Raw genomic sequence first — 72,089 nt, 5'->3', positions numbered from 1 at the left:
CTTGAAGAATGCCGTCGGCGAGCAGGAATCCAGCTACGACTGACTCATGACGCACCTGCTGCTTGTTGCACAGCTGTCCCGTGCCCTTTGGGCTGTGGACCTCCGGGTTTGGCATTCCTCTCCACCTCTCCAAGGCTTGAAAAGAATGAGGTTATTTTCATGCTTCTCTCCCTAGACAGGGAGCAGGGCATCACCTACGTATACGTGACAGGCAGTGCCCGGAGGAGACGGCGAACAGTTCTCTAGCCGGTGACCCCCGAAGGGCTCAAGGCAGGCCATGAAGTATAGCGAGAGGATGGTGGCCACCGCGGTGAGGCCGAGCTGAGGACTGCTGGACCCCTGTCGTCCTCCGAGCAATGCTTTCCCTTGGGGCCGCCCAGCGTTCCCAGGTGGGAAGCATGACACTCCGACACATCGGGAAGGTTGCTTCGCGCCACATTTAGGTCCCCGTGCCAAGGCTTATCCTACAGCCACCCGGCCAGACTTTCCAACAGGCAACTTCTGAACACTTACCTGGTTTTTCGATATCTCACCAGCTCCCTTAATCTAGATGGCCTCCTTTCCGTCCTAGAAATTTATGGTGCAGCAACAATCTCTTGTATCGACCAGAATTCATCAAGCACAGTGTTTCAGAACACGGATTGGGCCCCAGGTTTATGCTGAAACCCACAGCATCCATTCATGAGCTGCACGGCTGTGGGCAAAGGGGAAAACACACTTTCCTTATGCGTCAAATGGGAATAACGACGGTGTAACCCCTCAGATTTTGAGGGTGATAAATAAGGGTCACCTATGTGAAACGCTTAGCGCGTGACCTACTACGTAACAGGTATTTGCTAAATGGAGACGTTCACGTTATGAATCCCTTTTCTTTTTCTACGACGGCCGTCAGCGTGCGTAAAATGCTTGCCAATGATTTTACCTCGGTTCTCCTTTACCAGCCTTGGGCTCAGAGGTGTAAGTGTGTCTCCCGTGGAAGCTAGAGCGGTGTTCTGGCAACTGGGGGACACCAGCTACGGAGGGACGGAGCTCTCATCCGTCTCATCTCCCCTGCAGCTCTGATCCTGCCGCGGTGCGTGGCATTGGGCAAACACTCAATAAATACATCTGTCAAAGTCACGAGTAAATGGGCAAATGATTGAGGGTCAAAAAATATGAATGGACCGCCACATCATACATGCAATAATACAAGATCAGGGATGACGGTTTTATTACAGGTGACCAACTCCATTCACCTCTTTTGAGAATTTTATTTTTTTTAAATATTTATTTATTTATTTATGATAGTCACAGAGAGAGAGAGAGAGAGAGGCAGAGACACAGGCAGAGGGAGAAGCAGGCTCCATGCACCGGGAGCCCGACGTGGGATTCGATCCCGGGTCTCCAGGATCGCGCCCCGGGCCAAAGGCAGGCGCCAAACCGCTGCGCCACCCAGGGATCCCCTCTTTTGAGAATTTTATACAACAGAGCGTTCGTGCGGCCTACTGCTTTCTATAATTTAAAGTACTAAATGTACGCAGTGGCTTACATGCTAACAGAGAAAATGTTCTCTGCTGGTCATCAGTGTTCACTCCCTTCTCTTTGGAATGAGTTCTTTCTCGAGACAATTCTACGTGTGTGGTTTTGGTTTTGATCTAGCGGCAAACATCTCCGATACCCTAAAATGGAGACATGGTTGTGAACAGAAGCTTTGTGCTGTTCTGAGACTGTGTGTGGGACGTCAGTTCCAGATTGAGACCCCAACGATACATTCTGCAACTCGATTTCTACGCGTATTTCGGACTTTTGTGTCCCGCCTTGTAGGAGAGCGTTTTCCCAGGACTAAAAGTTATCATTTTCTATTATGAACTAGGTTCATTATCCAAATTAGGAAGATCTGTTAATCACAAAGTCTATCTGACGCTGTTCGGGATTTAAAAACCAGTGGGGAAAAAAATAAAAATCAAAATAATAAAAATAAAAATAAAAATCAAAATAATAAAAATAAAAATAAAAATAAAAATAAAAATAAAAAAATAAAAATAAAAATAAAAATAAATAAAAATAAAAATAAAAACTAGTGGAGGGAGCATCCTGACACGAGTCAGTGGTAGTTAGATAGGCAATTGTTCTATGGTGGACGTGTCGTCTTATAAAAGCAAAAAAATAGTCCTCAAATGATATAATAGGTCATAGATGCATCTCATTTCCTCTCCGTGTGGGGAACCACCAAAGGAAGTCTTTAATACAATGGAAAATAGCATTTTTTCAATGCATGAAAACAGGAGGTAATGGGGCTTGAACATTAGAGCGAATACTGGAAAATCCTAGTTTACCTTTTCTATATTCCAACCACGGAGTGCTGAAGACTTCAGGGTGTGTCTCAGAGAGCTTTTAAATGTCGTGGAGGCAAGACTCGCTGGCACCGTGGACCCCCATACGTCACCTAGCACAGGCGCTCGTGTACTAAGTATTCGTGTATTTCTAGAATCTTAGTTCCACATCGAGACCGCAAAGACGTGGCCACAGATTTCCCTCAAGTTCAAGGAGCAGAGAGAAGGGATAGGACTGGCCCACACGATTCATTCGCCCCTGCTTTGCAGCAGAAATTGTGGTCAAGTGACCCCTTTTACACTTTTAAACCTTTATACCTTGCTTCTCCTTGTGTTTTTTGTGAAACAAGCCCGTGAGGAACACTTGCTGGGGAGCTCTGTGTTTTGATCATCCCCAAGTAACAATAGCCAGCATTCAGTAAGCGCCTACTTATTTAACAAACGTTGCTCTTCGTGCTTGACAAGAATGCACTCCCAGGAAGTCCGGAGAGCTTCATCATCATTAGAAACTGGCCTTGTTTGTCTTGTTGCACAGACCTGGAAGCCACGGCCCCGACAGCCGCCGAGTTAGCCCCCAGCCCCGCAGGAGAGGCTGAGCCCCGAGGGGACCCCTGCGCCCTGGCCCCTCCACGGAGTGTCTCCCACCCCGGCCAGGTTCAGGTGGCCACCCAGGTCGGCCTGGCGGTCATTCACCCCCTGGGCTGACCCTGGCCACCAGGGTCGGCCTGATGGTCATCCTCCCCCTGGGCTGACCCTGGCCACCAAGGTTGGGCTGATGGTCGTGTCCCCCCCTGGGCTGACCCTGGCCACCCAGGTGGCCTGGCAGTGGTGTCCCCCCCCCGCCGACCCTGCTCTCGGGGGGCCTCGGTGGAGCGGGCTGGCGGACGTGCAGATGGCTGGCCAGGGGCTGGTGACTGGCTTGCACTAAATCAACAAAGTCAGCGTCGCCTCTTAACCATATCCTCTAGGTCTTAAAGCGCTTGCCGTGGACATTTCTCTCTGACGATCTGATTTCCCCACAGGTGCGGAAGGCATAGAAGCCGTGGTCCTTAGCCTGTGTGCTAGCGGACCGCTTGGAAATCGTGCAGGACAGCAGGGGTTTTGTGGGTTTGCAGAAGGTTTTGAGCCATCGTCGTCTGGGCCAACCGCGGCTTTTACAGATTGAGCCTCATGTCTATTTTCCTGCTGCCAGAGCTTCCGAGAGGTGACGCGGAGGGCAGGCCCCGGGCTTCTGGTTACCATCAGCCCTTTGGAATTCCAGTCGAAACCGGGAACAGGCTCTGTAAAAGCTTCTTAATGTTTTATGGGCCCGTTCAACTTCCTACAATTTGTTTTTTCAGAAGGTGTGTTTATTATTTTCCATGTGACTTCCCGCAGAACGGCGCGGCAGAGTCCTGGAACTGAGGGGGTCCGTGCCATTCACGCCAGGTCTCCCTCCTGCGCTCCGGATGCACAGACACAGCTGCCCGCGTGACGTGTCCCCTCGGGTCACCGGGGCGTCGCCGCGCTCCCAGGCCCGGAGGCCCCGATTCCCTTCCCAGGCCCCAGGGCAGCGTCTCCTCTCCGGCCCGAGCCGCGGCCCAGCCCGACGGCCCACGTGAGCACCTGCACGGCAGGCGGGCCGCGGAGCACAGGGGCAGCGGGCGCCCGCTCGGAAGGTCGTTCCGAGAAATCTCTACCTAGGACGACTCGCGCCATCGTGGTCCAGGCGCCAGAGGGCTCCCAGGTGACCCTCTGGAGTCGCCGATCCCTCCCTTGTCACAGCCAGAACCTTCAGCGAGTCCAGACGATGCCGTCACCGTGGTCGCCGGCCTCCGACAACTTCCAGTCTGGCCGATTCCTTGTCTTTACAGAGTGATCCTCAGCCACCGGGCATCACCCCCTGGGCTGACCCTGCGTGACGGGGCCGTGGCATCGCCCTTCTTGGCCCCGCTCACCCCACACCGAGGATACAACGGAGACCTGCTAGTGAGGCTCGCCGTGAGCACCGGGCCAGACGTGGCCCCTGAGCCCCCTGTCCCCGGCACCCCCTCGCCCTCCTCCCCCCGCACTCCCGGCAGGTGCTGGCGGGCTCTGTGCACCTGAGAACTTGGTGGGAACTTGGCCCGTCTTCCCCGCCGCGCACCCACGGGCTCGCACCCGCACCCGCACCCACTCCTGCCCCTTCTCTTCGCTCGGCCAGCTCCTCGACACGCGCCCGCTCAGATCACGGTGCACCTGCCGCGGGCCCCCACCTGCCCCCACCTGCCCCCACCCGAAGGACGCCCCGTTCACGGCCGGCTGCCCCGCACTGTCCTTCCCAGCAGCTCGCGCCGGTGGTGTTCAGTGTGCGAGTGACCTAACGGCCCCCAGGCTCCATCGGGAGGGACCAAGAGCGGCACCGGCCTCCTCCTCCCAACCGCCAGCACCGCCCCCGGCGCAGGGCAGGACTTGATAGCAGCGGCCGAGTGGGTGAGCGGGTCGGCGGACGGGAACTGGTCTCTGAGGACGAAGCCGAGGGGGAGCTGCGAGGGGGCAGAGCCACGCGTGGCCGGTCCCGCTGAGAAATCCAAGTTAGGAAAGGTCTGTCCTTCCCTCCGTCGAATGAATGTCAGAAACGGTTCCCGGGCGGTTCCTCCTCTCCTGAGTGGAGTATCGCTCTGAGGAACCGATGGCTTCTGACCGCAGCCCTGGGGAAGAGTCCAGCTGGCCAAAGTGTCCTCCCCGATTGACTCCTCTGTCCTCGGGTCACCGTGGCCCGTCGCGTTCCGGTGGGCCTGGCCCCAGCTGGGGGCAGATGTTTGCAGACATCTCATGGTTCGTCCCTGCGACTTCTGTGGACTCGGTACATGGTCTGCGTCCCGGGACACAGTGGCCGGCTGGGGCCGGGGTGCGATGGAGCGGGGGGGGGGTAGAAGACAGACGCGTCCGTAGCAGATCTCTCTGGACAAGGGTCCGAGCTTGGGATCTATGGGTTGTGTTTCTGGTTGTGTTTTCTTCTTTTGCATCACACCACAGCTCAGAAGAATAATCAACCATATTGTGGGCGGAAAGCTTCTTGTTTTTTTTAAAAAAAAAGTAAAAAATATAAAATAAAATCTGGCTGACTCCGCTGGACCATCAGTCAAATACACTTTGGACTGAGTGAACTCTGCTTTCTTTCCCCAAAATGCTTAATGTGATCTGTCAATTTAAGAAATTTAAGAAATGAGGAATTTACTGGACACGCAGAGGGACAGTGCAAGGATTTTGGCCCTGGTCCTCTGCCAGGGTATGTGAGGGTGACAGGGTTGGGGCCTTGAGGAGTCAGAGAGTCACAGAAAGAAAGTGCGGGGTATGAAGTGAAAGCAGATTGAGGACGCGAGCTGCTGACCTTGTGACTGTGCTCCCTACGTCAGTCGTCTCTAAGTGAGTCAGCGAGGCAATGGGGTGCAGTTGTTAAAATAAGCCAAATAAAACCAGCCCCACCACATTTGAATAGTTTGGAAGGTTGGGAGAGAAAGAGAGAAGATAAATAATACGTGGCCTGCGCCCCGGCCCCCTGGTCCAGCCTGCTCCGCAGGTGCGGCTGGAGATCCTCGGGAGCAGGATGGGGTCGTTTTGCTGGCTCTGCTGGAGATAATCGACCCAAGTCGTCTGTTTATTTTGTGGACTATTCTGTCTTGATCGACCAGGAAATCCTTAAGACATCTCTTTCCAATCAGAGACACTCATGTGCTTCGTTCGGGGTTCGAATACAAGCGCAGGGAAAACAGGGCCTCCCTCTGTAGTCGTCGTCTCTAGGACGGCGGCCAGACTTCACCAGGGCTCACGATATGCCAGGCCCTGTGCATATTTCGTGTCATCTTGGCCACAATCCCCTATTCCACAGATGAAGAGATGCTCCGAGAATTTGGAAACCTCCCTAATCTACCCAAGTCCTCATTCCTAGGGAGGGGTTGGGCCAGAAGTTGAGTGAGTCTATCTGAGTCCATAGCCCATGACCCACCCACTAGGCACTATTGCTGCTGCCAATCCGCAGTGCCCATCACTACCACTATTTGCCACGGGTACATGGTAAAATAATGGAGAGAGTAAGAGGGCCTTAGTGGGGGAAATGGTAATCAAGTGGATTGTCGTTCCCTCCCAGTCACACAGTCAATCCCAATTTTTTTTTTAATTTTTAAAAATTTTTTATTTATTTATGATAGTCACACAGAGAGAGAGAGAGAGAGAGGGGCAGAGACACAGGCAGAAGGAGAAGCAGGCTCCATGCACCGGGAGCCCGACGTGGGATTCGATCCCGGGTCTCCAGGATCACGCCCTGGGCCAAAGGCAGGCGCCAAACCGCTGCGCCACCCAGGGATCCCTCAATCCCAATTTTAATACCCGATTGTATCAGGATGTGGGCAGTGACACAAGCCTGGAGTCGGCACCCCCGGTGCTGGCCCTGCCTCCTGCTGGGAGTCCTCAGACAAATTGCTTAGGATCCCGGGACCTATGCCTCCACCTCATCTGTAATACAAGGGAATTCGATGATTTTCATAAATAAGAGAGCTTTCCCAGTCCTAACATTCCAAGAGTCTACACGTCTTAGGAGACCAGGAAGCTCTCCACCCTCTTAGCACATGGAATTAATTTGCAGCATGTAGTGTGGCAGGCTCTGATGTCGTCTCATCCACGATGTCGCCCACGGTTGATGTAGGTCTCATAAATGGACTTGGGCCAAAGAAAAAGACAAAAGTACCAGCTGGCCCCTTGGCAGCAGGAAAGAACTTGCAAAGACGTGGGCAAGAAAACCTTTTGACTACCTTTACTCCGGCGCATTTTCTTCCAAAGTCCTTTCTCTCACAGATTGTCTTGAGGTACAAGCCCCCAGGGTCTCTAGATGGAACCCGCCTCCCGGCTGGACCCAATTCTCCCAGCGACCCCCCAGTCTTCTGTTAGCGATCCCCACGGCCACGCAAGTTTGCCAAGAAGCGTGAGGTGCATTTTGTCTGTGTATGTGTTTATTTTTGAGGAATACCTTTATAAATTCCAAGAGACGAGGCCTGATTCTCTCCTGGCTGGGTTGCCAGACAGTATACAGGATGTCAACTCAAGTTTGAATTTCAGATAAACCAGTCATAATTTGAATGTTCCCCACTTTACATGGAACATGCTTACACTAAGAGATTTTTCTGTTTATCTGAAATTCAAATTTAATTGGTGTCCTCGACTTTTGTTTTCTAAATACGGCAACCACACTCATAGAAGGAAGAATGTTTTATTTAGCTTTTTTGGGGTGGGATTTAGGTCAAAGGTAGTACAAGTTGGAACACCAACTGCTTGGACTTGTATTTATTACTTTACCCGTTTCGGGAACTCTGGTGTGAAACATCTGCCGTGCTAGCAATGTGTTTCCAGTGGGTGGACTTGTGTTTAAATTTCTCAGGTTATAAGTCTCTCCTCTCTAACCCAACACCCCCCACCCCCCCACACACAACATTAAACTCATTCATGAAATCAAAGAGATCCTAACCATCGATAGGAGAACTTCTAAAGGATGTAGCATATTTTGGCCGACATCTGTGACTGTGCTCTTTGAACTAATTGGGAAATGTTGTGTGCTGGCAGGCTTTAATTGAGAAATATGTTTCCCCTTAAGGGTGATTTGTCTAATGGGCTGTAGAAATGCTTTTTCTCTGCTCCAGAAAGCCCTTTCCCATTTGCTAATGGTCCAGCTTCTTCACCTTTTCCCCCACCCCAAAGCTGATGTTATGCCGAGTTCACTGCACCCAGGAATCTCGTGATTAAGCCAGAGAAGGTCTCAGGCCTGACTTCAGCTCGAGCCAGGAATTTCAGCTTTCTGGGCAGCAGTCACCTTCGCTAGAGACGACGTTCGAAGAAATCACCTGTGAAGGGTGCAGAGGCAGCATTTACTGATCCAGAGCAGGGCAGGGTCTGGAGAGGAGGGAGACGGTAAATCAAGAAAGTAAAAAATGGGGTTTTAGTTATGATTTCATCGCAAGGCCCCCTCCGCCCCCGCCCCAAGTCCTCGCGCTCCGGCGGGACTAGGTCGCCCAAACAATTTTTATGTATGTTTCCTCATTCAGAGATAAATATGCTCCAGATTCCAAAGAATTTCACGTTTTGCCATGAAAACATAAAATTTAGCAATGACAGTAGACTCCAAGGAGATAATTCGTCTTTGTGGTCCCAAATATGTAGGGTTTGAATGCATCTTGAGGTTTCAGGAAAGTGTTCAGGCTGACGCTTGGCAAAAGGAAGGTGAAGTCCATGACGTCATGCAAATGAACAGAGAACTGCTGTTCAGGTAACTGCTGTCAAATATGGAGAGCCGGACAATCGGTTCGGTCAGGAAGCCAAGTGAGTCATACTGACTCATATTTTCATGTCATTTCAAAGACAATGAGTATGGAAGGGCTGTGTGGGATCTGTTTTCAGCCTTGGTTCATTTCTAGTCTCATAACCCTCATTACCCTTCACACGGTAGATAAGACAGTGATGTCATAACAGGATGCCGGAGGAAAACAGATGAAAATAAACACCGATGTCCTTCCTCCACAGAATAGTCGAAGCTCAAAGCAGAGAGGTGTGAGCCTCATTACTTCCTTTCAAAGGGTGAAATCAAGGTTGTTTCATTGTATTTTCCGTACGTCTTTGCCGGTGAGAAAAGGGTTTTTGATTCCAAACTCAAAGGCATATGCTTAATGTTATTGCGAAATAGTGAGAAGGCACGTAACGCGTCCTAGAAATAAAGACTAGATTGCTACATCCAGAGCAATGATTTGTAGCTCATTTTCATTTAAAAGCTGAGATTTATGTATTTATTTGTTTAAAAGTGCATCACTAGATATATCACTGTTTTGCGGAAATTCCATGATATTTAAAATGTAAACTGTCAAGCACAATAACAGTTGTTCCATCTGGTGAAGTCTCAAATAGTCCTTTTTATTTTTTTAAAGTGCATGGAATGGATTCGAGTCGACCCTCTGCCGAGGAAGAGGAGAAAGGAAATCCATGGGGAGGGCGCTTCTTGGAGGGGGCTGCGGTCTGGGAGGTGGGGAGCTCTGAGAGGCCCAAGTCATTCCTACCCGGCCCTGCTGGATCTTCGAAGTCCCTTCAATTGAGATTCACCTACCCTTTCACTTCCTCTTTTTTTCCCTTTACTGAAAATAATGGGGCGGGGGGCGGGGGGGGGGGGCAAGTGATTTAAATCAGGGAAGAGCCCTTCTGGACTATACCAGTTATAATTTATCAACAACTAAGTGAGTGGTTTGTCGTTGTAATGGTTTCATTTTTTAGTTATTAGTATCTCTTATTTCAGGAAGACAAGTTTAGTTTTTTTAAAGACTTTATTTTTTTTGAGAGAGAGAAAGAGAGAGGGAAAGACAGCATGAGGGTGGGGTGAAGGGCAGAGGGAGAAGCAGGCTCCCCGCTGATCAGGGACCCGGATGTGGGCTCCATCCTGGGACCCCTGGATCCTGCCCTGAGCTGAAGGCAGCGCTTAACCGACTGAGCCACCCAGGCGGCCCTAGAAAGACGAGTTTAAAAGAGGGTTGGGGGATACATGATTTCCAAAGAAGTGTGTTCCAAAGGGCTTTTCTGTGTCATTAGTGCTCTAAAGGTCTAATGCGGTCTTTAAAATTTCAGCTAAAAAAAAATAACTCTCAAAAAAAAAAAAAGTAACTCTCTGCCATCTGATTTTTGATTTATACTTAATTTTTGTCTTTCTTTTAAAGATGATCCTTCTTCATATCCCCTACATTTAGCTTAATCAACTTAGAGAAAAATAAAAGAAAAACAATAGCATTGCACTTTACATTTTGGATCATTTTTTGAGTTTTGATTGCAAAATTCAGTACTTCATGAAGAAGCAATATGTCTGTACTGTCACCAATTAGTTGTGTTTAACAGAGGAAACTGGAAATACTCAGCATGAACGCAGTTCTTCTAAAGGTGAGATAGTACATAAATTCTTAGAGAAACAATGACCATTTCAAAAAATTTTTATTTGAATATTTATGATTTGGATGAAATTGAACTTTTAAAGTATAGATCTGTATATCCTCTATTGGCTAAGCCAGCCATGAATAAATACTTATAAAACCCCCAAACAGTCAACATGAACCTAATAGAAAAAAAAATTATAGCATTAAACTTTGTCTTTATTTTATCTTTATTGAGTATTACTGAGTAATATTTGGGGATGGAATTTTGAGGTTATACTTAAAGAGAACACTGTAATGTTTGACAAATGAGAGCTATTAAAATAAGTAGAAACTATGTACTTTAAGTAGTAATACTAATATTTCAAAACAAAAAAGATAAACCAACAAGAGATTTATAGGTATAGATTTACTTCTGTCTCACTCACGGCTTTATTCTTCTGATAGGGATAATCACTAGAAAAAGCTAATAAGGAAATAATTATATTTACTCTAGCAGCAAGATGAAATAGAAAACTAAAGTAGTTACCAATTTGAATCAATCCATCCTGTCTTCTACCTCTAAAAATAAAAACAAAGGCAAAAATAAACTTGCAAACATGAAAATTGAGTCCTCAATCATGAGACATTCCAGATGACAGACATTTTAGAGGGCTTAGTTCTTTTTTTTTTTTTTTTTTGCTTTCATAGGAAAATAAATAGCCTTGGAAATAAAAGTAAATGCTTTATTTCTTATAAAAAGAATTCTTGTGAAGACGAGAAAAAAGCTGGTGGCTACAACGCAACCAACATACAAATATTTCATGTCACTTCTAGATCATGTTAATATGTATGTTCATTTGCTTTCCTGCAATAAATTCAGGTGAAAATGTGTGAAGCTGACAGGAAAGGCTGATGAAATACTAGGCTTCCATCTTTAAATTACTTTATATGCTTTTTCTCTTGGTAACTGAAAATTCACTTCTGCAATTTACATCGACAACCTATTGACCGCGTATGGACTGCCATCGGCCTCCTGTATTGCGGCATTTGTTCTTTGCACCTCCAACCCTGGCTTCCCTAACTGTCCCATACTTCTCTAAACAAAAAGACTAAACATGAGGGCATCGTTTTGTCTCTTATAACATTGGCCTAGAATGAATCTTCTGAAAAATAATCAGTGAAACTTCCAATTCCATCCAGGTTGGATGGCCATGATTTCGACCTTACAGACGTCTTCTAAAACACTCACTGCTTGTATTTCATGGCCCAATGTTCTCTGTCCTTCATCCCAATAATCCTAATAACTCACATAATGAAGACACAGGCCCTTCTCTTATCTTGTTGATTTCCAGGCCTTACACGTCAGCTCGGCGGACAGTACTAAGTGCCGGCTTTGAACGTGGTTTGATCTTGCCCTGGCTTCGAGCTGTGAGCAGCACGTTAAACATCTCCAGGATCTCGCCTCTCTGGAAGCCTGGGGTGCAACACGATTCAGGCCTCGAGTCTCTTCTCATGTACCTCGCTTTTTCACTTTTCCCATCCTTCACCAAGAAAATCTGAGAAGTTTGAAACAAGCTATTTCTCCTCTGGAATGAAAATTGGCTTGTTCCTACAAATTCCCCATTTTCGTATCTCCGGACATTAGCATCCTCTGTGTTTATTATGCTCCAGTGCGGTGTCCCTCCCAATTTATTTACAATCCATGAAAAAAAGGCAAACATTTTGAAGGAAATCTAATGTTAAAGTGAAAGAATTATTGGTTCTAACTAAGATATATTGAATTAGTCTTCACAAACTCAAGTCATGCATTTTGGCTTTTTATTTTTCTTTTCCCTGAGGACTCTATCTAAACTGCTCACACTCACTCAATCAAGAAAATGGGGGCAGCCTGGGTGGCTCAGCGGTTTAGCACCACCTTCGGCCCAGGGCTTGATCCTGGAGTCCCGAGATCGAGTCCCGCATTGGGTCCCTGCATGGAGCCTGCTTCTCCCTCTGCCTGTGTCTCTGCCTCTCTCTCTCTCTCTCTCTCTCTCTGTCATGAATAAATGAATAAAAATCTTTAAAAAAGAAAAAAGAAAATGGGTCTCTGTTCAAGCAGTAACGGTCAGAGTAAAAGCAAAATGGGGTCTTGAGGAGAGGCTGTAAGAGCATATTATGCTCTAACTTCACTGATTTTAAAATGGCTTTAAGATTTTAGTACTTAACAAAAATTTCCCTTTTTCAAGTCACAAAGTAATAAATGCTCGTAAAGAGAATTTGGAAAACAGGGGGAAGTCAAGAAAAAAAATTATGTACAATCTCACCATTAGAGACACTCACTGTTGAAATATAGCTGTATTTCCCACAAATAATACAATAACTTAAAAAGTATAATTACTCTAGATATACGATTTTTTTTTAATCATTTGTTTTTTCCTTCTAGTGGTCAATCATGAGCACTAGCATTGCCTACACTGCAAACCCATGGAAGCCATGGCACAGGTATTACTGGCATTCACTGACCTATACTGGGAAATTAGAAATCAAATCTTCTCTCTAGGATAATCATTTCTTACATAAGTGTAGTTCTCTAAAGGCTTTTCAGATGCTTTACCCAATTTAGGCCCTCAACAGAGCAGGGAAAATATTATTATCATTTCCATTGAACAGATGAGGAGCCAAGCCCTGGAAGATACAGATGCCAAACCCAAGACCAGAAACATCTGGACCAGTGCCCATGAGTATCTACTTCTCTGCTGTGCACGGTGATAGTTAGAGGCAATCAAAGAGGAGCAGATGTTAACCAAACCTAAAGGCAAACACTGAAATCCCAACAATCTCAAGTCCGCTGCTTCTATTAATGGTGTCTCCTAGGACCCAGACTTGGGTCATCTTTAAGGCAACCCTCTCCCTTATTCCACTTCAAATATTAACCTGTCAGACCAGTAGCTCTTTAATGACCACAAAATAACTCTAAATTCCGCGGCCTGAATGAAGCCAAGGCCTCCTGTACCCCAGACCCTGCCATCTTTCCTTTATCTGTCCCCTATGCATACAATACAATTTTCTCGAAGTATGGACTGTGGTTCCTCTACAACAGAATCACCTGTAATGATGGTTAAAAGACAGATTTATGGGGCACCTGAGTGGCTCAGTCGGTTAAGCATCCAACTCTTGATCTCAGCTCAAGTCTTGATCTCAGGATTGTGAGTTCGAGCGCCATATTGGGCTCCATACTGGGTGTGGAGCCTACTTAAAAAAAAAAAAAAAAAAACAGGTAGGTTTATGGAGATAGACAAAGAATCTTTAAATAGTTAAGGATTTTTAAATATGAGAATCCTAGTTATACTCCAGGCAAACTGAGCTGTTTTCTTAGTGGATTGCCCACATTTCTTTGCCTCTGTGCTTTTTTTTTTTTTCCAATTGTTATTTTTTTAAGATTTTATTTATTTGAGAGAGAAAAAGGAGAGGGAGGGGCAAAGGAAGAGGGGGATGCTGACTCCCTACTGAGCAAGGAGCCTCCTGTGGTGCTGGATCCCAGGACCCTGAAATCATGACCTGAGCCGAAGGCAATCACCTTCCTAGATTGCTACTTCTATACAGAAGACGCCTCCCTTCACTGTCCACCCGTTCAGATCCCGCTCACCCCTGAAGGCCCGGCCGAAACGGCACCTCTGTGAGGTGTACCTCCCCAGCCGCTCTCCCGTCTCTGGGCTCTCACGCACTCACTGCTTATGAAAGAAGCCAGCCTTGCTCTCCATGTTTTCTCCTCCTCTCTATCTCAGGAACTGCATTTGTCAGGGTCACATATCCTTCACATTAGTTATGAAACTCAGGACATTTTTTATCTCTTATGGAGCTATTATAGAGCCTCTGTTTTTGTGCAAGAGTCTTAGTTTCCATGCAGCTGGTCATGCTCTTTGGGTAAGTAGACATCCATTGGGAGCTGTTGCCAAATCTGCTAGATACGTGGATCGAGATTCTGCATGATGAAGTGAGGGCTTGTATGCCACATCTCAAAAGTTTCTCGGATGCTTTAGAAAGTTGGAGGTACAAGCCTACCAAAGCGATCTCACGATTGTGCCCTTTCTGGCAGGTGGATTAGAAAGTGTTCTATGAAGCAGGTGCACTTTTAGCTGTATTAATTTTTTTAAGATTTTATTTATTTATTCATGTGACAGAGAGAGAGAGAAAATGAGGCAGAGACACAGGCAGAGGGAGAAGCAGGCTCCATGCAGGGAGCCTGACAAGGGACTCGATCCCGGGTCTCCAGGATCACGCCCTGGACTGAAGGTAGCGCTAAACCGCTGAGCCACCCGGGCTGCCCTGTATTAAATTTTTATTTAAAATTTAAAATTTAATTTAAAATTTAAATTAACTTAAATTTTAATTTAGCAGCAATTTTAGCTGTACTAAAATTTTCAGCAGCAGGGGAAGCGGTAAGTGGCGTATAGAAGAGACCATGTGGCTTAGAGTAGGGTCACAAGTTCAAACTGATAGAGGCCAAGCAGATAATGTACATGAAGGAAGGAGGCTTCAGGATAAGATGCTACATAGCTCCGTCACCAAGCATTGCGTCAAACTTTCATTGGGCGACATGGTGACCTGAGAATGCATGTCCTGTAGAAAGCGTCAAAATGATTCTTTTTTTAAAAAGAAGATTTTATTTATTTATCTGAGAGAGCGTGAGAGCACGGGTGGGGAAGGGGACAGAGCAGAAGGAGAAGCAGACTCCCCGCCGAGCAGGGAACCCGACATGGGGCTCAATCCTAGGACCCTGGGATCATGCCCTGAGCCGAAGGCAGACGCTTGACTGCCTGAGCCACCCAGGTGCCCCCACGGTCAAACTGATTCTAGCTGACGGACACCGGAGGCCATACAGGCCCAGTGATGCCAAATACTTAACATTTTCAAGAGAAACCACAAATTGATTTGTATGGGACACCTTCTCTGTCTTTTTTTTTTTTTATTTTTTTTTTTAACTTTGCCACGTAATTAACATTCAAAATGCTGGGGAGTCCGCAGGGGCCAAGCACACGCCCAGGTGATTTGTCCCCCTCGGTAAGCCCAACGCCAGCTGTGACAGAAACCGGCTTCCACGGTTCTCTCCTTCCCTGAATCAAGAATCAATGTTTGGGAATCAGCACCCTCCATCTAGAGGGTCTGAAGGGAAGTAGGAACGATTTCAATAGAGTTTTCATTCCAGCGAGAAGGAAAAAGAAAAAACCTAGAAGGCCCTAGAGTTGGATATTCTGGAAACACTGAATCGAGGTTAGCGGGATCTGAGTCCTCACTCAGCGTCTCTGAGGGGGGAGACGGCTGTGGTGGACGCGGGGGGGTTCGCTCGTGTCCGCAGACCGGGGAGGGTGCGTTGGCTTTGTCGCAGCGCGGCCCTCCACAGGTGGGACTAGTTGAGGGACTGGGTGCTGCTTCCCGCATCTGGAGAGGCGCCAGGCCAGGGGGAGGCGTCTAAGGTGGCCCTGACACCTTCCAGCTTTAAGCTGTGGCCTTAGGATTGTGACTGTATGTTTTGTGGCTTTGATGATGAAAATGCCAGCTAATGACTAGAGCGTTGTTAGTATTTTATTCTAGAATTTGATTGACACATTCATAAACATTATTTGTTAGTCCACGTGACGTGCATGACTGGTGTGTTGGTTACATTTGTGGGAAAAAAATGCATTGTGGGCCTTTTAAGCCCCGGGAATCCCAATAAATGAGAGAGCGGGAATTCGTTTCGGCTTGTTTGATGTCTGTAATTAGAGGTCGTTATAGGAGTCCCTGTTCTCCTAAGGGTTGTCACCGCCGTGGTTCTGTGGCCCCATATGGAGGCGGCTGTGATCTGCGCAAGGCCAGTCACATCGGTGCCTACGCGACAGCGGCACCGGGGGTCTGTATGCTGAGGTGGTGGCATCTGCGTGTGGTGTTCGTTCCTAAGCGGGTCCCTCCACGACTTCTGGCCCGCGCAGGCACCACTCACCGAAGTTCAGAGGGTCCCTCTGAAGGCAATTTTTCTGAGGGTTCATGAGCATTTTACACTCCGTGTTGTTTCGACGCACACCGAGTTTTTGAACACCTTATTTATTTATGACCAACATGAATTCAAAGCAAGTAGGCGGTTTCTCTTATACGAGAGCAAAGCAGAAAATCAAGACCGCGCCGCCGTCATCGAATCTTAACCTCCATCAGCGTGGCCACGAGGTTGGCCTGAAAGACACTCCGCTTTCTGCCGGTTTTTACAATAGTCCGTGTTTAAGTAGCGTAGGCACGGTGATTGCTTTCAAGTTCCTTCTGAAGTCATTATTTGGATTTTTTTTTTTAAATAAGGGTTTTCTCCTGCTTGCCAGAAGGCGAGCACACATCCTCCGCTGACGTGCTTAAGCCTCTGTGCAGGCCTGGTTCTCCGGGTGCACGTAGTCAAGGCACCAGCTTTTCCCTCTGGCATCCCTAGAGCCAACCCAGAGGCCGGGTGACCATGATCCTGCCATTGTGCTGCTCCACAGCCTGGTTCAACTCCTGCAAGCCAGACCTGCACCCTTCCTTATTTTTCGGGTCCAGAGTGTAGGGCAGCGCTCTCTTGGCAGGTTGGAGGGCATGTCGGGAGGCAGCACAAGGCTTTGGTGCAGAGCTAAGCAAGCCTTGGCTCCCTTATTCTGGTTTTAAACCGTGTGTGCCCTCCACAGCGCCCCGGGGACACAGACCCTTAGCGAAGTGAAGCTGAGTAGCTACCAAATCCCATAGGGAGGAGGGAGGCCCTTTCTTGGGGTACCTCATAAACCAGGGAGTAGTTGCATGAACCAAGAAGCAGGTAAAAAGGGGACACTTGACGAGGCCTGGTAGTTACCACGACCTGGCTTGCAAGCGGAGAACTCGAAGCATCCCGGTGTTAGCAGAACAAGTGCTAAGCACCTCTTTTCCTTGCTATTGCCTAGATGATTAACGGAAGATATTATTTTTTTTGAAGATATTATTTTTGAGAAAATAAGCTCAAAACTTTCTTTAATGAATACCGTTCACAAAGATTTAGGATTGTAATAAAATAATAAAACAATAAGATAAAATATTTTCAATAAACTAAAAAAATTTTTTTTTGAGATTTCATTTTTAACCCAATCGGAAAATTTTCAGAAAAAAAAAAATGGCATTTCTCAATTGTGGTCTCTGCAGAACGTCCAGTTAAGTGACAACAGGGACTAGTTTATTAGGAAAGGAGTGAGGAAGTCCAGTCCAGCTGAAATAATCTCAGTCTGCTCCTCTCACCTTTGGGAAGAGAGCCAAGCTCTTTGCTTCGTAGCGTCGAAGTCTCTGGCAGCAAATTGGCCAATTTGGTTTGTTTCCTTTGTCTCGTCTCTGGACCCTCCACGTTTTTCACACGGGCAGGGAAAGAGGAAGCTCAGTTCCTCTGGACACCGGGGGCACCAGGGCTCAGCCCCCCGCCCCCCGCCCCGAGCAGGGAGGCCCAGCTCAAAGCCTCTACCTTTGCAGGTGATAATAAATGTCTGGGTCCCAGGAGGGGGACTGCACTTCGAGCGAGGAGTGTGGGGAGTCGCTGTGGGCAGGCCGGGGACCTCAGGCCCGGGCACGTCAGAATCATGGCCGTAGAAGTTTCGATGCCAGGCTGCTCTTCCAAGACATTGTCCGAACGCCTGGCTGCTGAAGTGAATGGTGGCCCAGAAGATTCCAGAAAGCTCACGGGAACGGCATCTGGGCCGCGGCTGCTGCTTCTGTTTCCTCTTTCAAAGCCCTGATAAGGGAGAGGAGGCGAGCAGATGACCTTTGACCCCCAGACAGGTGTCAGTCTTGGGCCCCACACGGTTTTGTTCTGGTTTTCCGCCCGCCGTCTCGGGCCTTCCCCAGCATTCTCTCATATTCTTGCAGCAAATATTTTCAAGCATCTGACATCCCGGGGCTGCGGGCCTGAGGCCGAGTGAGGCTGACGCTAGCGTGGCTCCCGCACCGGAGCGACTGGGGGGCCCGGGCCCCAGACTGCGGGGCTCCCGAGTTCCCACTGCTCAGAGCAGCAAGGGCAACACCGCAGCCCGGTGTCCAGCGGGGCCTAGTCGTCCACGAAACCAGAGGAGTGACGGGAACCTCCGTGGGGGGCTGGGGAGGGCGACCATCCCGGAATCCCCAGGATAGTCATTACTTCCTCTCCTCCTCCCCCTCGCGTTCTGTGGGGCGCTCGTCTCCCGTGGACTCTGAGCCCCGGCCCCCCAGGCGGTGCTTTGACACCTTGGACCCACCTGCATTACGATACTTCTCTCCAGAACAGTCCTCAGCACGGGGAGACGTGCGGAGGCCAGGATGGCATTCAACCCCCTGCAAGAGTGACAGCCACCAACCTTAGGGGCCCCGAAAGAGAGGGCAGGTGGGTCAGGGCCCTGCTGGGGCTTGTGAGGCCGGGAGGCCCCACCTCCCCCCTGTTCCTCAGTGATAACCCTCCAACGACCAAGGGGGAGTTTGATGGGAAATCGGTGTGTCAGGGTGTCCCCCGCAGGACAGGCGCCAGACAGCTGGCTGTTCGGGCACCGGGCCTCTGCTTGTCCACTGTAACCCTCTGGCGCCATCCTCCACTGCGCCATCCTTGGGACTGCGCTCGGGCCACATTTCCTCAGTGAAAACATCCCCTCTAAGGCTGCCACGCTCTGACCTTTCCCACCCCGCAGCTGCCTCGCCAAAGAGGCTCCCTGTTCACCCCGCATCCACCTCTCCTACGTTCAGTATTTAACCCCCAGGGCTCAGTGCAGACATTGTAGGAACGGCCTTACAGGCTCTCAAGATATGAGGTCAGCCAACAGGGCTTGTCCCTCGTCCTTTCTTTTTTTCTGCTGTGGTAGATACACGGTAGACGGCCAAGACACGGGCTGAGTCTCATTTGCACCCTCCTCATTAATTTAGGAGGAAAGAGGAGGGAATCTGGTCCCTGCCAGTTTTAACTAAACTCCCGCGTCCATTCAACAATACCGGCAAGCTCTTCTGCAAGCGAGGAACTAGTCATCAGAGAGCATCTACTTAAAGACTCCGTGTGATCATGCGTGGTTGATTATAGTTGGCTTAGAAATATCCACTAGTCTTCAGGGGTGTGTGTGTGTGTGTGTGTCTGTGTACGTGTGTGTCTCTTATCATTACTGCTGTCAAAGAATTTATCGGGGCAAAGTATTACAATTCTTATTTTCCTTTGAAGGGTAGATCAATACATCCATCCTTTTCCTTTCATTCATATTTCAATCTTGTTTGTAGCATTTGAATATGAAAATCCTGTCACCCTTGAACTAATAGAAAGAGCTTTCCGCAGCTTTGACTTCCTCCCACGGATGGCTAGGACATCACAACACAGGAACCCTGTCGTGACCTTTAATGTTTCTCTTTAATAAGGTGGGAGGAATTTCAGAGAATAGATATACCAAATAACTCCCACCGAGAACTCTGAACTCATGAGTTTCACAGTCTTTCAAGTTAGGAGACTCTATTTTGTTGAATACAAAATAATCTTATATTTATTTGTTACGAGAAAAAAAAAAAAAAAAAAAAAGGAAGAGGGCCCGGGTAAGAAATGTGACTGGGGGATTTAATCTGCAGTTTACAGCTGAGAGAAGCAAACTTTAATGGGGGTTTCGTGTTCCAATTGTCTCCCCCACTACTTCAAAATGTTTGCAGTCACACAGGGTTAAGATAATGGCCATCAGGCCATTCCATTCTTCACAACTCTGGTCACAGATAAATGAGAATACGCTTCCCTGCTGTGCAAACATCCTTTTTATTAATACTGGGTGAACAAGAATGTAAGCACACTTGGCTGCAGAGAAAACGAACAGAATTGGAAATGCAGACTATTAAAGCTCAGAGTCGAAGATCAGGCTTTCAAAGTACAAGTGAGTAAAAAGAAAAAAAAATATTACAGAACAAACAGCAGAGCTGCAATGAACAAGTATGGCCTGAAGTGCGACACCAGTGTGTCCCCCTGGCGTGCCCAAGGGGCCAGGGCGCGTTTTGTCATGTGGGCAAGAGTTAGGTGGCTTCAACAGCGAGACCCGCTCTCGCTCTCACCGTCTCCAAGTCTTGAATTTGAGCTCACGCTGTTCACCTGAACTCAGAGCCCTCGCTGCTTATGCACACTTGGGAATGATCCTCCCCCCAGTGTCTCGTGACGCATATTACACTTTCATTTATTGTCCCTTAGCTCTTAAATTATTGTTTTACCTCATGTGTACATACGGCGCGTCTTCTCATTTAGAGTCTAAATGATTTGAGGCCAAGGACCGTGCCGCGCTCATGTCGCACCTGCTATCCCGACGCACCGCCTGCAGCAGGCCGCAGCACCGCCCCACGCGAGCCCCCAGGGCACCCTCCACTCATGCTGGTGGCCCGGCCTGGAGCTGCGCGGGCGGCCGTGGGTGGGCGCACAGGGAGCCCCTGGCGATTTGATGCAATCCAGGGAAGCCCTGGTGCACTGCAACCATTCTTGCCTTTGCTTCAGTGGCCTGAGGAAGGAAAAATCCCTCAACCTTAGTTAGACGCAGTGCAATTGCTTTGAACAAATGCTCTTTGGATTTGATCTGATTTGATTAAAGGATTTTATTTATTCATGAGAGATACAGAGACAAGGGCAAAGGGAGAAGCAGGGTCCATGCAGGACTCGATCCTAGGACCCCGGGGTCATGACCCCGGTGACGCTCAACCGCTGAGCCATCCCGGTGCCCCTGCTCTTTGGATTTTCAACTATGAAGAAGAGTCATGCATGTTTCCACATCTGGGGGTGAAATGCATGCATTCTTGAACCTACTAAAGACATGAATGTGCAGTGGCCAACCGGTCAAAGACATAGAAGTCTAAGAGGATGGCTCGAATTTAGAAAAGTCTTTTTTCCACGAAGGGAGGTGTAGGTGACTAGCTTCCACGTCACCGGGCCGGCCTCCCCGACCTCAAGATCGGCCTGGAGAAATTAGATTTAATAGAGACTCCGTGGACTAAGTATGGTCTCTGGGCGGAGAGGGGAACACAGAGGTTTCCAAGTAGGAGGGTTCTGTCCATTTTTCATCCATACCAGACGTTCTTTGGGGCTTCAGGAGTTTCAATTCATGAGCAGGAAATGAGATGCATCCTTTTATGGATCCATCACAATGTACAGCTTCTATTAAATACTATTAAGCACGTTCCCTTTGAACAGACCGCTGGTGTTCACGCTGGAAATACCCACCTGTAGCCACGGAGTCCAGCGATACCATCAACGGCCGTTGGTGTTCTAGGAATAAAGCCGTGTGTTCAAAGGAGGCCTTATGATTAGGAGAGTGTGCTAATCAAGGCTGCACATCCAGGAAGCTGAGAGAGGCGGGGCCCATCCGGGGAGACGGGTCTTGACTCCTTTGATTTTTGAAAGCTAATAACGTTGGCTCGGTTTGACGTCCCAGGGCTGGAAAGAGACTGGCCCATTAGCGATGCTGATTGGCTCTGGAAGAGGTTTCTGAAAAGAAAGAACTATGTAAAAATAAATCGAATCCTTCAACAAAACCTGATTCTCATAGGTCAGCTCTGGGGCTTGGAACACGGAACCCACCCGGTCGTTCTCCAGGCCCGTTGATTCTGGTTTTCTTTGTCCCTTTCCCACTTTCTCTCTCATCTTTTTTTTTTTTTTTAATTTTTTTCCTTTTGTAATACGCTTCTGTTAGAATAAGATTTTCATCTTCAAATGCTGCATTTGCAAGAAAACGTGGAATTTTCACCACACAAGGAGCTGATTTGCAGCCTGTGAACACACCCCAATGCAGGACACGCGGTGAGCTGTGCTCACATTCCACTCACAGGAATGGAGACTTGCCCGAGCCCAGGTCTTTGCAGACCTTCGGGCGGTACAGGGCCAGGTGACAGCAGAGAACGTGTCTCCAGGAGCCCTGGGATCTGCGAGGAGGGGACGGAGATGCTGGGACCTGAGCGACTCTGAAACATCCCTAATGAACCTTCTCGCTCTGCTGGCTCTGAGCCCCCTCCCGGGGCACCAGCACCGCGACTACAAAGCCATCGCGCTTGAAAGTGCGGCCACTCAGAGGAAGAAAGACAAAAGTCTGAGGCTGAAGGGAGATTCTGAATTAGTGATAAGCTGCTGCACGCCACATGCAGAGGCTTCTTTCAATTCTGGTGGAAAGTGTTTTATTAAACACACCATGCTCCTTTGCAGTGTCCTTCATTAATTTTGGGTGTTTTTTTTGTTGTTGTTGGTTTTTTTGGTTTTGTTTTTTTTTGTTGTTGTTGTTTTGTTTTTTTGTTTTTTTTGCTAATAGGGTTCCTGGAAATAGGCAGATGAGTTTTCTATTTACCCATCTGTTACGTAAACAGCTACTACAGCCTGGGAGGCAAACAGCAGGGTCATATTTGAAGAATCTTGTGATTTTTATATTGAATCCAGCAAACACTCATTGGGCCCATGCAGAGGCTGCAGAAGCTGCTTACAAAGGGCGTGAGCTGGAGGTAAGCTGGGGCCCGAGCCTATTAGGCCTGAGTGCAGTTGTATCTATTTTATCCTCGTTCTCTCTCTCTGTCTCTCTCTCTTTCTCACGCTTCCAATTTTATTTTGTTTCCTCTCTAGAGGTTCTTAGACAAAGAGAACATAATTAATTAATTGGATCAGTTCAGGATGAGAATGCATAAATTGACAATTTAGATTCATGTAACAAACCACCACCACCACCACCACCACCACCACCACCACCATCACGACCACCACCCCCCTCGACTCAATCACCATCACAACAATCTGACATTTCACTGGTTTTCCCTCTTTTGATAGTTGTGTCCAGGGTACTTGGGAACAGCCTTTTTCAAATGTAAATTTTCAACATGAGGAATGATTGATTTGGACCAACCTTGGTGGGGCGACCCATTCATGTAGTCGGGCGGGCGCTAGCACACAATGAGCCCCTCTGTGCAGGGGACAGCCCTAGAACTGGGGGCCGGGGGAGAGTTACCCACTGGAGATAATACACAGTAGCCAGTGTTCCTGCCCTTAGAGTTCAAGTGCCTGATGGTGGAGAATCACAGGCACGATACTTTATTATTCTTACAGCAAGTACACACATGTGTACACACACACACACACATACACACAGTTTCTATCTAGAAAAATAGATTGTTCTTGACAATTGAGTACCCTGTCTAATAAAAGTTGGCCAATTCTAAGTGAATTAAATATTCTGGAGCTTCAGTATCTAATATTACAGTATTAATAGACCATTTCATATCTCTCTCTCTCTCTCTCTCTCTCTCTCTCTCTGGTGATTCTGAGGTCTCTGGAAAACTTTGTGGCATTTATTGGCTGTGGGACCTGGGGTATGGTCTCATCCATAAAATAGGGATAATCATAGTATCTGCTTCATATGTATATTGTAGGCATTAAGCAGGATCATATAAAGACCGAGCGCGGTATTTGGTGCCATGTACGCAGTCAAGACATGTTGATGAATATAATCTTGTAAAATCGGTCATTAATAAAGAATTGGATTGTCAGAAGTAAAATGACATTAGCTTTTTGTTTGCTTTTAAAGACCTTTTGGCTTTGGAATCATTCGATACTTACCAAAACGTTGCAAGGTGTTTACGGTGCTTCCGTACATCCTCTCCCCAGGCTCCCGTACGGTTGGCCTCTGGCATCACTGCAGCAGGGCAGTCAAGACTAAGAAAGTGAAGTGGATCATTGTTATTGACTAAGCTCCAGGCTTTATTTAGCTTTTACCACAGACGCCCTTCTTCTGTACCCAGACTCTGTCCAGGGTCCCACCTCACATTCGGTTGTCCCTTCTCTTAAGTCTCTTCTGGTCTGCGACTTTCTCAGTGTTTCCTTCTTTTTCATGACTGACAGGTTGAATAATACTGGTCTTTTGAAGACCGTTCATTTTGTAGATGGTCCCCAACTTTGGCTTTATCTCAAGCTTTTTCTCATGATTAGACCAGGGTCACAGGTTTTGGGAAGAAGAACACAGTGGTGAAGCACCCTTGTCATCATGTCCTATCAGGAGGTGCGTGGTATCGGTATGATTCGGAGCTGGTGACATTAACACCGATCACCTCCTTAATGTAGTGTCCTTCGGCTTCTCCATCATCAAGTTACTATTTTGTCCTTTCAGTACTAGGAAGCTAGTCTTGAAATCCAGCCCAAATTTAAGAGGAGGATTAAACTCCACCTTCTGGGGCTTGTGTTTTATTTTGTCTTTTTTTTTTTTTTTTTTTTATTTGAGAGAGAGAGAGAGCACAAGCAGAGGGGAGAGGCAGAGGGAGAAGCTCCTTGCTTAGCAGGGAGCCTGATATGGGGCTCGATCCCAGGACCCTGAAATCATGACCTGAGCCGAAGGCAGATGCTTAACCGACTGAGCCAACTGGTTACCCCATTATTTTGCCTTTTGAAATTATCTTTGGAATTCTTTTCTAAGAAAGATTTGTCCTGGGATCCCTGGGTGGCGCAGCGGTTTGGCGCCTGCCTTTGGCCCAGGGCGCGATCCTGGAGACCCGGGATCGAATCCCACGTCGGGCTCCCGGTGCATGGAGCCTGCTTCTCCCTCTGCCTGTGTCTCTGCCTCTCTCTCTCTCTCTGTGTGACTATCATAAATAAATAAAAATTTAAAAAAAGAATGATTTTTCCCTTTTCCCCCTTTAAGTATTTCTTTATTCAATGATTTATTCGTAGCAGTACGGGCTTCATTATTGTGTGGAAGTTGCTTCAGTTTGGCCATTGAGAATTCACACAGCACTTATCACAAACTCTAAGGGTGTCTCTTGTGGCCTGGCTTCAGTAATTCTAGTAATTGAAACTGAACAGAAAGAAATTTTGAGCAAAATTCTATAAAGGAAAGTCCTAGCGAGGGCAGAGCCAGAAGGCTGCACAAACAGGTAGACATCATTAGGGGAGGGCATTTCATGGTGATGGTTAGGTACGTAACGAAGGTAATAAAAAGTGGGATATTTCATGTGGTGGAGAGTGGATTCTGCTTGGCTGCATCTAATCACTTTGGGAAGTGGCTTTGTGTCAGCTGATTACAAGTTTGTGTTTTAGACTATACTGCTTTGGAGATGACAAGTCTAAATGGATCAGAAATATGAACACAGTATATAATGTAAATTTTGATTTTACTATCACTCATTGTAATATAGTGAGAATCAATAAAGTTTTGATCTTGGGGACAACAAAGACACTAAACTATAACTTAGAGTTCTACATGTGAACCACTAAGAATAGGGAGCTAACCAAATGTGGAGGATAGGTCTTGTAAATAATACCGATATTTTAGTTTTTATGAGCAAGAAAAGGGGAAGACATGTAGACAGTTGGATGTTCATTGGCTGTGAAAATTACATTAAATACTGCCAGGGGGTGGGGATTCCTAGTGGCTCAGCAGTTTAGTGCCACCTTCGGCCCAGGGCATAGTCCTGGAGTCCCGGGATTGAGTCCCACATCGGGCTCCTGGCATGGAGCCTGCTTCTCCCTCTGCCCATGTCTCTGCCTCTTTCTCTCTCTCTCTCTCTCTCTGTGTGTCTCTCATGAATAAATAAATAAAATCTTAAAAAAAAATAAAAATAATAAATCAATACTACCGGGGGAGATGAAAGCCAGTTATCAGAATCGGCCTAATTTCCATATTGTAAACCATGACGTGATGGTGAATTTCCTAGTACCAGATCACAAAATTTGAGAATTAATCCATATAGAATACATACTTCCCGCCTTCATCTCACATGTCCCTTGCTGTTTTTGGAAGTCTTAATGTAGCCATGATTTTATTTATTTATTATTGAAGTATAATTGACCTGCAATGTTATACCAGTTCCAGTTCCACGTAGTGGTTGGATAATCCCATACACTCATCAGTGTTCACCACAGTCAGTGCTGGTACCGAGCTACAGTGTCACAAGATCATTGACTATGTTCCCTGTTCTGCAGCCATGTTTTCAATACCACTGGGAAGGTTCTTAAAATGTTAATGCTTGTAAAAGTGACTCAACAAGGGAGGCATTTAAGAACATGTGTACACTATTTCTGTGCTGTGTTAAGGTACTAAGGACATTCTTGCCTCAATTTTACCCGTGCTATGGCTCTACTTGGGTAGTGCTCTCTCATTCTGTCTCTCTCTTTCCCTCTCTCTCTCATTACCTGGTCCTTCTCATCATTCAGGACACAACTCAATCTTCACTTTTCTCTCCTTTCTCATAAAATGTTGCCTGGGCTCACTTTTAAATAGATTACCCTTCTGATTCCTTCTTAAGACAATTTTATTCTTGACCTTGGTGGCATTTCTCACAATTTTGTTAGATTATTAGACTGTAATCAATTCGGGTCAAGAATCTTGTCTAGTATTCATCACTGTATACAAAACACCTAACATGGAAACTGGCACCATATATTTATTGATAAATAAATGTGTGAATGAGATGGCACTAAAGTAAAGAATGCTTTTTGGTGCAATAAGATTATCTTTTCCTGATTTGAGGCTTTAAAACAGAACTGACATTCTTTGTTGGAGGAAATGCCAATAATCTTTAAATTGTTTTTATACTGATAAAGCTACTTATATAATTTCTATAAAGTGCTTGAGTAATTGTCTATTTTTTTAAGATTTTATTTATTTACTTGAGAGGGAGAAAGACCAAGTGAGACGGAAAGAGAATTTAAGGCAGACTCTCCACACTGAGCACAGAGCCTGACATGGGGCTCAATTCCATGACCCTGCAATCATGACCTGAGCTGAAACCAAGATCCAGATGCTTAACTGACTGAGCCACTCAGGCAAACCAGAATTCTCTATATATAGATTCAATCTGCCCCCAAATTTCTGTGAAAAGATCCCTCATTTCTCAAGAGAGGAAACCAAATGAGATCTCAAGAGGTTAAATAAATTAGCAGAACAACAAAATACTTGGGCGAGTCGTGAGGAAGTGGGCTCTGCCTTCTGGTTAAAATTTTAGCTGGCCTACAAAGGTCAGCTGGCATCTGGCTGACATGACTTGATAATGATGAGTCATCATGGTATCACCTCGTGATATGTAGGCCTGTGGTTTATTTTATCTCATCTGTGGTTTTAGTTTTGTCCCTAAATTCAGAGACACACTGCACAAGTTCATGTTAATGTCCATTAGAAACAAGCATTTGCCTTGGGGTGCCTGGGTGGCTCAGTCAGTTGAGTGTCTGACTCTTGGTTTCAGCTCAGGTTCTGATCTCAGGGTCATGGGATTGAGCCCTGCATCAGGCTCTGTGGTCAGCGGGGAGTCTGCTTGAGGATTCTCTCTCTCCCTCTCCCCTTGCCCTCCTCCCCTGTGTACAAGCTCTCTCTCTCTCTCTCTCTCTCTCAAATAAATGGATAAATCTTAAAACACAAAACAACACAAAAGGCACAGAAAAACTTCCCCAAATTACTTTCTATCATCCTTCCTTCTATGGTCCCAGAGCATGTCATAATTACTGCCATTAGAGATTAGTTTACTGTATTATAGCTCATGTTTGCATACATAATGGGATTCACAAACTTATTTTTATAAGACACAGGATTTTTTTTTTCCTTTCCTTTAAATTTATCTGAGCTCCTCTCACCGAGACCATGTAAAGTTCTATCTCACTCTTTGGTGGGAAATCCTCCTTGTCCATTATTGTGCAGAGGTCCCCCTGTCTGACATCTCTCAGAGGATGTAAAATAGGTGCTCTGGGCACTAGTTAGTCTCATCCTGTCTATGTCTCAGGCCACCTGACTGCTGCAGGGAGTAAAGCTCTATAATTCCCATGCTGTGGGGAAGCTGGGAGCTTCACATGACTGCAGCATCCAACCATTCACTCTGGGAGCACCATCTCCCTGGCATGCTGCCAAAGAGGAGACAGATCCCTAACCCCTCCTTGGAGCCTCTGCCCTCATGCACACACACTTCCCAGCTGCAGGAGACTTGCTTCCTCTTTTCTCTTGTTTTCTCAGAAGAACACCCCCTCTCAATTCCCCCTCTGGGATGCATACAACATCCCTTCGAGGAGTTTAGGCATTTACAAAAGGCAACAAGAAACATTGACTTCTGCTTCCTCTGTGTTCTGGCCTAGAAAAATCCCCAAAGCAATGAAGTAATAAGGAATTGAATTAGTGAGCTGTATCAAAGAGGGGACATAAGAATCTCAGGAGAACAAACACACGCTATGGTACTTTTAACACGCCATCTTACTCTGGATATCTTTTCCCCATTAGAATGTGAGCATCTTGATGGTACAAAATATGTCTTCTCTATTTTGATATTATAGCATCCAGCATAGTCTCTGACATAGTAGATCTTTATATGTTGTGCAAGGAAGGAAAGAAGGAAAGGATAGAGGGAGGGATGAAGGAAGAGAGGGAAGGGGAGAAAAAGGAAGGAGAGAAAAGGAGAGGGGTATAATTTTACATTTCAATGTGGCAAGCATGCATTGGACAAAGTATACCGAGTAAGTCGCTGCATATTCTTGGTCACATTAAAATGCATTAGCTCCTCAGGGCATCAAAAATTAGAAGATGAGACAAGCGTGTAAATATATACAAGTATATATATGCTGCATAATATATGCTGAGACCCAGCAGATGTTGAGACGTACTCTCCAAGATACCAGATATCTGCCCTATGCACGGCCTCAGGGCATCAAAAATTAGAAGATGAGACAAGCGTGTAAATATATACAAGTATATATATGCTGCATAAATATATACTGAGACCCAGCAGATGTTGAGACGTACTCTCCAAGATACCAGATACCAGCCTCACCGAGAGACTGTGCTGAGGCACACGTTCTTTGACCAATGTGACTGCCAACCTCCAGTCCCAGATAACTGCATTGATGGGGGCACCTGACCCCAAGGGGTTCAGCCAGCAAACTAAGATGTAGCTTTTGTGAAAAGATGAGCTGAGCCAATCAGATTCTCTCGTAGGAGCGAATTTGCAGCAGCAGGAGCCAAGGATGATAGGTCATTACAGGAAGAGTCTGGGCAGTTCTCCAGGCTCGGGTAGAAATTGAGGTCAGGAGGAGCAGAAATTAAGAAGAGGTAGAGGCTCTGTTATAGACAAAAAATTGAGTACATAAAGAATGAGGAAGCATTTCTATAGAGAATGGAAAGAAAAGCAGACATGCGGCTAGATGCCGGGAGTTTGTGAGAGCAACCTGGGGAGAAAGAGATGGAAAATGTGGCTCGGGATAATTGGTTGGTTCCTCTTGTCGTTTTTCAGTTCCAAAATATGTGTGCCCTCATTATCATCTCTCTTTTTTATGAAGGTAATGTGTGTGAGATGTTCTCTTCCTCAAAATGCAGATTCGAACTAAAACGCAAGTGATAAAGAGCAAATGGAACCAGTCAAGAAGCTTCCAGTCCCTCACCAGAAACAATGGCTGCAATCATCCTTACCAGGGGTCCTCAGCTCTGGCAACCTTAAAATGGACTTTACAATACACTGAGGTCTGGAAATTCTGCTGAGTTTAAAATGGGCAGACCTAAGGTGAGGTCCATTTAATTTAAATTCAATTAATTAACATATAGTGTATTATTAGTTTCAGAAGTAGAGTTTAGTGATTCATCAATCTTATATATCACCCAGTGGTCATCACATCATGTGCCCTCCTTAATGTCCATCACTCAGTTACCCCGACCCCCACACCCCTCCCCTTCAGCAACCCTCAATTTGTTTCCTATGATTAAAGAGTCTCTTTTGGTTTATCTCCCTCTGATTTTGTCTTGTTTTATTTTTCTCTCCCTTCCCCTATGGTCCTGTTTTGTTTCTTAAATTCCACATATGACTGAGATCTGATTGTCTTTCTCTGATTGACTAATTCCGCTTAGCATAATACCCTCTAATTCCATCCATGTCATCTCAAATGGCAAGATTTCATTTTCTCTTGTGGTACTCCATTGTATATATATATATATATAAACACCACATCTTCTTTTTCCTTTTTTTTTTAAAAAGATTTTATCTATTCATTCATGAGAGACACACAGAGAGAGGCAGAGACACAGGCAGAGGGAGAAGCAGGCTCCCCACAGACAGCCTGGCAGCAGGACTCGATCAGGGAACTCCAGGATCATGCCCCGAGACAAAGGCAGACGCCCAACCACTGAGCCACCCAGGCATCCATCCCCACGTCTTCTTTACCCATTCATCTATTGATGGGCACCTTGGCTCTTTCCATAGTTTGGCTACTGTGGACTTGGCTGCTATAAACATTGGGGTGCTGGTGCCCCTTTGGATCACTACATTTGTGTCTTTGGGGGGTAAATACCCGGTATTGCAGTTGCTAGGTCATAGGGTAGTTCTATTTTCAACTTTTTGAGGAACCCGCATACGTGGCAGCACCAGCTTCCGTTCCCACCAAGAGTTTAAGAGGGTTCCCCTTTCTCTGCATCATTACCAACATCTGTTGTTTCCTGACTTGTTAATCTTAGCCATTCTGACCCATATGAGGAGGTAAGTCATTGTGGTTTTTATTTGTATATCCCTGATGCTGAATGATGTGGAGCATCTTGTCATGTCATGTGTCTGTTGGCCATTTGCAGGTCTTCTTCGGCGAAATGTCTTTTCATGTCTTCTGCCTGTTTCTTGACTGGATTATTTGGTTATTTGTTGAGTTTCATAAATTCTTTATAGATTTTGGATACTAGCCCTTTCCAGATACCTACTTTTTTACAACATCATGGGGGATGCCTCCGCCTTGCTGGAGGTGAGAAGACCACAGTAACTACACCTTTGTGTTTGAAGGCAGCCTTGAGCATCGTTAACCTTTACAAAAGCTCAATTTTTAAAAATTTTCTGTGCTTGAAAAACTTACAGTCCCTGACTCTTTCTTCCAAGTTAAAAGATGTATCATGATGTGCATTGCTCTGGTGTTCATCACATGATTAGGTATCAATGGAACCCCAACTTGTGAACCACTGCTATTTCTAACCCATCTGCTGTATTCGGTATCCCCTTCCGTCTTCCTCCTTTCTTTTTAATTCATTGAGTGCCTACTATACTCCAGTAACCAAACTTGCAGCCTAGCTTGGGAGAGGATGACACATCTGCATGTATAAGTACTAGTCAAGGTAATAGATAATACACATTGCAAGAATGTTGGCACCTAATGTTCATTGTGCTGAAGTTGCAAAGTGGTATCTGGTGACATAGCTGATTTCAAGATGCCTTGGTTTGCTCACATGGTCTTTGATTTCTAGTTTTCTCTAAATCTCATTCCCTAAACTGCTGCTCTCTGACTTCAGCAATGCTCCGGTGACATATACAAAATGTTTTCCACTCTGAGATACTTCCCATATGCTTCTGTCACCAAAATATTTACCTAGAGTCATTGTCATTGAATAACAAAGGACAATAACATGCATTATCTGTTGTACCCAGTCCAAAAAGAAGGCATAGGTTAAAAATACCATACTTAGATGATAGGATATCCCTGGAAACAAGTAATAGTCATATCGAATCCTGATTCAATTTGGTAAATATTATCTGACTACTGGGAAATCATAAGACATATTGTAGCAACAGAGCAGCATGTCTCCTACAATAACCTTTTTATTTATTTAATCCAGCTCATTAATAAAGATCTTCTTTTCATTTTCTCGATGTACGAATACTCCAAAAACCACAGGCTCACATTTTGACAGCTAATTTTGCAGGATATAATTTTCCTGCTTAACCCAAGAGGAAAAAGAGACGGATGATTGAGATTAATCATTTGTAAAATTATAATTCTGTCACAGATAATAATTTGCAAGATCTTTCCCTTTTCTGAAATCCCCAGAATGCACCATAAATTGTCACACTTTGTAAGAGAATGTGTAACACATTAGGGGACTCCTAATAAAGCAAATCTGCTAGAAAAACAAACCAATTGCCTTATAATTGGCATGTTTCCCACGTGACTATCCCCCTGTGAAGGAACATTGTGCCTTGGGTGAAGAAGGGTTTACAAATTATTATTCAAGAGGTGGTTATACCTATCTCTTATTACCCTTAGAGCTGTAATATAGGGTATTTCTTTACCTCCTGTGAGCCTGTGAGAACATACAACTGTGTGCCCAGGAGGTGAATTGATCTCGTGTGGAAAAGTGAGCAAACTCAGAAACCTTTTAATTATTTTCAATAAAAATACTATCAAAATGAACCTATAAAAATATTGACTTTCTGAAAATGGCTACATGTGTGCAGGATGGACTGAGTTTCCTGTTTTACTGGCAGACCTCTGTGTAAACTTTGCTTTATTTTTTAAATCCATTTTATAGACATTTACTACTATTCCAACAACAAAGGTAAAAAAAACTTCAAGGACTTTATGTGAGGTTGTCAGACAATGCCTAGACTGTGTAAGACTGAATGGAAGGTGGGGCATGGATTTCTGTGGTTTCTTGGCCCACATTTAGCTAGATTGATTGGGGCAGAAGCTAATGAGATCGGGGTCATGGGTTCAATGCCTGTGTGGGCCAACTAGCTTTTCTCCGTTCACATCTGCAGACTACACTCAAATCCCATCAGCCCCAGGAATACATGCTGAGGGGTAGATACAGGCTAGAGAGGGTTTAAATGGGTCAAGACACTCCCATCCCTGATTCTCGTTAAAAAATAGCACCCAAAAGTCTGCTTTCTCCAAGAGTTGTCCACTCTTGTCAATCTCACAGCCTCCACTTTGGTTTGAGCTATTATCTCCTGCCAAGACTACTGAGTAGTTCCTGACCCCTCTCCCTGCTATATACATCCTTTGTCTCCCTCAGATTATTCTCAATAAAGCAGCGGAGCGATCCTGTCAAAATGAAAGTCACAATATGTCACTTTTATGCTCAAAACTCTCTTATAGCTTCCCATCCAACTCCAAGTTAGAGCCAAGAAGACCCTAGAAAATTTGTACTTGTCTCCTCCCTCATCTTTCCTCAACCCAGTGGGAGCCCTCTCCTCCCACTCTTGAAACACCTGGCATTCACTCCACAATAAGCTTAGTCTTTCACAACGTATAGGGCAATGTTTGTTTTCTGAGGCAGCACCTGGAAAAAGGAGGGGCAAAGGGCTGGCTTCCTTCTTAAAAATTGGAAGAAGGAGAAACAGAGAAGAAAACATAAATAGACCCCATTTGCTTTGTTTCTTTGACGGCAGTAAAAGCAAAACACAAATGAACATCTCAGATACCTCGGTAAATACAAATTGTCCCACTACACATAAAAAGTAATCTCCTGATTGCCACAAAGAAAGGAAGCAATTTCCTAACTTTTTTTATAAGGACCTAGTCCCAGGGAGACACTGGTGTAGGGTATAGCACCATTTAACGAAGGAGGTTTGCTTGGATCCTCAATGTTCAGTTTTCTCAGAATGTACAGAATTAGGATTCCCCAGAATTTCTGCAGAGAATCATACAAATCATGCCTGAGTATATATTGACAAAATTAATGAAGGAATTTTGTAACTAGTTTTATTTTACTTTTTAAGGATTTTATTTATTTATTAGAGGGAGAGAGAGAACACAAGTAGTAGCAAGAGGCTGAGGAAGAGGGAGAAGCAGACTCCCCTCTGAGCAAGAAGCCCAACTGGGGACTCCACCCCAGAACCCTGAGATCATGACCTGAGCTGTAGGCCGGTGCTTAACTTACTGAGCCACCCTGGTGCGCCCACATAATTAGTTTTAGTAGTTGATTCTCGAATTAAAAAAATAATAATTATTTACATGTACAGCTCATACAATATCTCATTCGAGCATATGGTACACATAAGGCATTTCATGCACTTAAAAACAACATAAGGGGCTTCTCTCATAAGGAAGGCAGTGTTCCGGGTGCTGGCGACAGATTAATGAACAAGTAGAGAATAGCGTTGTCTTCATGAGGCTTAGACTCTAGTAGTGGAGACTATAAAAGACATAATAAATCAGTACTTTATGTACTGCATCACAAGTTGGCAACTACTATGGATGAAAGGAAACATGGATTCAAGAGGGAAAAATCAAGAATGTGGGGGCCAGGGTGACACCGGGGGCAGGGTATGTGGCCAAACGTCATACATGTTACAGTAGAGTAAGAACATTACGATCCCATTCGGTAGAGCCAAGAGGTAAGCGGCATCCTGAGGGAGAGCTGACCCTAAGCCAGGGGGGTAGGTCGGAAGTCTAGCTTAAAAAATCCTATTAAAAAATCCTATTTATGTTCCCAATCATCCTTAGAGAATGAAATAGCATAATTTTGATCAGATGCCACATATAACACCTTCAGTCATACATAACACCTGCTTTAAAAGCTTGGTTCCTGGACGCCTGGAGGGCTCAGTGGTTGAGCGTCTGTCTTCAACTCCGGGCCTGATCCTGGGGCCCTGGGATTGGGTCCCACATCAGGCTCCCTGCGTGGAGCCTGCTTTTCCCTCTGCCTGTGTCTCTGCCTCTCTCTCTCTCTCTCTCATGAATAAATAAATAAATAAAAATTTAAAAATCTTTAAAAAAATAAAAATAAAAGCCTGATTCCATCTCAAGCACTCTGGGTCAGACCTAAAATCCACATGCTACAATTTTATGTTTGCCTACCCGAGATTTTTCTGCATGCCTCTCCCCAGCTATGCCTTCAGAAGAAGTAAGCCGTGATGCAGAGGCAGGTACTTAGATTCCATTGACACTTGCAGAATATCAGCTCATTCTCTCTGGTCATGTACTTTATATATATATATATATTTTTTTTTTTTTAAAGACAACCCAATAACGAGCAAATACAATGAATAAATATACGACAATATTTTATTAAGGTATGACATTTCAAGAAAGGTCTCTCTAGAATTTATTTACTTTGAACTTTTACATTTCCAGAAAGCATAGACTGCCAAGAGTATAGAATCCAATGGCATTTTGGTTGATTGGGATGAGCACAAATTCTAATTCTTTTGTAATAATATGATAAAAGATCCACCCAATATTGTCTACAATTCTGCTTAGAAATAGCTTCTAAAACAAGAATTCTCAGGAAGACTCTCTGGATTAATGATGCCTTTCCTTTCAGACTTACATTTAATAGACCACAGAGCTTCAGATATTTCTGTCTCTGAACTGTCTCTAATCAATAGGCGTTTAATATGCTGAGTGTTAGTGATATGTTAATAACGACCAAGACATCTGTTTAAATTCCACCACAATGAAATAATATGTGCAAGAACTAGCCCAGGACCAGGAAGTGTTGGCCTCTTCCTTTTCTCCTAGCAGGCACACAGGGATGATATAGACAATGTTATGACTGCCCCTAGAAATTGTATATTCAAAACCTATTTCAAGTTAAAATAAGGCAGTGAAAGTGAAAAATAGACAAAATAACAGAGACCAGTACCTACTAGGATGCCTATATGTTCACTTTCTTCCTCAAAAATAAAGACTGTCAAAGCAAGTAAATTAGCCATGATTTAGTGTTGGTAAGTAAATGTGTGTTAAAATCCCAAGTAACATTTATTTTCCAATTAAGCCTAATCCCTTAGAAATGTATGATTTAAAAAAAAAAAAAGAAATGTATGATTTTTATTTTCATTTAAGTAAGAGGAAACGTCTTAAATGCTTGGTGTATGGCTCAGTTTCTAGGTCTTCTATGATAAGCAAAAATAATCTGAACTTATGCTTCAGATGACTATTTTTTCTTTTTTTTTAAAGGTTTATTTATTTTTAAAGAGAGCAAGTGTGTGCAAGCTGGGGGAGGGCCAGGGGGTGAAAAGCAGGTGCCCTGCTGAGCAAGGAACCGATGCTGGGTTTGATCTCATGATCCTGAGATCATGACCTAAGCTGAAATCAAGAGTTGATCACTTAACCAACTGAGCCATACAGGTACCCCCAGATGGCTATTTTTCTGCAGAAATTTGCTTTTGGCCTTTGCTTTGTTGCATTTCCCCTATTAGAATGATATGAAATATTGCTGTATTTTTACAATCAGTGATCTTCGTTAACATCTGGATTTCTTGGACATCTGCTTAAGACCACCCTCCACTCTCTAGACCACCAGGCCACCTCCACCACAAACACTCACATAGCTGCTGGGAATTAACTGCTACACTGAGCTACAAACTCCCCCTGGGCTGGAGGTTCATGAGACAAGGGAATTGGATGGTGGGTCGAATGGACAAATTAATAACCTCTGCTCTTGCTATCTACTTCTTTTTTGTGGGAGTCTGACTCTCCTGAAGTCTGTTTTTAGACTGGCGAATGAGGCTAAGCCTACATAATCCAAACAACTGGTGGAAAACTGGGAAATTCAGTCCACCAGGTGTTTTACTTACACAATCTCTTATGACCAGTTCGGCTAATTGTTTTTATTATGTCTATTCTTTTTCTTTTGTAATAAGTGTATTTTTCCTGTTATGTAGAGTAATGTACATTCATTGAGAGAAGTATACACAGTACATTAAAGTACAGATATGAATTTTCTAAAAGCCCAGAATTTCTACACTATTATTTTGTATAATTCTTACGCATCTTTGAAAAAGTTCCTTATCTATCTGTATGTATGGGCCTGTGTGTGTTTAACATATACTCTCTACCTACTATTTTGCAACCTCTTTTTCTTACCCAAAAACTAATCATGATTATTTTCCTAGGTCACTAAATATTTTTTCCAGTTTAGTTTTTATTTTATTTTTGTGATTTACTTATTTATTGTAGACAGAGAGGGGGAGAAAGCAGTGGGGAGAGACAGAAAGAGGGAGAGAAAAAGACCCTCAAGCAGACTTCCTGTTGAGCAAGGAGCCCTATGCAGAGCATGATCCCAGGACCCTGAGATTATGACCTGAGCCAAAATCAAGAGTCAGATGCTCAAGCAATTGAGCCATCCAAGCACCCCTCCAGCATGGTCTTAAGTTATGAAATATCAGCATATATTTTTTAACCAGATACCATTTTTATACGAGTAGTGTTCCTCATTTTAAAAGTTATAAAAACATAAAATACTAATGAAAAATCCTGTATGTAAATTTTAGACATAGATTACATTATTAGTATGGATTATAATCTTAATGCATTTTTACTTAAATAATATTGATGAAGTGACTAGTAATTGCATGAAAGAGCCCAAGTAAATTCCCTAAACAATTACTTATATTCTTTCAGTTAGGTATGACTCCTCAAAAAGCTGAATAATACTATCTCAAAATTCTGCAGTGAGCTGTTTTTACATCTATAAGCTCATTTTGACAGCCATACTTACATGCTTGCTAAGGGAAAAGAAAAATGCTAACCCTTCCCAGTTCTGGGCTAGTCTTCGCATATGTTATCTCATTGTGGTGGGATTTAAACAGGTGTCTTGGACTTGATTAGCATATCACTATTACTCAGAGTACTAAATGCATATTGATTAAAGGCAATTCAGAGACAGGAGTGTCTGAAGCTCTGTCTTCTGTTGCATGTAAGTCTGAAAGGACATGTGTCATTAATTCAGGGAGTCTTCCTGAGAATTCCTGTTTTAGTAGTTAACTACTTCCAAAGGAGAAACGGATATTGTTGGGTCGACCTTTTATCAGATTATTACAAAAGATTCAGAATTTGTATTCATCTCAATCAGCTAAATATCTCTAGATTCTATACTAGTCACTGTGTATGCTTCACACTCACCCAAATCAACAGACCCTTCCCAAGACCCTGCCCTTAACAAGGAGGCATGGCATGAGGCTTTGGGAAAGGTCTTCAGTCACCCAGTTGGGCTGGATTTATAGAATAGCATTCATTTGGGCATAGTTATCATATATCTCTTGGGATTCAGTTAAATTAGAACTCAGACAAATACCAAATCCTAAAGCCTTTAGTCCATCTTTTCCTAATTAGGGTACCATAATCTCATTACTTCTAGTGAAGGCTATTAATTCCCAATGCTGAAGTTGCAAAATAACTTCCCCAGAATCATCCTGGCCTTCTGCCTTTCTGCCTATTTAGAACCTGAAATGCAAAACATTTCTCTGTGATGGAAGCAATTCAACTTCTAGCATATCTTAACCTCTGTAGCAGAAGTCTGGAGGGGATTGAAACTATATTGCAGGCCTTTGTGGAGAGGGCTGTACATGGAAACCAACCATGGACTTCCAATGTATGTTTTTATAGAACAAATCATATACTTGGACATTATCTGTAGTAGAGACTAGATTGTATGGGAATGCAGTTCATTTGGGAAGAGAGCAAGTGTTTTATTAACTACAGAAGTAATCAGTGGGTTGGAACAAATGCTAATTATAACTTGTCTTTATACATCCTATATCAGCACTAGTAAATAGTATGCGAAGAGGGTAAAAGAGTATGTTCAGCAATACCTAGTTTTATACCAAATGTTTTTACTAACAGGGTATTCAGTACTATTCACTAGAATTTTGAGTGGTGAAGAACTCAAAGAAATTCCTTTTTTTTTTATACTTCAGATCTGGGTCATTTAGACTGTCGAGTGGAGAAAGAAAGGCTCAATATGTTGGGCCCTTCAGGGACCAAGAACTATGAAGCATGTGAAGTAAAAAGATAGTTTAAGTTTCTTCTCCAGTTTCTGTATAAATCTAAATGGCTCTTTAGTAATTAAAGCATACTCTAATTGTCCTGAAGCCATCCAGCTGGAATAAACCTTGGCAACCTTGTGGAGAGAATCAGTCCCACCCCAGTGTGAGAGAATTGAAGGAACTCATGAGGAGGCCTTCAGCCTAACACCACACTGCACTCCTTCCAGCATCCACTGAGTAGGCAACTGGGCGATCCAACAAGCACTCCTTCCTCAGGGAAGTGAAGATGAGCCCTGGATCCAGGTAACCATAGCAACGACGAATCTTAGAAATAAACAGTGGAAAAGTTGTCCAACTTGAGTCATGGCTTTCAATTTGCAGGTTCGTGCAGGAAGAGAATTAGTAGTGGCCAGAGAATGAATATGCAAACCTAAAAACGTGCCTTCAGATCAGGATGATCTTTTCTACAAGGTCCCAATTCTGCCAACAAGCAAGTTCTAGAAAAGCCGCACTGCAGTGCTGCTACCTTTAGAAGTACCAGTTCACTTACTTTCTTTTTTATCAATTCTGTTATATTTGTACTCCTTAACTTGTCGGCGCATCTCTGTGTGTATACCAATGGCTCCAGTTGGTTTGCTTTACTGGTTTAATCTGGGAGACCTAGAATTCTATTTATTGCATTTGTTGTTAAAGACAAACCCAGAGCCAAAACTCAAACAAAGAAACAAAAAGCTGGCATTGCTTTAAGGAATACTGGCTGTCATATCAAACCATTTTTTTTTTAAAACATAACATAAGACTGTGCAGTTTTAGCATCAGGCTTGGTAATTACATGAGTGCCATCTTAATTAAACCAACTAATGTTCTCTCAGTGCCTATTAGAGCCTATAAAGGTAGGAAGCCTAAATTTATTGTGCTCTCCTAGGAAGGAAGATCACATAACTCAGAAGTGTACGTTGCATTTTGGTTTGATGTTTATGGTGGCCGGGAGTATCAACCTTGGCTCCAAAAACCTAAGGTGAATTAGAGCAAACTTCAGTTTGTGGTGATAATTTGGGACAAATTAAATAGAACGATCTTATGTGACAATGTCTAAGAAGCTAATGCAAACAGCAATCATAGATTTGGGAAGTAAGTAAACTCAACAACAAGAATATCTGTTAGTCATAAGAATGATACTCATAAATGGTGGTCTCTGAGTTGATGACCTAAGTAACTTTATGCCAAGGCAATTAAAGCTTTGCTGTAATGTTGCTGAGCCAAATTGCCCCAAATAAATATGGATCACACACCTTTAAGAGCACTGCACCCATCGGTTCTTCAATAGAAAGGCTTTATATAAGTTACATGAAGAAGGAATAAAATCATGAGATAGTCACTGAAATATTTATATCTTGCTCTGTCCCAAGAGCTGTTACACGCTTATATTTTGTCATACTCCTGTTAAGAAAAGAGAGGACATTCCCATCTCAGGGACCCATTTAAGAAATGAGATGGGATTGGATGTCATCACTCTCCATCAGTCAAGTATAAAAAAGAGAGGTGGGTTTTCTCATTCCTAGAGAAATGAGATTAGAAGGTACCTGTCTCGTCTCTGTTTAACTTTTTTGATAGAAGTCAAAGAAAGAAGCCTCCTCCTAAAAGAAATATGGCTAAAAATCCAATGTGAGAAATATGTGAATAATACCTAATATTATCTAGAGAAGAAACTAAAAGAACTTCTAGAAAATCCTTTTTGGCTCATCTTGGAGCTCTTAAGTGTTCCCTTAATGCTTATAAAAAGCGCAGATTAATTAAGGCAGAGCCTAGAAAGGAGAAGGGACTCTCCCCTGATCTTTAGCCAAGAACGCTCTTTAAATACTTCCCAACCATCTGGCAAGGTAGCATGATATCATCATCATTTCACAAACAAGGAAACTGAGACTGAGAAATATCAGCCACCTTCCACTATCACCCTGCAGGGAGGTAGTAAATGGGAAGCCTTGTCTGCTGGCTGCATCCTGTGCTTTTTCAAATAGAAGAGTGAGAATGCCTAGATAATCGCGAAAGATGTGAGAGTAAAAATCACGTATTTACTTGGTTAAATAAAATAGATGATTTGAAAACTGGAGAGAAAGTGACTTCTACGTCGCTGCGATAAACCCCAGCCACCCCCACCCTTTCCCCACTGGCAGAGCAGAGGCATTTGTCTCTTCAAAGAGAAATGAGATCTTCTTTGGACTAGAGATGAAGCTCCCTGGGGTTTTTTCCTTACCTTATTGTAAATTATGGTGGTGGTACCTCCTGAGAATAGGGTATGCAATGATAAATGCCTGGTGGAATTGCTGAAATAAATATGAAGCTACTTCGTTTTCTGGATTTGGACTTGTGTGGGTTCCAAGAGCCAAGTTCTTTTTGACAGCAAACCTGTTAGGCTTTGGTGAGTCGAAACTTTTAATCTCTGATACTAACAAAGGTCTGCACATTTTAGGAAACTTTCTTTGGAATCAACCCTACAAATACTTTTGGAGCCAGACAGCATAATTACTCTCATTTTTTTAGTCAACGGTGCCTGATTATTGAGCAACAACAAAAATGTCATTAGTCATATCGCAAATCTTCTGTCCAGCCTGAAGTGGTTTTGAGTTATTTATACATTGTAAAAACTTAGGGCACTTTCATAGGGCAAAGATCACCCCTTACGCATTTTCAAAATAATATCCCAAAGTTTAGGAAGACAGTTTTTAGAAAGGGGCTCGAACAACAAGAGATAATGTCAAGGCAATTTGTTGGAGGCAACAGTAGCCTCCAAGGTGGAGGACAGTCCTTGGAGGACAGTCACTCCGAGGTGACTACTTTAATTGACTATATGCATTTGAGTGTTTTGGTTTTCTGAAATTTTTATATAAATAGTTAAAGAATTCTTCTTCCAGTGGAATTTTCTTCAAAGAAAACAATGGCTTACAGTATCATTAGTTTCAATAGTAATTTTCCATTTTGCCTTCTTTAAAAAAGAATTTATTTATTCATTTGAGACAGAGAGAGCAAGCACAGAGGCAGAGGCAGAGGGAAAAGCAGACCCCGCTGAGCCGAGAGCCCCACGTGGGGCTCGATCCCAGCACCTGGAGACCATGACCTGAGCCAAAAACAGATGCTTCACAGACTGAGCCACCCAGGGGCCCCTCCCATTTTGATTGTGTATTATTAGAGTTCGCCACCTTGAGTTTTTCTTTCCAATTGAGATGTCCGTTATAGTAAAGGACACAAATCTCAGGTGGCTGGCCAGAGGGATTTTAGCATAAGTATGTATACTTCTGTGCAACCAAGACCAAGATCAAGATACAGAATGTTTCAAGCTTCCCACAGGCTCCCCATGTTTCCTACCAGTCTATACCCCCACCCCGGGATGACCACTGAACTGACTTCTAATTACAATAGATTGGTTCAGAAATTTTGAATTTTATATAAATGTAATCATACAGCTTTGCTCTGATGTATCTTTTTTTCTACTTAACATCATGTCAATATGGCATTCATTCATGTTATTGTATGTAACAGTATTCTTTTCTTTTTATTACTTTTAATATTCTGTTTTATAGCCAGATCTAGGTTTGCTGAATTATTCTATTGTTGGTGAATATTTGGGTTGTTTACAGTTTGGGACTGCTATGGATAAAACTGGACTCACTCTTGCTAGACCTAGGTTTGCTGAATTATTCTACTGTTGGATGTTTGAGTTATTAACAGTTTTGGGGCTGCTGTGGATAAAGCTGGTCTAGGCACTCTTGCATGTGCCTCTGGCAGGAACTAAGCACTCATTTCTATTAGATATGTTGCCAGGAGAAAAATTGCTGGGTCTTACTTATGTTTAACTTTCATAAGTGCTGCCAAAAAGTTTTCCAAAGTATTTGTACCAATTTAGACTCTTGTGTCTCCTAAATGACATAAAAAGAAAGACCATTTGAGCCACTTACCTTCCTATATTCATTACTATTCCTTTACATAAGCTGTTTAGGTTTGGTTTTGAGGGAAGTTCAGAGATCTTAAAACAAGATAACTGCTGTGTTATTTTCTTCTTGGCTTTCTTAGACTATTTCTAATCCATCAGATTTATAAAGTCTGTATCTTGTTATTTTGTCCAGAGATACAAGGTGGAACCTTTAATGGAGCTTCACCCCTGATATTCTGTGTCCTGTGTTCCCACCTGGGGCGAATCACTGGCAAGAAAGTGGGCCACGCTCTTCTCTCTCATCTGCTGCATGTGTGGATAAGACCCTGACCAGCAGCAGAGGTGGGAGGGGGGTGTGACTTACCATGTGTGTGAGCAGACATGGGATTCGGGAGGCTTGGTAAAGGCAGTACGATCTCGTTAACAGCATTTCGCAAAACTCAGAGAAGTAAAGTGACAAACTCAATTCCAAATCCCGTGCTCACTGGTACCTTAGCCTTCATCTTCTCCTCACTACTTAGGATTTCGTCATTAACTTGCCCAGAAGATTAGCCTTTGATCAGGCCAAGGTTCTTGTTCTTAGTCAAGAAAACAAAATATCACTGGTGGCTCTTCCCAGCTGTATGTTTTAGTGATTCCAGATGTGAAAATCAAAGAAATGCTGGCAACAATGCATTGTCCAAATAAAAAGGAAATGAAATGTGCAGACTGTTTTCTAAACATTTCAAAGACCCTGGAAATCCAGCCAACACCAAAATCAATATTTGCATTTTAATCTTTGTTAATTTAAACTATTAGAGCCTGTATCAAAGATAAAAGCCATTTGAAGTTGAATTTCCTTATTTTCTCCCATTATTGTTTTTGTTCTTACTACTTTTTTATTTTTTTGTAAAACACTGGAGGAAGCAGATATTTGATTTAAATCTTTCATTTTCAAAATAAATATCCTTCTTTTCTGGGAACATAAATCAGGAATCCTGAAATGGGAGTTCTGTTTATGTTATCTTATTATGTATGGCTTAACGGTTCTTTAATTTTTGTTTTTAACATAATGAACCTAAACTAAAATCAATTAGCGCTACTTTCACATATGTGTCCCGGCTGTAACTATTCACTAACAAAATAAAACTATAATAATTAGCAGAATGTTATGATACAATTTAAAATTTTTTACCTCATTACAAAATAATAGTAATGGTAATAACGTTGTTTGGTGTAATCATAGCAATAGCCCAGGTTAGTTTATAATTTGGCTCTGTAATCATTTCACCCAACCAGAATATGAGGCTGGGAAATTAAGAGGAGATAAAGAGGCACTATGTAGGCTAACTAGATATTTCAAAAGTCATAACAATATGTGCTTATTAAAATTAATAAACAATTTTTTTTCAGTTTTATGGAGATGCAATTGATATACATCGCTGTATGCATTTAAGGTGGACAGAATAATGGTTTGACTTCCATATATTGTGAAACGATGACCACAATAAGTTTAGTTACCATCCTCATATGCCTGTTAAAGATCACCTCAGTCTTCCTGCGGGGCCTAGTTGCTCTCACTTTATGCATAGTCCTAACCAACTACTCAATTGGCTTTCAAACTCAGAGCAGAAGAAAAATCAAAGATTAGTGAGAGATTAAAATAGTGCCATAGAAAAACATAGGAATGGCAGTACAAAAAAATGATAGCTATCAGCCAAAAAAATAATAATTCTAAAAAGTAAAAGGGCAATAGCGATCACTTTATTATTCTTACTAAAACATGACTAGCTACAGCCCTTTTGTATAAGGGGAACCACTTACCTGCCTTAGCTACTATTTTTATTTTTATTTTTATTTTTATTTATTTATTTATTTATTTTTTACTCAGTAGTGGTTGCAGTGATGGGCTGTAGGTGACCTGAAAGTCTCTTGCTTGGGTTGCATTCTATGGACCCTTTCAGCCCTCGGATTTCTCTGCTGTTGCCACAGGAACACCACAAAGAGCCATTCTAGTGTGTAAGCAACTCTCCTGGAGGACACTTTTGACCTACAGGGCAGAGTCAATGGATAAATAGCCCCCTCTTCTGTCCCTTGGGTGGATAATGCTGAACCTTCACCCTCAGAAGGTCTCAAAAGCCAAGGGGAGGCCCAGTTGCCCACTGTGTGAGCAATATGAGAATGACCCAATGGACTGACTCTCTTTACATCCCAATTCCATTCTTCCCAGTCCCTGGCCTCTGTGTCTTGCAAAATTTTCCCCCAAATGAATGACGTGTATGTAAGTGTTTGTCTCAGGCTCTGTTTTTCCTACAGAACCTACAGTAAGACAGTTGATATCTAGAAACAACTCTAAAAAGCAGACTCTCAGCAAGGTATTCAAGAACTCCATCATTTGATTTCTACCTGACAATTGGCTTTGTCACACAGCCCACAAGATACAGCAGACCTGCTGATGCCAGAGGTGTCCATGGTGATTGGATGCCATTCCCAACAGAAAAGTCATGGCAGAGACAGCAAGGAGTTTAGGGCAAGTCTGGGTCTTATGCGGCAGAAAATTACTCACTTTTAGCAAAGCAGCTTCTAGCCTACTGAAGACCGGGCTTCTACCGTGGGACAGTAAGTGACTAACCTGAGTCTACATGATTCCATTAGATCTTCCAAGTCATAAAACCAGACAGATGCCCCAATAACCCATTACTTGATGGAAGTGGTATCTGTGCTAGTTGGGCCCCAGCAGATCTGCAAGGTACAACAAACTGATAAACAGGTCATCCTTCCCCTATGTCACCTCTCTTGATTGTATTACTGTCTATCCCTCACCTTACACTTTGGCCTCATGGAGGTATAGAGCACCCAACCAACAGAAGAGAGAAAGCCTCGGGCCTGCAACGGAGATGGGTCAGACTTGTGCATTCATACTAGATAACAATACTCTGTGGTCCCAAAGAAGGCCCTGAAATGGTGGTGAGGGTAAGTCCTCTCATTTGGCCAATATGTGAGCAGAGAAATTCAGTCTCTGAATGGGAAGTATGAGTTTAGGTGGACAGCAGTCTTACCAACTCCTTCTCCCTATGCCTTCCACGTAAATTATGTGTTACTTGCAATGTGGCAGGCATGATTTTACTCAATTTTTATACTAAACTCTGTAAGTCGGGATCCCTGGGTGGCGCAGCGGTTTGGCGCCTGCCTTTGGCTCAGGGCGTGATCCTAGAGACCTGGGATCGAATCCCACATCGGGCTCCTGGTGCATGGAGCCTGCTTCTCCCTCTGCCTGTGTCTCTGCCTCTCTCTCTCTCTCTCTGTGACTATCATAAATTAAAAAAAAAAAAAAAAAAAAAAATTAAAAAAAATAAAAATAAAAATAAACTCTGTAAGTCAGGTATTATTTTGATATATGCATTTTGCTCTTAAGTAACTAGGATAGGTTAAGTTATTTGCTAAAGGACAGCTGTTCCGTGCGTTGTGTACTGTGAACTCTGTGGTCCATGTTCTTTCTACTGTATTGCATTAGCTATAAGGTATAAGAGCATATCTTATGGTTTCCAAAATGATCATTCTAAGCTAAGAAAGGTTAAAATTCACTTAGTATACTGCTCAGGAACATTAGGAGGTATACACCACACTTGAGAACACCAAATCCAAGCTGGTTTTCATCTAGACCAGTAGTTTGCAAATGAAATTCCAGGGAGCTCCAGGATTGCATGATTGTCCCAAGTATATTATGGGTGTGAAGCAGTCTTAACAGGGGCAATTTGGGCCTCCTTAGCTCCTTGAATAGTATTATCACTTTTCCATTCTAAATGTGGAGGTTCTACATAAAATTATGTTTGAAAAAAAGAATTCACTACTATAGCAATAAAATTGGAAAGCTTCACATACACCATACGGATATATCAAAATACTGGAGTCCTCCATGCTTTGGAGGTAACTCACATGTTAGTTCTTTGAAATACCAACAATTTCTAGTCCAACAATGTGCAAATTTTAGTCCAACAATGAGTCAGAGATACCTGGCTAACGGTATCTCTGCCATTACATGTTAACTTCAAGTCAGCTGGGCTATCATATTATAATAATGTTTTTATCTAGTCATATAAATACACATTCTTTGAAATAACTCTACACCTGTGTCCAGGCTTGGGCCTAGCTTTCCATGATTGTTGGAGTGAAAAGGTTCAGACAAAAAATGTTTTTAATTGGCATAAGCCTAGAGCCCCACCTGCCCTTCCCCGTCTGCAGTGAGATGTGCTTGGCAGAGGTACCCTGTGGCACTGAACTATGCTGGAGAGATGGGATTTGATTGGTCTCTAGGCCTACAGTGTACAGAAAACACTTGGACAAGTGGAGACAGGAAGATCTTGGAGGTTTGGGGGTGGTTAGTTGGAGGCAATGCGCTGCATGCAGAATGTGTCTAAGTGTCAAAGTTAGCGCTGAGCAGGGGCGAAGGGCGCCTACAAAATAGAAACTCCTTTTCCTAAGCCTCAGAGCAGCCTAATGAATTCATTTGGGGGCCGAGTAGTTGGAAAGTCCTTAGTGTTGTAGGAAGGCAGACTCCAAGGTCACACCGAGTTGCGTCAGGCTTCAGGCTTACTGATTCTTTGGAAACATTATAAGAGCCCATAGCTTAACAATAAGAACAAGCAAAGTTTTCAGGTTTTATCCAGGCTAGATTTTTTTCGAAGGTCATCTTTTTATATTTCTTTCCCCTTTTCCTGTTTAGGTCACTGCTTTTCTCCAAACCAAGTGAGCTCCTCTTGGATAATTTGCCTTCTGATAAAATCAGTTCACCTTCCACGGGCCTCTTGCAGCCAATTATGCTTTTTTTTTTTTTTTAACACTCCAAATTAAAATTTTTCAAGATGTGCTGTGAGTATGAAGGAATAAATCCTGTCGTTGAACAAAAGCTTCAAATTAAGGGGAAAAAATCTGCCTAAAACACAGTATGAGCAGAAACAACAAAAATTCCATCCTCCCTCCTTGAGAGCCTAGCCTCTTCCCCCACAACTGCTGAGACAAAGGCCACAAAGCCACGTAGGCAGTGGCCACTCTCCACATCCAGTCCCCGTCCCCAAGCTCCAGAATGTCCTGTACATTGGGGTCATCGAGGACTAGGGGTAGGAAATCCCAAGAAGTGAGGAGGAATTACTCTCAAAAGGGAAGCAATAAAGTTAGCTCCAAGTGCACAGGCCCTCAATAGGCAGCATACGGGAAGGAGTTTGGGTAGCAAGACAGAGGGGCTGCAAGTAGCTTGTACGTCATGCGGGTTAGGGTGTAGAGAACTGAGGTCTGCGCAGAAAGGATCGTTGAGCACCCAGGAGCCTAGGTGAAGAAGTCAGTGCCTTCCGAATCCCCATGTGCGATCCCCATATCCCTTGCCAGCGCTCCTCAATCTCTGCATCCTCTTGAAATGCAGATTCTGATTCCCGGAGTCTGGCATTGGGGCCTGAGAGTCTGCATTTCTGACTCGCTCCCGACTAGATGCTGCAGTCACAAGTTCATACAACCCCTATTCCTATTCCCCTCAATGTTCTTCAGGACAATGATCAGAGAAACAATCACAAAAGGTACAAGTTGTTTAAAAAGATGTAATACCCCAGGGTATCAGCCAGCGTTCTCTAGACAAACAGAACCAATGGAACCGATCTCTAGATATACTGAGAATCGAGAAAGAGAGAGAGAGAGAGAGAGAGAGAGAGAGAGATTTCAGGTAGTGCTCGCACCGCCGTGGGGACCGGCAAGGCTGCAGTCTACAGGGGCAGGCTGGAAATGCAGTCGATGTGCAGTCTGAACGCAGAGTTCCTCCTCCAGGAAACCTGTGTTACTCATAGGAGCTCCCCTGATTCTACGAGGCCTACCCACATTATCAAGGGTAATGTGCTTTATTTAAAGTCAACTAATTATAAATATTAATCACATCGACAAATACCTTGACACCAACAGCCAGATTAGTGTTCAAACAAACACGTGGGTGCCATGGTCTAACAGAGCTGACACCTACAGCTAACCGTCACTCATACTATATAATTTTCAGCAAATTTACTTTGTTCCGTCTTACCGTGTCTGATCAATAGCTGCCCTGCAGTCCGTTATATGTATGCACCACCATCATATAAGTAGTCTTTTATTGCTGGATATTTTACACTTCACTATTACAAAAATACTGCAATGAACATTCTTGAGAAAAAAGCCTTTAAGTCCAAGTATGAATGTATCTGCCGAATATATATTTAGACTTGGAAATATAGGTCAAGTAGTAAAGTTTTACTTTACTTTTTCTTTTTTTTAAGATTTTATTTATTTATTCATGAGAGACTCACAGAAAGAGAGGCAGAGACCCAGGCAGAGGGAGATGCAAGCTCCATGCAGGGAGCCTGACGTGGGACTCGATCCCGGGACTCTGGGGTCACACCCTGGGCTGAAGGCGGCGCTAAACCACTGAGCCACCCAGGCTGCCCTAAGTTTTCCTTTTCATAGCAATTGGCAAATTATTCTAAAAGATAGACTTTGCTGATTTATATACTCAGTAGAAATGGGCAGACATTTCTGTTTCCACACAGTCTCAATGACACATCATATTACATGATATTTTCAATTTTGCATTAATATGTGAAAAACAATGTCTCATTCAAGTTTTATTTTGTGGAATATCACTTTTTTCTTGTGGTTAGAGGCTATTTGCATTTTTTTTTTCTGTATCTAGAGTCTATTTGCTGTGGTCTTAAGCATTTTTTTTTAATTTAAATTCAATATACCTTCTGAATATCGGTCATTTTCTTACATATACAATACAAACGTATCTTGTTCTATTGTGCTATTTGTCTTTTAACTTCACTTACGGCGTTTTAAAACAACACAAATATTTTAACTTTATGCAAAACTATTAGTCTTTAATTTTTTTAGCTTTTGGGTGTTGTGTCTTGTTCTACAGACTTTTTCCTCCAAGCTAATATAAATTCCCTTATATTTTCTTCTACACTTGTGTGGCATCTCATTTTGTGTTAGAATCTTTGAACCATTCTGTTTACTTTGGTGTGAAGAGTGTAATAGAGATGAACTGCCTGTCCTCTCTCTTCTGGCTCCTGGGTTATTCAAAATCCATTTGTTTGATAATCTATTTTTTAATCACATACTGAATTCCACCATGTATGGGCTTTACTTATGAAATATCTATCCTGGAAATTCAGTTACATAATATTTATTACTATTTTTCTATAATATATCTAATACCCCGATAGAAGGGCTAGCCCCCCTCACTGTATTTACATTTTGAAGCTTTTCTAGCTAGTCCTGTAAGTTTGAATCTATTGTCAAAAAGTTAATGTTGGCATTTTGATTGGCAATGAATTTAAAGTTTTGAATTAATTAAGGGATAATGTCCATTTTACGCATTTTCAACAGGATGATATCATCCTTAAAGAGAAAAAAAATGGTTCTTGGAGGTGAAAAACTTACTCTTGGAAAAAAAAAAAAAAACAACTTACGTTCCAAAGCACAGATATATATGCACAATATGTAACTAGATATTAGTTTATCAGTGGCATTAAAATTTAATGGGAGAGAACAATTAAGAAAAAAGAAATATCTGAAAAGGAGGGCTATAATGAAAGAATTGAGAAATACCGTTTATCTATGTAAAGTTGATCATTCTTCTCTAAGAACAAGTCAGTTCTTGATATGCATTTAAATGTTTTAGGCTTCACTCACAGTAGAATTTTAAAATTTTCTTCAAATCTGAATGTTTATTTCTAGGTGCTTTCTCTTTTTTTCATAAATCTACACTGAAGACAATAAGTAAATTTTGCATATTAATCCTTATACACTCAATCTACTGAATTCCTAATTGTAGTAGTGTTATAGTCATTTCCTCTCATTTTCTAGTATTAATATAATCTGCAAGTAATGAAAAGTTGGCATCATCCTTTCTAACTTCAATGTTTCTGATCATTGTATTTAGGTTAAGGGCATTGCTAGTACTTCCAGAAAAATGCAACTAATACCAGTCATGATAAACATCCTTAGGGTGAATATGAATTTTATAGGACTTTTTCTAGTATTTCACCATTAAGCCCATGATAATTCTATGTCACAATTAGGGATTTATTAATCCATTTATATTTTTAAAGAATTTCATCAAATGCTTCTTTGACATTTACAGAGATGATCAAATGATTACTCTCCTCAAATCTGTTAATATGTACATGTTAAGTTCCATATCTTGAACCATCCCTGCATTCCTGGTATGAACTGGTAGTGGTTATAATTTTCTTGTAATATGTTATTGTGTAATATTGACTTGTAATACATGACTTTAATTTATTTGACAATACTTTTGATTTTTGCAACAATAATATAGATGAAATTTTGAAATTTAATTTTACCAACCCATTCAGTTTTGTCAGGTTTTAGTAATAATGACTTCATAAATTTTCCTTTTTTTTTCTTCTATGCTCACAAACATTTTTAAATAGAATGAGAGTTTCTTAGTTCTTACAGACTTCATAGATTGGCCATTGAGGTTGTATGGATCAGGCATTTTTCATTGTGGATGATGATTTTTTGACAACTTTTTTGCTTTATTTAACTTTCTTTTCCCAGATATGTTTTGGTTATTTACCCCTTACTTCCCAGGTTTGTAATTATTTCTACAGAGGTGAGTATTCTTCTAAAATTCTTTTCAGTTTTTCTGTATCTATGCTTATTTCCTCTATTGTGACATGTGATTTTGTGGATTTGCGTTTTCTACCCCTCTCCACTTATGCACCATTTTTGTTCTCTCCCCCTCACCCCTGCAGCCACAGGCTCTTACTTTGCTTCTCACTCTCACTCTCCAGTTACTAGTTTTATTTTTTTGTTTGTTTCCTGTTTTATAATTCATTTGTCTGCTTTCATATTTACATTCTTTCTCTCTTTCCTATGTTTATTTTGTGTTTTACCCCAACTTTTAAAATTTGATACTCCATTCATTTTGTGTGTGTGCGTGTGTGGAAAGAACATTTACTTTTGTGGGTGAAAGAGAATTTTTAAAAGGCAGCATGAAATGGATTTCCTGCAGTGTTCTTTGGGATTATATAATTCTTCTTATAAGTAAGAATTGTAAATGATTCCTTTATTCTTCATGTGATGGACTGCTTTCATTTCAAGATTACACAATACCAAAATCAGTCCACATGCACCCCAGATTTACTAGGGTTTTAAGCATTATTCAAATTGACTTTAAGAAGATTATACTTTTTTCCAACATTTAATGACACATGGTTCAATGATCTCATGAGTTTCCTTTTTTTTTTTTTTTCTTTAAAGATTTTATTTATTTATTTATGAGAGACACAGAGAGGCAGACATACAGGCAGAGGGAGGCTCCACGGGGAGCCTGATGTGGGACTTTATCCCGGGACCCTGGAATCATGACCTGAGCCAAAGGCAGATGCTCAACCACTGAGCCACTCAGGTGCTCCAACCTCATGAGTTTCCTAACCCTATAGTCCTTTTCTATAGTGCAAGTCACTTGACCTTCACCTCCAGCTGAAGAACTATTTTTGTACTTGGTTATGGATGGTTAAGGACTCCTCCTGCTCTAATTTAACACTCAGGGCACACAAAAGGAAGTCTTCCTTGTTCTGCTCTGACCTTGTGACCTCATTCTTCTGTAGCATTTTTTTTTTTTTTTTTTTTTTTTTTTTTTGCTAGGAAAGTCCTTACCTTGTACCCCTGATCTGCAAATAGCTCACTGTCTTATTACCTGGACTTGAGTACTTCTCTTGATAATGTGTCTACTATCAATCTCTGTTAAAGTGGTGTTTGGTCTTAATCTCCATGACCTTCTCCCATCTGCCATTCAGTTACAAGACCGCTGCTTCTGACACCATCCTGAAAGGGTGGGCCTTGTTGTTAATTGACAGACTTCCATACATTCATTTATTTACTCGCTCATTCATGAAGCATATATTGAGTGCCTACTTTATTCAAGCAGTGGGTTAAAGCAGAGAAAAGAAAAAGTAAGATGTGATCCCTTCCTTCCAGTAGCATCCAATCTAGTGGAAGATGACCCACTGACAGGAGTCTGCAATACTGATTAAATCTAGGGTTTTGAGTGCTGAGTTTTGACATGATATTCTAAAACCTCTTGCTGGTTTTGCTGTTTGCTTATCCCAAGATACTTGGAAAATTTCCAAATTTACAAACACTGCTATCGAAGTTAATTTTTTTCTAAGAAAAATGTACGCAACAACAATTAGAGAATGAAACTGTGGCACCAAGCGGGAGACGCACAACATTCAAATATGTATCTCAACAAACAAAAATGACAAATGATTGCATGTTATGACCTAATGGTCATTAGTAAATAGTAGAAACTGTGATTGTCAAGTCCAAGGATGCCAAGGGTCTTCTACATATTAGAATCTCATTGTAATGTGACAAAAAAAATGGGCATGGGACTATTTCTAAAATGACCCATTGGTTTAGATTTATAAGAGACTTTATTGTTGAGAATGAGCATCAGAAGAAATTTATCCTGCTCTTTCCCTTATAACACGGCTCCTAGCACGCATCCCAGGGGTGGCATTTGAGTAAGACTCTAGTGCACTATTATTATAAAGCAGAGAGGAAGTAACACTAACTAGATTCACTTTTTTAAACTTCTCAGAGTAAAACTTCTGACACAATGCCAAACATCCAGATGAAAACTGAAGAAAAACAAAAACAACTCTCCAGATGTTTTCCCTAAGCAAATGTATAGGAATTACTGTTCTTATCCATTCATTTTGGAAATAACTCATGTAGCATAAGGGAACAAGGACCAGATGAAGTATTATTGTCAACAAAGACCATGGTGACCTCTTAACAGGAAGAAAGCACTGGTGATTTTAGATGACCAGGACAGAATAAAATAATCATTAAAACCTCACCTTGGTAGATCTTGTAGGTTAACTTTTTAGCCCACATTTCTCACTCCTCTGTGGATCCTTGCTTTTTGCCATTTAATTCATAAAACCTTGTATTTTCTCCTACGGTAAACCGAGCACACTTCCTGGCCTCTTGACTTTGGGTCAACGGAACATTAGCAGACATGATTTATGCCGAGGCTTGAAATGTGCTTATGTAGTTGGGCTTACCCACTTACATTTTGCCATGAGAGAAATGACCCCAGGTAGCCCACTGGCCCAGCATAGATGAGAGACTTGTGGAATAAATCTGCCTCCGACATAAGCTGCAGAGATTAGAGCCAAGTCCAGCCAGTTCCTGGACAACTTGCAGATGTGAGAGAGAATAAATATTTGTGTGTTGAGCCACTAAGTTTTGAGGTGTTTTGTTACTCAGAATTATTGTGGAAATCGTTGACCTCTACCATAGAGCCAAAGCAAACTGAAGGGGGAGGGGTTGTCTATAACAGAGCGTTTCCCATCGGTCTCAGCCTGCTGATAGTGATGTTATCAGCTAGAAATATCTGAAGCACTCACCTGGACCCATGTTCATCGTGGCAAGCCCCCACAAACATTTCCCCAGCCAGAGCCAATGCCGTGGCTGACCAACCCTTGTGGTTCTTATTATGATTGCAAGATGCATCTTAGCAATACCTATCGGCAAACTTAGAAAAAACAAGGTTTATTACTCAGAGGCTCTGAGAGTACACAGCATGCCCAAGAGCCACAGTGACGTCACAAGTAAGGAGGAAGAGCAAAGACCTTTTGTGTCTTCATTGGGATGCAGGGTGGTGGGCTAGTGTGGTGTGGGCTCGCACGTTATTGGAGAATTTGAAACCTAAGAACAGGTATAAAGGCATGGGAAGGGGAAGCATGGTCACTCGAGTGCTCGGTTGTCTAGGTTGCCCAGGACTTGCTCACAGGGGAGCTTCATGGAGGAGGCAGCCTGATTTCTTATCTAGCTGATTAGCTAATAGGTGTGTCAAACAGTTGGCAATATGTTTATCTGCGATAGATGTCTTTGAAATGGATGTCTTGATAACCAAAAACGTAATGTCAGGTACTTACATTATAATGAACAAAGTTCACTGACAAACAGTTATACTACACAGAGTCAATATGAGGAATCAAGTCGCCACAAAGATGCAGATGCGAGTGTACATAACACTCTAGCCTCACTACCTAATACGAGCTAGCACTTTCATACCTCAAGGTCTCACACATGCTGTTTCCTAACTCCCTCCCTCCTGCATGTCGTGACATAGCCATGACCTATTCAGGTAATGGGGTACTCTTGTCCTCAAAGTAGGCCTCCAATGGCTTCCAGGAAGAAATTGAAACTATACTGGCCTGCAGATCAGTGAAAGTGACTCCCTTGATCAAAACATAATTTGTATGATTTCTCTTTAGTTTGAACATGATTTAAATAAACACATAGGCAAGAGTACAGTTTTGTCATGAAAACATTCAGAACTACAATAAAGCATTTTTAAAATCTAATTGGCCAGGACTTTGAATTGACCAAATTTCTTTTGGCTTTCCATTGTGAGAGATAAGAAACATATTGCTAAGAAAATAAATAGCTAGAATTTGATCTAATAAAATATTCACCTTTGAATAAAGCCTTTGAAGTCTCACATTGGAACCTCCTAGAACTATGCATATGTAGGAGACTACAACTCACCAAAATGATCCTAAAACAACACCTAATGTTCAAGGAAGAAATGTTTTCATCAGTTAGAATTGGCATCCTTAAGCAGAGAAGTGGGTTATTATAACTTAGAGCAATTTAATATAATTAGGGTTTTTTAAAAGTGAATTTGAGATTGATCCTCAGTTGACTACATAATTCCTGTAACTTTATTAACCTGTAGTTTGTGTTGTGATGTGTGTGTGTGTGTGTGTGTGCCCACCCATGTGCGTGTGCATGCATGCACGCCCACAGTTGGGACAAGTAAGAATTAGTACTTATTGCGGCCTTATTCTTGCCAGGAACTGTGCTGAGACATTTACAGACATTATCTCATTTGATCCTTATAAGAACCTTACAAGATATATATAAAATCTGCTCCTCGATAGGTAGAGTAAAAATGCTAATTTGGGCCTGAACAGTTTATAAACAATATTCTAGGACCTTGGCTGCACATTAGAATCACTGGGGAGCTTTTAAAAATCCCCATACCCAAGCCCCACTCCAGGACATGGGCAGCGGAACACGCCAGTGGAGAAGGCCAGCGTCGGTGTCGCTGAACTCCCAGGTGACTGCAGTGGGAAGCTAAATGAGTTTGTGAGTCACTGGATTTATAACCCCCATGATGACTTGGGAACCTCGACGCTCAGTGACATATGTGCTTGGTGTCAACCAGGGCTGTGCCTCTGCTGCTGTAGAGAGAAGCCAGCGACTCCACAGTCACCAGGGCCCGTGTCCTAGTGGAAGAAGCACCAGCTGCGCCCGCTTCCAGGCCATCAGAGAGCCACATTCAGACCGTTGCCCTCGGGAGACCATGGAATAGAGACTTGGACACAAGCTTTCATTATTTCCCAAGGACAGGATCAATCTTATGCTGCCGTACACCCCTTTGGCCAGTGAGCTCTTGCCCTAGCCAAGCAAGAGGAGTGGCGCTGTGCGTTTGTATTACCTGCATGTTGGGCAAGAACGCAAGGTCAGGCCAGATTGAAGACAAGGAGCAGTTTCGGAGCCAGGGCGTGTGTACTCAGAACAGGTGGACGCTCTTGCCGGTGCTGTGCACCTGCCGAGTCATCGGAAGCGCCCCCTTCGTGGACCATTCTGGGTCTCCGAACAGCTCTGGCTTCTGGGCTGCCCCCGAAGCTTGGCGTTAGGGGCGCGGGTGAAAGCAAGGCCCCTGCCCTTTCTTCAGCCTGGGCCCGCCGCCCGAGCAGCAGAGGAAAGGGGAAACCGGGCACCTGCTCCTTTGGCATTCTCTGGGCCTCCAGCAGTTGAGCGTGTCCCTGCAAAGGGCTACCGAAGCCCCGGGCCTGAGGGCTGAGCCGGGCGGATGCTTCCTAAATGCTCTCAGTTCTACAGCAGCTGAAATAAGCTCCACCCAGGTCTGGGGAGAGGCTGCTCAATGCAGTGCTTGCGAGTGTGAACTGCAGGTCCACACGCTTATGCCTGTTTTCTCATCTGTCCAATGAAAGTAATTAATTTTGCTTATTTTTGATGTATGGCTTATACAATAAACAGATGAAATAGATGTAAATAATAGATGAACGCATTAAACAGATGAAAAATGTCTAGAAAATACCTTCCCATAGTAAGGATTATATAACTGTAAGCTCTTGTTATTTATGTCTTCTTTTATCCATGCGATTGTTTATTTCTGGCCACAGTGTTCAGAAAGCCTTCCTATATATGGCAGGCACTATGTTAAGCTCCTGTAATACAAAGGGTACAAAATAATTTGGTCCATGCACTCAGGGGAAGAGAGGGAGACAGACATATAAAAGTTACCTAGTATCATGTTAGGAGCTAAGTAATGACTCCAGATGCATCACTCCTTGGTGTTCTAGAGAAGGAGCACCTGCAAACAGTCCTCTTTGCTGTGAGTACCAGTGCTCCCTACTTTAGGATTCCTTTACATATCTGATAATGGGCAAGAGTTTAATCTTTAAAATAACTGTGATCCTAGAACTTTTTCCAGAGCAATAAGACAGAGTTGGTTTGTTCCCTTTATGCTATATGCCCCCCCCCCCCCGCCCCCACTTCTTCATCTGTTTGGCCTTAGGCAAATCGCTGACCTCTTTGTCAGTATTTCCCACTGTAAAATGGAAATAATGTTACCTACTTTGCAAAGTGGTTGTAAGGCTGACAGATACATATATATATAAAACACCTGGAGCTCCCCTTGTATTTGCAGCTTCTACTGGTTGAAGTAAAACATCTGGGTCATCCAACCCAAAGTCCAAAGAAGTCTCCTTTCTCAGGCAGTTGCTATATGTGTGATTATAGTACAAATGTCCTCTCTTGAGAAGTTTTAAGATTTCATCTTGTGCTTTGGAAGGGTCTCTTTTCCTCCCCTTTTCTTCCTCTTCCGTTGTCTCTGATATTTTCTCATCCTATTCACATTAGGCTGAAAAAGGCACAGGTTCATCTGTGCTATACAGCATGGAGGCTGACTGAACCCCTCATTTCTTAGGTCTCATAGGATGACTAGAACAATCTTCTCTCTATATATTTACATCAGTCCACTGTCATGGACTAATAAAAAATTAATTTTAAATATAGTTCGAAATTGTTTCGTACCATGGACTGATATTGTAGACAGAGATCACCATGAATCTCGAGATCTTTTAACCATACTGACATATGAACACTTCCTTCCTTTCTTACATTTCTAAGTCTTGGTTTCCTTTCCCAGCATTCTTATTTATATCCAAGGAAAGGGAAACCCCACAGCAGCCTAGCTCAACATCTACCAACGTGTTTAAAGAAAATATTCTCATTGGTGTCATATAGTATTGGAAAATTTGGGATTAGAAAAAAATGAACATTTTAAAAAAATCACTGTAGGATCACACTATTAAGGAAGTGAGAGGATGGCCCACAGAAAGGGAGAAAATATTTGCAAGTCCTATCTCTAATAAGCGTCTGGTGGCTATAATATATAAAGAACTTCTATAACTCAAAAAAAAAAAGACAACCTAATTTAAAAATAAAGGATTTGAACAGACGTATCCCTAAAGAAGGTGTATAAACAGCCAACAAGAACATGAAAAAAATATTCAACATCATCACTAGCCTTCGGGAAAGCGCAAATCAAAACCATGAGATCCCACTTGACACCCACTGGAATGGCTGGAAAATACCAAGTTGCTGAGAATATGGAGCAATTAGAACCCTCATGGGCTGCGGATGGGGATGTAAAATGGCACAGCCGCTGCACAAAACAGGTTGGCAGTTCCTCAAAAAGGGAAATATAGTTACTATAGCACCCAACAATTCCATTCTTGCATATGTACCCAAGAGAATTAAAACATATTCACACAAAAAAACTACACAAACATACACTCCAGTGTTATTCATAATAGCCAAACAGTGGAAGCAATCGAAAGCCCCTGAAATGATGAATGGGTAAACAAAACGTGGCATACCTCACACAATGGACTGTTAGCCACAAAAAAGAACGAAGTAGGGCTACTGCCACAACGTAGATGAACCCTGACAACATAATGCCAAGTGAAAGGAGCCAGACAAAAAATATTTCATATTTTGTGTTTTTATTTATGGGAAATTTTCAGACTAGATTAATCTATAGAGGTAGAAACCCGATTTGTGGTTGTCAGAAGCCAGAAGGGAAGGGTTAAGTGGTCAGGGGGACTGCTAAAGGGTACAGAGTTTCTTTGGGGGATGATGAATATATTCTGTTTTTAAATAGTAGTGGTAACTGCATAACCTTGTGAATATTCTAAAAATCACTGGATGGTATGCTTTTAAAAAAAATTGCAGAAAAAAATAAAAAAATAAAATTAAAAAAAATTGCAGGACCTCTGTAAGGAGTTCTTTGGCTAATTTTCATACTAAAATTTGTGTGGAATTACAAAAGACCCTGAATGACCAAAGGAATCTCCAGAAAGAAGAACAAAGCTGGAGACACCACACGCACTCATTTAAAACTACATTACAAGGCTAGAGTAATCAAAACAGTATGATACAGGCATAAAAACAGACACAGATCGATGGAACAGAATGGGGAGCCTGAAAATAAACCCATGCACATGTGGTCAATTAATTTTTGACAAGAGTCAAGAATATGCGTATATATAGCAGGGAAATATATAAGAAATGGTGCTGGGAAGACTGGACATCCTCATACAAAAGAATGAAACTGGACCACTACGCTACACCATACACAAAACTTAACTCAAGACAGATTAAAGACTTAAGTAAGTCCTAAAACATAAAACTCCTAGAAGAAAACATAGAAGATAAGCAATTTGACATTGGTCTTGGCCACGATTTTTTGGGCTTGACACCAAAAGAAAAAATAAACAAGTGGGACTGCATCAAATTAGAAAGCCTCTAAGCAGCAAAGGAAACCATCAACAAAATGAAAAGGTAACCTATGGAGTGGGAGGAAGTATTTGTAAACCACATATTCGGTGAGGGTTTAATATCCAAAATATATAAGGAACCCATACAACTCAACAGCAAAAAGAAAGACCACAAAAAACCCAAACCCCAATTTTAAAAAGGGCAAAAGCCCTAAATAGACAGATACATGAAAAGGTATGCCTAACATCACTTATCCTCAGGGAAATGGAAATCAAAATCACAATGAGACCCTACCTCACACCGGTTAGAATGGCTGTCATCAAGAGTCAAGTGTTGGTGAGGATGTGGAGAAAGGGGCCCCCTCTGCACTGTTAGTGGGAATGAGACTGATACACCCACTATGGAAAGCTGTAAGGTGACTCCTTAAAAATTTTTTTAAACATAGAACCACCATATGATCTAACAATTCCACTTCTGGGTATATATCCAAAACAGAATGTCAAAGAGTTATCTATGCTCCTATGTTCACTGCAGCATTATTCACAATAGCAAAGACATGGGAACAAGGGAAGTGTTCCTCAACAGATGGAAGGGCAAAGATAATGCGGCTCACGTGTACAATGGAATATTAATCAGCCATGAGAAAGGACATTCTGGTGTTAAAATAACATGGACGGGCCTTAGAGATAATATAGGAAGTGAAATAAGTCAAAGGAAGACAAATACTGTTTGGTATCACTTATATGCACAATCTAAAAGGGCCAAACTTGGGATGCTTGGGTGGCTCAGTGGTTGGGCATCTGCCTTCAGCCCAGGTCGTAATCCCAGAGTCCTGGGATCGAGTCTCACGTTGGGGTCCCCTCATGGAGCCTGCTTCTCCCTCTGCCTGTGTCTCTGCCTCTCTCTCTGTGTCTCTCATGAATAAATAAATAAAAACCTTAAAAAATAGAAATAAAAATAAAATAGAAGGGCCAAAGTCATAGGAACAGAGACTAGAATGGTCATTACCGACAGCTGGCATGACAATGGGGGCATCTGGGCATGGAAGTACAAACTTCCATATAAGATGAATAATTTGGGAGACCAAATGTACAGCACAGTGACTACAGTTAATAATACAGTGTTCTACAGTTGAAAGTCACTAAGAAAGTAAATCTTAAATGTTTCACCACAAAAAAGAAATCAATTATGTAACATGATGTAGGTGGTGGCTAATACTATGGTGCTCATCGTTTTGCAAGACACAAGTGCATCAAATCAACAGACTACACGTTTAAGCTACATGATGGTATATGTCACTTGTACCTCAGAAAAACTGGGGAAATAACAACTGTTGGTGAGAAGATAGAGAAACTGAACCCTTCATGAGTTGCTAATGGGAATATGAAATGGTTCAGATGCTACAGCAAGTAGTTCGGCAGCTCCTGAAAACGTTAGATTTAGAACCACCATGTGATCCAGCACTTCCTCCCCTAGGTGTGTATCTAGGAGGACTGAAAACATTCATTTCCTCAAAAACTTGTGCGTGAAAGTTCACGGCAGCATTACTCATAATAGCCCCCAAGTAGAGACAACCCAATGTCCATAAGCGATGAATGGGTAAACCAAATGTGGTCTATCCCACAATGAAATATTATTCAGTCCTAAAGAGGAACCGAGTGCTTCTTCATGCTACAACATGGGTTCACCTTGAAAACATTATGCTAAGTGAAAGAGGCCAGCCACCAAAGGCCACGTATAGCGTGATTCCATTTATAAAGAACGTGAAGAATAGGCAAATAAATGGGCAGAGACAGAATGGAGGAGAAGCCAGGGGATGGAGAGAGGGAGGGAATTTGGACTGTTAATAGGTAAGGGATTTCTCTTTGGGGTGATGGGAATGTCCTGAAATCCGATAGTGATGATAGTTACACAGTAAATACACTAAAAACCACTGAAGAGGAACCAATTTCAAGCGATTAATTTTATTTTATATAAATCATGTCTCAAAAATGCTTTAAAGGGATCCCTGGGTGGCGCAGCGGTTTGGCGCCTGCCTTTGGCCCAGGGCGCGGTCCTGGATATCCTGGATCGAATCCCACGTCAGGCTCCCGGTGCGTGGAGCCTGCTTCTCCCTCTGCCTGTGTCTCTGCCTCTCTCTCTCTCTCACTGTGTGCCTATCATAAATAAATAAAAGTTTAAAAAAATGCTTTAAAAACAAAAATAGACCATAAACTTTAAGAACGATTCTTTAGGGGCACCTGGGTGGCTCATTCGGTTGAGCGTCTGCCTTCAGCTCAGGTCATGATCTCAGGGTCCTGGGATGGAGCCTGCATCAGGCTCCATCGGGCTCCCTGCTCATTGAGGAGTCTGCCTCTCCCCTTCCCTCTGCCTCTGCCCCTCCCCTTGCTTGTGCTCTCTCTCAAGAAATAAATAAAAACTTTTTTAAAAAAGGATAGTTTTTAAGCATTGAAGTGACTATATAAAGTCTTGAACTCACTGTTTATTTTCTCTCTAATACAGCTGAATACTCTTATTTCTATGTTAGAACCTAGAACTTTTATGTGTCTATGAATATGTGGGTTTCAGAATGTGCCTCCTGGGAGATAAAATTGTTCAAAAGAAAAAAAAAAGGAATAAAATATTGTTAAGAATATCCATCCAAACTTTTTTTTTTTTTTTTTTTTTTGAGGGAGAGGGAGAGGGAGAGCACGTGCATGCGCACAAACACACACGTGTGGGTTGGGGGTGGGATCAGAGAGGTAGATGGAGAGGGAGAGAGAATCTCGAGCAGGCTCCATGCCCGGTGTGGAGCCGGACAGGGGCTGGATCTCACAACCCTGAGATCATGACCTGAGCCCAAACCATAAGTCAGATGCTCAACCGACTGAGCCCCCCAGGTGCCCCTCTTATGTGCAAACTTTTAATTGATAAAATTATTCGTTCTTCTGGATCCTAGACTATGTCTAAAAAACTAAAAAAAAAAATAGTGACTTTATATTATGCGAATTATCTCTCTCTCCTTTATTTTTTAACTGCAGGAACTCTCTAAGGAGTTCCTTGGCTAATGTACATCATGAATTTCCAAGGTACAGATACAGAATTTTGTGTTTTCCATCTAATTTAACAGTGGAAAACTGTTTTCCATGGGGCAGCTCTATGGGAACTGCCATGGGAAATATTGCTGTAGCGACTCCACTCCAAATAAATATTAATGTAAGAGCATCCAACACTTGGAGTAGATCATTTGGTTTAAATGATTCATCACTGTTGATTCTAGGTCGCTGCCGTTTCTCCACTTCATTTTGGCTCTGTCGACAGTATTCTCTCTCCTCGTATGTTGAGCTTTGTTGCCCTGCATTTCATTGCTCCTCGTGGGAGAAATGTGACTTTAGAAACCTCTCTTAAAAATAAGGTGATGTCCTGGGAAGTGAGCACAAGGTAACTACGATGAATGTAATTTAGTAGGACACGTGGAGCTTAAAATACGCGCGGCGTTTTTAATCCAGCTAAGGCTATAATGCACCAAGCATGACATCTTAAGTCTATTAAGTCATTCCAACAAGATTAGTCTTCAGGTTAGGCCTACCACCCTGGAGACTATTGTCACAATGTCCTGGGGACATTTGTGCCAATGGACTTTATTGGTTCTGATACCCACTGGTGTCTTTGCCACACCAGGTAAAACAGCTTAAGAGAGACCTTAAATGTTTCACGCCACGCTTGTAAAATAGGTAATATCGACCCATGCTTCCTTCTCTCTAAATGACAAGATACGTAAATCTGCCGTGGGGAAGGAATAGTTGGAACCACCACACGGGAGACTCAGGTCGCATTTTCGACAGCTGCTGAATACAAAAACCATCGAATCACAAAAATGAGAGGAGAAAAGGGAAGGCGAAGAAGCCCAAGGAGGGAGATCAAGAGAGGAGAAATCAGGAGGGGACAGGGGACAGCAACAGGAGCCCAACAACCGAAACAAAGTACTCGGTGCCTCTGTCTCGGGGTCCCTCTGTCATGAGCTCTCATTTGACCACTGATACGAAGGATTCAGATATTTGTGGACAAGTATCATTTCTAATTATCTTGCGCGATACCATTTATTTTGTTTTCTACGTGTGAGTAGCCATCCCTGGTTTTCTTTTTTGTACGTTTAGCTTCTAAACATGGTACACCAAAAAATAAGTTGGTGGCTTTCTTTGGTTTTGTTTTTTTTTTTTTTTGGTGCCGGTGGAGAAAGCAAAGCCTGATATCATGTGAACCAGATGGACTTGTTTGGATGGAGAACAAGAAAAACCTGTGAAGATTAACAGAAAACCTTTTTCTGTGCTCACAAACTGATGAAAACTTGGCATAAAATGTGGTACTGCTAAATAAGGTACGCGCTGTATCCCACTGGCTACTATGAGTGAATGACCAAGGTGATCTTTGCTTTTGAGTCAAAAGAGGCTTAAATAGGGGCACCTGGGTGGCTCAGTGGTTGAGCGTCTGCCTTCAGGTCAGGGTGTGACCCCGGGGTCCTGGGATCGGGTCCCGCATAGGGGTCGCCGCAGGGACCCTGCTTCTCCCTCTGCCTATCTCTGTGTCTCTCATGAGTAAATAAAAAGACTCTTTGAAAAAAAAAAAAAAAAGAGGCTTAAATAAAGCCAACAGTATATTTCACATCGCAGACCATGCCTTCCACTTGCCCCATTATGTAAACTACTCTCTGCTAGAATTTAGCTGCTTCCAGCAGAACTTTCACCCTTATAGGACGTTCCCTTATAGAAGCCTTATGATCTGGAAACAAGGGCATTTCCCCTTTTCTGATCTCCTGACACAATTACTGTCTAAGTGCACATTCAGAAACCAGTCTCGAAGAGTAAATACATGCTTTAGCATATTCTGAATTACATTATCTTTGTTATTACTGTTTGGCCTCTTACATCCGTATGTCCTGCTTTCTCAGCTAGACTATAATTTCTCTGAGATCAGGGTACATATTTTATGCGCCTTTCTACATGTCCACGGCGTCAAAGGGTAATATAGAAATAACTGTGCACCAAAGTCCTTCAATTTAGAGGAGACTTTTCCTCCCAGAGAATGTACAGTAAAATATTGAGCAGGTGTTGGATAACCACGTTGTTTACTTATCAAATGCTCATATAATCCCTATCGTGTGCCAGCCAGCAACATGTTTAGATATTCGAAAAATATATTAACTCGCAGAACCTCTGTAGCAACCTGGTTTAGGTAAGTTCTAGGACCATCACTCCCATTTTGCAGGCGAAGACACCGAGACATTACTGCCAACAGATAATAGAGAGCCGACGCAGAAATCAGACTCAGGCAGCCTGGTCCTAGAACCTGTGCTCGTTTCTACCACTTGAGCTCTGCTGCCCGTAAAGCCATGCCGCGTTGACTCTAGTGTCTCTCCACCTGTCTTGGTTCCTGCCAGTTGCATACCACGTATACTCTTACCTACCATGTTGGTTGTCAGGTGTCTCGGACCAGCGTGTTTCATACTCAGTAGGGCAGGCAGTTGCAAAAGCCTTCCAAATACCTTCTTGCCACCGGTCTCATCAACTCCTTGCTAACAACCGCCCTTGCTTTGATGCCACTGCTCCACTATCACCCCGCAACTGACAGCAATGCTACCCTGTTCCTTCTTAATTACTGTTTAGTCGTTGAGAATAAACATTCCTGTTCTCGTTTCTTTTCTCTAATCTATTCTGGCTACAAGTACCATGTTGATGCCTTTTGATGGAAAATAGAACACCAAGAACTTCTATCTTGGCATCAGTTTCAGGCACCACAAAAACAGACCTGCATCAGACGCTCTCTGGCACTACGCGGCGGCTGAGACGGGAAATCATCGTCACATCCTCAATCTGCTCCCAGAAGCTACTCAACAGCTCCAGCCAAGCTGTCCTGAAACAGGAGTTCACCCTGAGAATCTGCATCTATTAAAAGCAGTCTTTTAAGGTCTCGTTTATGCTAATAAAATAAAGGTCCATTGTAGAGACGTCTGCCCTTGAAGCTGAGAGCCGGTATCCTACGTGAATGCCGCCATCGCATTCTTCTTGGCCTGTCCACTAGCCGCAGGATGCCTTTCTCTACCTCCGAGTGTCAGAGCATCTGTATAATGCAAGCAGATTTGATGTGCGCCAGCAAAGAAAAGAGCCAGGGGATGGGCAAGCCTTTGTGGAGGAAACCTTTCAGCATGTGCCCCCTGTTGAGGGTGGAAGAGAGGCATGATCAAAGGGCTCACGAGCGGCCAAGTCTTCTCTAAGAGGACACATGAAGGACAAAGATTGTTATGTTGAAATATCTATGGAACCCTCGATGCAGCGTGGAGAAACAGAACCCTTGCACAATGCCTCATTTATGCAGGCCAGCCTACTTGGTTTAACGGTGTTACATATGCATTTAGGGCTAACCAGTCATTCAGGCCATCATCCCACAGGTTTTCGTGGAAGAAGCTCAGAAAGTCCACGGGGCTCTTGCCCAGGAAGCTCACTATTGGGTAGTCCTTCAAATGGACTTACTTGAAATAACAGCTGGTGGGTGTGCTGCTCTTATGCTGCTTAAAATCATTAATGGCAACTGACACCCTTAATTTCAAATCTCTGTCCTCTACCTCATGTGCCCTGGGCACGAGGTCGACGAGATACGGCAACACGCAATCCACTCAGCAAGTACTAAGTACACCCTCGGGTGGGCAAGGTGACGCCTCGTAGGCCGTGCTTTCAAGAAACTTCTTCGCCATCTAGGCAAGACAAGAAGCATAAGCAGATAATCATAATACAAAGTCAAAGCCAGTGAGTTATAGAGAATCTGCCCCCAGGGTGCAATGGACAAACAGAGGAGTAGACATCTTAATCGGGTTGGGCTTCACGGAAGAGTCAACCTATGAGTTTACTGTTAGCAGGAGTATCCGTATCACCGAGTCCTTGCCTGGTGAAATGATGTTACAGATAGTTTGACATGTTTGACGTCTAGCCCCTAACATCTTGCCTGCTTTTCTGATCCTGCCAGAGACACAGCTCTCCTGTCCCCAGATCTACTTGGAACTATTGCTTTTAAAGTCTCTGTTATAAAAGAGTTAAGAATAAGCTAATCTCACAAAATGATTTTCCAATCAGTAATCTTCAGGCCAGCCTTGCCTCTGGGTCCCTGTACTCAGTACTTTTACTGCCAGGTTATCTTTCCTGACATCTTTTATTGTTTGTTTTTGTTTTCTTAGCAATTCATTTATTTGAGAGAGAGAGAGTGCATACATGAGTGTGGGGAGGGGGAAAGGGAGAGGGAGAGAATCTGAAGCAGATTCCCCACTGAGTGTGGAGCTGACTGCGGGCCGGGTGGGAGGGCTCATGGAAAGATAAGGAAATATGCTCGAGATCAAGCAGCTAGGGATTGGCGGAATGAGGGCTTGAAGCCAGGTGGGTTGGCTCTAGAGTCCAAGCATTGGAGTGCCCACCATGTGCTCCACCCACAAACTGTCAGGGTCACTAACAGGGCTCCACATGAAGCTTATCTTAAGGGGCCTGGGGCCCTGGTCCAGGAAGGGAGCCTCCATCAAAAGGCAGGGCAAGACCTTGCATCCTATTCTGGGGCATCTCAGAGAGACTCCTACCAAGGACTTCTTTGTGCTTGAGGCTGTTTTATTACTTTAATTTACTTGATTTCACTCTACCATTTAAAATATGACTGCTAAAAAATATAAAATTAAGTTAAATTAAAAAATAAAAAATAAAAGATTATTGCTAGGCTTCAACACACACCAAACGACACAATCGAGGGCGGGCGTGGGGAGAGAGGACACACATCAAGAAGTACGGAGTCTCTAAGCAGGAAGAGATTTGCTCTAATTGAGGACTTAACACTAGAGATCTTCCATCACCTACATTTTTACCTAAACACCCTGACCCGTTTCCTTAAAAAATCAGTGAGCCAAAGTAATTCTGTATTATCACCCCACCTTATGGTTTTCATAAAATTTGAAGAAATTTTTGCTATTGTCTTCCTCAAAGTTAGATAGAATTATTTGTCAAGAGAATTTATCCTCTTTTGGAATATCTGAAATAATTTGAAAGCTTGTCCTGATAGTGAACAATCTCTAAGGTAGCATTTTGAATAGCAGCCAGTACGTATAAAGACTCTGCAGTTGGTAGCTTCATTATTAATAACTGTGCATAGCTTTGATTAGCTGCATCATGTAGTCATTCCTAGGTAATAAAAAAAAATTTAAATCATGCGCTGCTTGGTCTCTTGGTTGTTGACACACCCTTTTACCAGCCAACTTTTGTACCATAAGGAAAATTATCTGAACAACACATAGAAAAAATGCTTCTAGGTGACAGATGCTGCAGTAAAGCACCTTCTAATTACCCAATATCCAAACCTACTCATTCATAAACTGTCGCCATCACCAGCAGGACAGAATATGGTCCTCGAGCATAATGTTGATGATATGCCAGTCAGTGATGTTCACATAACGTGGCCGTAGCTTGACCAAAGCATCCCCTCCTCAATCTGGAGCAGATGGAGTAGAAATTGCATCCATAACGGCCCCTGGGATCCTGGACCAGGAACCAGAGCTGCAGAGGAGGTAAGGTCTCCCAGGTCAGCTGAGAAGACGTTGTGCAAAGGAATTTGACATCTTTCACAAAAGAAAAGCCATATAGAGCTGGAGAGAAACGGTCTCACTGACTGAGGACCGATGCGGTGTCCCTGTTTGATGTTCCAGCGGAAATAACCCAGGAGTCTGAATTATTTATCACCAGTCCCTTTCTGCCCCTGCATGCCCCCGCTGGCTTTGTTATGCAATGATAGTTATTATTAGGTCGGTTGCTGGAGCATCAGGCAAACAAGCTGCGGTTCTCAAAACTAGTCTGGAAAATATTAATTTCAGTTTGGGGAAAGACTTTAAGTGGCTGTCAGGAATGCGTTTGAAGTGGAACGAAAGGATGAATTGAATAGAGCTGCAATTTTCACAGTTTCCTATAGGATAAGGAAAACAAAAGAAAACATTGTTTTCTAGAAAGCATTATTTCATTGTAATTATAATGAGCAATCCTGACCATTGATTTTTTTTTTTTTTCCCTGCCTGGGGTCACCTTTTGTCACGGTACATTTTGCATAGTAAGTAGGGGGCATAAAATGGTATAAAAGGATACTTTTTTTTGATAAGGAGAGGGGCATTCATGTTTAGAGTGTATCCTGGGCATTTAAAAACAGATGTTTAACCTTTATATCTAGTCCTTTTCCTCATGAAAAATCCCCAAATGCCTCATATTTTTCCCCTCACCATCCACATCTAATCGCAAAGGTATCCATGTAATATAGACATGAGGAGGTATATTGATCCCTTATAACTGGTGGCATTTGGGGAAGCCTACACCGCTGCGATCAAGTTGAAATGTTCCTCTACCGGAAATATCTCCGTTCAGTTTCCACTATTTGCAGTCTTTTATTAACTGATTAATTTCAGCATTTACTGTTACTGATAATAACAACAGCAACAAATGTCATCCATTGGGCACTTATTCTGGGTCAGACACCCCTGTTAAACTCTTTTTGTACTTTTAACATGTACAACAGCCTGCAAAATGGGAATTGCTATCCCCATTTAAAAGTTGAGGAGGGGTGCCCGGGTGGCTCAGTCAGTTGAGCGTCTGCCCTTGGGTCAGGTCATGATCCCGGGGTCCTGGGATGGACCCCGCCTCGGGCTCCCTGCTTAGCCAGGAGTCTGCTTCTCCCTCCCTTTCCTCTCCCTCTACCTGCTTGTCCTCTCTCTCTCTCTCTCTCTAATAAATAAAATGTAAAAAAAAAAAAGAAGAGTTGAGGAAAATGAAGTTCGGAGAGGTTAAGTAACCAGTATACAGCACACAGCGAGTTACCTTTGGGGCTACGATCGCCTCGCCAATCTCATGTTTCTGCAGCCTGCACTCCCTGCCTCAGATCCTATGGTCCCTGGAGCTCTCTAAGGCAGCCTGACCCCGATACTCCTGTGCTGATAGAAAGGTTCTAAACCTCAACCTTTCAGTCATTCATTAGTCACCTGCGGCTACTGAGCACTTGAAATGTGGATAGTGTGACTCTAGAAATGAATTTTTAATTGTATTTGATTTAAATCAATTTAAATTTAGCCTTAGACTAAATTTAGGCTAGTCTCTACTACAGGAGACAGTGTTACCCTACAACAAACAAGAACCGGAAGGCAGAGGATAGGTAGCTTGGGTGACACGTGGACTGAAGGATTTTTGATGAGAAAATCCTCATCTGTGGATGAGATGAGAATGAGAATCCTCATTCTTTTCACAGAAATTCACTTGCTGTCCCTGGAGGGAAGGAGCCTGCATGAGGTGCCCACCACTCCCCTGCTGTCCCTCCCAAGGCTGCAGATAGACCCGGTTCCCCTGCGTTCGCGTTCAGGCCCACAGTCCAAATCTATCATCCGTTCTTTCCTCCTGCCCTACAAAATATCCCACACCCACAAACTTAAATATCCTGCTCACCCACACCTTTCATTTTCCAAATAGTAAGGGGAAGACACTTCAGAACTTCCCATCTCAAAAATTAGTTTCTTCTCCGAAGCGTTATGAAACATCATGTGCTAACACTGGCTTAAACTGAGCTCTTGGCCTTTAGAATTTCACAATGAGTGTAGAACAACCATTCCTCAATGTCTACTCTTTTTTTTTTTTTAAGATTTTATTTATTTAGTCATGAGAGACACAGAGAGAGACAGAGGCAGAGACACAGGCAGAGGAAGAAGCAGGCTCCATGCAGGGAGCCAGATGTGGGACTCGATCCTGGGTCTCCAGGATCACGCCCTGGGCTGAACGCAGGTGCTAAACCGCTGAGCCACCCAGGGATCCCCTCCATGTCTACTCTTGAGTCAAGTATCCACCTCATTCCATCACCATAGCCCTGTGAGGTCAATATTAATCTATCCCCCAGTTTATCAATGAGCAGCTTATCTGCTTCACCTCAAGGTCCTAAATTCTTCGCCCCTCTGCACCCTGCCCTTAGCTTTCAGACCTGTCATTGCCTCCTACCTCTGGTACATATTCATTTTGGTTTGGGCACAAATACCTCGCACCTAAAGAGAAGCAATTAGACAAATGTCGATACAAGAGGGGCCTGGAAAAGGCCCTTGTAGATTCCTAATCTTCTCTAGATCAATGTTGGCAGAACAAGGAAAATGTGAAGTTAAAACCAATTGAACTTATTTGGATTAAAAATGAAATCTGATTACTGCTAAAGATAAACTGCTGAGACCGCATCTATGACAATAAAATTAGATTAATGGAAAGATGAGATTTGATTAACCACTTAGGATCATCCATCAAGGTTTCATTGTGTGAAACTCGATTCTATTAGGTAAGGGAAAAAACAGCAGCCAGTGTAAAGTTATGCTTCCAATACGCATCCTTGCAGCACAACATTTGGTGGACATTCTGGCTTGAAATTAAATGTCTCAGTAATGTCTTCTCAAAAGACCTGCAATTGCAGAGAAGAAAACAAAAACAACATTGCAGCAATCCAGCTCCGCTCTCAAATCCATCTATCTGAAGCTGTTAACCAGGAGCAACTTGCATTTGGATGGACTCTAGGATTTCTCTTTTACAGAGAAAGATATTACCAAGAGCACGCATCTCAATCCGCAGTGTTTCCATTTCTTTATAAGAGAGCAGAGGATGGAAGCAGTTAGCCTCTGAGTTTTGTTAAGTGCTAGTAGATCTAAAGATGGTTTCTCCCGCTTAATGGTTTATCTACAGAACAGTATTTAATGTGCATTGTGTGTGTGTGTGTGTGTGAATATACACTTTGTATTGGCTTAGCCTCACCCTCACTATCCTACCCCCTAACCAGTTGACTTGTCTGCAATCACAGACAGGATCTATATTTTTAAAAATTAGAAGACAATAGGAGATAACCTGCTTTGATCATACTCGCTCAGTTTTTCCATATAACAGTCGTAGCGTGGCCATGAAATTATATGAACTGTTTTCTATATCTCTTTGGTTACAACTCCAAAATGTAGGACTGCTTCCCTTGATCCTAATTTCCTGAATGGTGATAGGAGGGCATTTTCAAGCCATATTTTTTCTTCGGCCTGTGACAGTGATTTCCCTACATACCAACTAATCTCATTTCCCCAAAAAGTCTGTATTAAACTACATGGCTGCAGCTAGTCATCGCCCTGCACACCCTTCTTCAAAAGTAAAAGCTCCATCTCTGGAGCACTCAGACTCCATCGAGGGACCCATTGCAAATGAAGATAAATTGACACTGTGCCTGGGGAGCCCTGGTCAGAAATGCAATTTTCAAGAAGATGGTGACTAGCCTCCAAAAGTATTCATTGTCAATGAAACATGACAGGTGTCACCAGGAACAGAGATCCCAGACACAGGGAAATTAGAGCCTCTCATGTCCCCACTCATCTGTGGTTTCCTAATTGCAGTTGTTGGCATTAATTGATGCTGGTGCCATTTTTGATCACGCGGGGCTGCCTTGAGTGCCTTACATTTCCAAAGGGCTTGACACTCTGAGAGCCACCGCATGTTTGGATCAAATTTGCTTTCAACATGCCATGTTCAAGAATCTTCTTCTCAAAGGCCATTAGTGAAAATGACCTGGCAAATTCATCGCCCCTTGAAATTG

At 43.1% G+C, this 72,089-nt stretch overlaps 2 long non-coding RNA genes across 2 annotated transcripts; one reads left to right on the top strand and one right to left on the bottom strand.

Moving 5' to 3' along the window:
- Nucleotides 1–20,733: 20,733 nt before the first annotated feature.
- On the bottom strand, nt 20,734–65,252 carry LOC112649605 (uncharacterized). The gene is made up of 3 exons (XR_003129667.3): nt 64,903–65,252; nt 23,751–23,846; nt 20,734–21,644 (listed from the first exon to the last, which is right to left on the bottom strand). It is a non-coding gene; the product is annotated as an uncharacterized LOC112649605 (long non-coding RNA).
- LOC118351541 (uncharacterized) lies at nt 44,549–47,387 on the top strand. Its single transcript, XR_007403824.1, has 2 exons — nt 44,549–45,140; nt 47,245–47,387. It is a non-coding gene; the product is annotated as an uncharacterized LOC118351541 (long non-coding RNA).
- Nucleotides 65,253–72,089: the final 6,837 nt, after the last annotated feature.

This window comes from Canis lupus, chromosome 19, assembly GCF_003254725.2.
Source record: "Canis lupus dingo isolate Sandy chromosome 19, ASM325472v2, whole genome shotgun sequence".
Lineage (NCBI taxonomy): Eukaryota > Metazoa > Chordata > Mammalia > Carnivora > Canidae > Canis > Canis lupus.
The sequence above is the reverse complement of the archived record's forward strand: the minus strand, read 5'-3'. Positions and strand labels throughout refer to the sequence as shown.